Source organism: Lycium ferocissimum, chromosome 9 (genome assembly GCF_029784015.1).
Source record: "Lycium ferocissimum isolate CSIRO_LF1 chromosome 9, AGI_CSIRO_Lferr_CH_V1, whole genome shotgun sequence".
Lineage (NCBI taxonomy): Eukaryota > Viridiplantae > Streptophyta > Magnoliopsida > Solanales > Solanaceae > Lycium > Lycium ferocissimum.
Genome location: NC_081350.1, coordinates 37460834 through 37521942, shown reverse-complemented (window position 1 = coordinate 37521942; position 61109 = coordinate 37460834). Strand labels below are relative to the sequence as shown.

The 61109-nt window shown below is 34.8% G+C and overlaps 3 protein-coding genes across 5 annotated transcripts; 2 read left to right on the top strand and 1 right to left on the bottom strand.

Annotated features, from left to right (window-relative positions):
• Window positions 1–18819: 18819 nt before the first annotated feature.
• On the bottom strand, window positions 18820–20372 carry LOC132069474 (protein ROH1A). The gene has a single exon (XM_059462817.1). The coding sequence runs from the start codon at window positions 20249–20251 to the stop codon at window positions 19043–19045; it is 1209 nt and encodes a 402-aa protein (XP_059318800.1). The 5' UTR covers window positions 20252–20372; the 3' UTR covers window positions 18820–19042.
• A 3869-nt stretch (window positions 20373–24241) lies between these two features.
• LOC132030584 (uncharacterized) lies at window positions 24242–31508 on the top strand. Of its 3 annotated transcripts, none has more exons than XM_059420281.1 (5): window positions 24242–24406; window positions 25717–25811; window positions 26156–26540; window positions 27315–29198; window positions 31077–31508. In XM_059420281.1, exons 3-5 carry the CDS (start codon window positions 26191–26193, stop codon window positions 31183–31185), a joined length of 2343 nt encoding a protein of 780 aa, XP_059276264.1. In that variant the 5' UTR covers window positions 24242–24406; window positions 25717–25811; window positions 26156–26190; the 3' UTR covers window positions 31186–31508. The 3 variants fall into 3 exon arrangements, with proteins under 3 accessions (XP_059276264.1, XP_059276262.1, XP_059276263.1); XM_059420280.1 differs by lacking the exon at window positions 24242–24406 and adding an exon at window positions 25474–25604; XM_059420279.1 differs by lacking the exon at window positions 25717–25811 and having other exon boundaries at window positions 24243–24406.
• Window positions 31509–56575: 25067 nt separating this feature from the next.
• Window positions 56576–60789, top strand: LOC132069473 (MYB-like transcription factor EOBI). Its single transcript, XM_059462816.1, has 3 exons — window positions 56576–56771; window positions 57496–57625; window positions 59899–60789. The coding sequence occupies exons 1-3, from the start codon at window positions 56639–56641 to the stop codon at window positions 60626–60628; spliced, it is 993 nt and encodes a 330-aa protein (XP_059318799.1). The 5' UTR covers window positions 56576–56638; the 3' UTR covers window positions 60629–60789.
• The last annotated feature ends 320 nt before the right edge of the window (window positions 60790–61109 follow it).

Below are 61109 nucleotides of genomic sequence, written 5' to 3'. Positions count from 1 at the left end.
TCTCAAGTTCAAAAATTGATTTTGACCAACTTTCGGTGGAACAGAAAAAATTCAATTTTTTATCGACTAAAATAATTGTTCAAATATAAATTCATTAATATCATTTTCTTACTTTTAACTTTACAATTACTCTTTTCTTAATTCAACAACTAAATCTATGTCCAAGTGTCAGTCATTTGTACGTGGATAAATTTATGTAGTTGAAAGCATGGGTTTCCTTCGAAGTATTTCTATTACAAATTCTCGGTTTAGGCCAAAAACGTTTGTTTTTGGATATTTTTTTTTTTTTTTTGTTATATGACATGTTTTCTTGAATAATTAATGCTGATGAGTTAATCTTGCTCCAAGCATCAAAACTACTAGTCCCAGTTTTATGCAATAAAATGTATTTAATCATAAAAGATCAATTTAATAATGTGTTCTTTAAGAAGTATTAACATAAAGAAAGGATCAAATTAACGATTGAAACAGACTAATGGAATAAGCATTACATCCAAATTTAGTTTTAAGCAATTGTATCCTCACCCCCCAAAGTTTGGTAAGAATTGTACTCACTATTAATCATTTTTCACATTAGTATTATTTAAGCTATATTTAATTATTTCAAAATATTTAACTTGTCGCTAGTGTTGATAAAATTCAGATAAAAGCCTGACTGCTCCACCTTTTCTTCTTCTTAGTTGATGTACAATAGCAAATGAATTTGTGCGTATGATTGCTGAAGAAATCCTCTCAAATTTTCAATAAATAAAAGCAAATTAAGAAAAAGATACTTAAATGATGAACAAACTCACTTCTGGTTTCTATTTTTTGTTTCTTTCCTTTTGCATATTAACAACTTTTTAAAGAGTTTAGCAAGCGAAGTGAAAACGTTTTGGCAAAAACAATGGTACAGGTACTAGTGTAAATTGAGGTTTCATACTCAATGATAATTATTCACAAATTTTTCAATTTCACACCAAGACCAAGTAACCCTAAAACTAATAATTAAGTATTGTTTAAAGATGACAAGCATGTTATCAGATTGTCGTTACCCATAATCTACAAAATTTGAGTCTTAGTGCAATTAGGATTTTGGAAAACTTTTTCCTAGTGAAAAACAAAATCCAACACGTTCTGGAAAAGGTTTCTACCTTATAGACATGGTTGGATAAAGGATCCTTCCAACATATATAGAAAGAACTAATTCTTGAGTAATTTCTTGAGTCACATGATAGGAGATCGTGGAAGAAAATCTCAAGCTCGCGTAATTCACACTTAAAGAGTTATTTCTCAGATTCTATGATTATGTCACGCCCCGAACCATGGCACAGACAGGCTCGGCGGCCGGTGCCATCTTGCGTGTGACCGAGCGGTACGTAGGCACCTTTGAATCGTCGTAAGGAGGCATACATGAGCGGAATATAGCATGAGCGTGAAATGCATGATGAGGCTTTTGTAAAACGTAGTAAGTCATAATATTAAACATAAGTACTTGGTTAAGTCATGAACGCGGACAATATCATAAATGAGCCAAACGGCTAACCAACTCTAGAAGTCTAACATGACACTTGTCTTGTCTATGAAACCTGCAACATGAGTGCGAAACACGTAACATACTTGTTTGGGATAAGGCTCCCGGCCATACCTTTAGATAAAACTAAATAAAGAAAGACGGTGCCTAAACCCCGAATGAGATGGGGGGGTTTCCTTCGATAAGGGCGGTATGTGCGGATCTATTAGCGAGAGGCGTCGTCACGTAAATCCATTACTGCGTCGTGAAATGCGGAGCCCCCGACGATAAAGGGGACGTCGGCCCAGCATTGAATGTCTTGGTATGTAAAGCAAGCTGAAAGAAATAACATGGGACATGGAATAAGCATCACGACCGACCACGAGTGAGCGCGAGGGCGGTGTCTATGGCACCCGTACGTACTGCACGACGGACATACACATATACATACTTAAGCACGTACGAGAGGCCGTTGGGGCTGTCGTAGTAAGCGGAATTACTCGGATCGCGAGACTCGTGCTCGGCACACCGGAGACGATTGTCGACCCGCGACCCACAAACATGTTACGGGCCTCTAACATACAGAACAGAATCAGAAGACGGGACAAGGCCCCGCCGTACCCAAATGACCATATATACAGAACCTACAAACAACAGAAGATATATACCAAAAGTATCAGCTCCGGATCAAAGGGAGCTCTTTAGACAGCAGAACCGAGATCCCTAAGGCGCGGCGTATCACGCGGCGCGTCCGTACCGCACACGGGCATGTAACGCGACCCCCCGAAGAACGGAGGGTCGGTACGAAGGTGTGCGAGTATGTAAAGCGGAAACATAACATACATAATCATAATAATCGAGTCGAATATATAAATCATAACGGACGAAATCGGATTCGTAGCTGAGCCAGACTTACAGAGTGTGCAGACAGAATCATAATATGTCAGATTTAGGGAATGTAGCGGACGGAGTTTCAATACAGACCAGAGGTACAGAATGTAACTGACGGAAGCACAATACAAATCAGATGCGCCGAGTATGATTACAAATCGTCAACAGAATCCGAGGTACGGAGCGTAACGGAGTTCTCGAATCGAACGAACGGAGGTATGCGGAATCGAATCCGAATCGGACGTGCGGAAATGTGACGAGGTCATCCAAATCGAGTTTCGGATCGTACATGCGAGTCATAAGCATATACAGACATACATATCATAAATCAGATCCCGGCCCTTTAATAAGGGACGCGGTAACAGAACCCGACCCTCGTAGTACGGGACGCGGTGGACGGAACGGATCGGATCAAATGCCATCCGGCCGCCGTCCCCACGTAATCACATAGCGGATCATAATCGGATGTAAACGGATCCCGGCCCGCACATCCGAGGGACGCGGTGAACAATGCGGTGAAGTGCACGAATCACGGAACACAGCCGGGCGCGGTGAAGGAAGCATTGAGGCATCCACGAACGGATCCATGAGAAACCATATGCATACGGACCGACATACGGACTTAATGAAAGCGAAATAGTTCGGAAGATAGGTCAAATCGGGAACGGTAGTCATAACGGTCGCATACGTGTCATTTGGGATGGCACCGGATGTCGAGAACAATGTCAAGAGTTCCGAAAGATAATCATAATACTCATTAGTTAGCGGACGGAAACACTTAATTATGGTAGCAATAGAAGAGTTAACTATGAAAATCGAACAAATAAGTCAATTTTTGCTTTATAAGAACTATCGGGGTTTTGTGGGCCCACCTCGGACCCAACCATAGTGAAGTACGTAAATCATGGATAATAAACCTTAGGGAGTCGTCCGTAATCATCTTAGAGTGTTCCGACTCCATTTATGGAAGTTAGGCACATATAGTTTGTTTTGCCGACAAAAGGTAAAGGAATAATTCAATCTTCTTGAATGATTTTGAGCTATTTTCAATCTCGGAGTATGAGAAGCGAGATATGAGATCGAGGCTCGCTTTCAAGCCTTACTACATCGGAACATGCCAAAGAATAAAGGCAAGACTTTACATACCTTGGTTGTGCCTTACGCTCGTCAATTTCAATTCCGTTTAAGTCAAAATCTACAAATGGTCATCTTTACCAATTACTATTCATGAAGTTAACATTTCAACTTGGGTTTCTACTTGTCTACCGAAATTTCGGCGCACCTCCCCTATAAATGTGACACCCCCAGAATTGACTCGGCTCAAAACAATCAACAACAACCCAACAACAACACCAACAACATCATTATAAACACAACATAGCATAACTAGCTTTCTTTTCTACATACGGCAACAACTTCCATTCCAACTTCACATTTTCAAACCAATATCAATATTTTCATACTCATTTACTCATTCAAGACCATCCACATACAATTCGGGAGCATTTCGCATTATTTCACAAATTATACAAAAGTTTCACTAAAATCATAATTCACCCAAAAATTCCAACTTTCAACATAAGCTTCCATAACGCATTTTTGTCTTCCAATTTCATTAACAACAATCATACTTTGCATCTTACCGCTTCCATTTCATATTAACATAAACTATATAGAAATCGCATACTTTCCGCCATAATACCATACTTCCCATTTCGACTTCATACTTTCAAGTCAATACTAACTCAACCCATTAAACCTTTATTTATGTTATAAGAATCATCACAATACAACTAACATATCAAACAAAAACAATTCATTTTCATTCCAATTCTTCCATAACTCACGGCCAACTTCTATATTCCTAACTTCACCCTAACTCATTCAACTTTCATTTTCAACATGAATTTCCATCATAACCACAACTAAAACACAACACCAAATTCAACTAATCATAGTCATGCACCATGCACACACACGGCCTTAACATATACTCACACACACACGGCTACATCCAATTCATAGCACTTCCATAATTTTCATTCCATTCTACATACTACAACACATATAAATCTCCCATAACATGTAGAAGAATAGAAATTCTTACCTTTTCTTTAATCTTCCACTTGCCAAAGAAGCACTTTCTTGCCTTGAAAATTATACCAACTTGGAGAGCACCTTGAGCTTGTTACTAATTCAAGAAGAACCAAATTTTTGAATCAAAGACCAAGGCTCCAAGAATTTTTCTTCTTTTTCTTTCTCTCTTTCTCTCTAGAGCCGAATGGCTCTTCTTTTTTTTCTTGATTTTTCCTTTTGTTTTTCTTGAAACTTCTAGGCTTATGATCCTTTTATAATTAATTAGCACATGCAAAATTAATTAAACTTGGGTTTGGGCCTTGTAGTGGCCGGCCACCCCTCTCTCTTTGGGCCTTAATTTTCTTATTTTTTTTTGAGCCCAATTCTTCAAATCTTGTTTTGTACTTCCCGAAACAAATTTCCAAAATTCCAAATTTGCCCTTAGGCCTTCTCCATTGTTTCCGCATTCAAGTTTCCATAACCAACATACACGTACTAAAAAAAATCCAAACTTGACCTTATTCCTTATAAATCACAATTATTCCAAATTTTCCGAATACGCAAAAATGCGGGATATAACATCCTCCCCCTTTAAAACATTCGTCCTCGAATGTTAAATCAACCTATAGGTTTTACAAACACCTCGGGGAGGTCTTCCTTGCCAACTACATACTCGCACTTGATCGAAGTAATTAAGAGCCTTCGCTTTCCAAGTCCTTCTATCATTTTCCGATATTGCGGTATTGGTTACTCGCGAAATCTAGTCTAGCGGTCCATACGATTTTAAATCGGATATAGGGTGAACGTCGAAATATTTGTCGAGCCGGAAGATCGGAGGTATGTCGGATGAAGTCGTATCCGAATCGAAGTACGAAGCGTAGCGGACGGACCCGTAATCATACGTTATACCGAACGGATTCATGATCGAGCCGGACACACAAAATATATCGGACGGTTTCGTATCGAGTCGGATGTACGGAGATGTATCAAATATATTTGTAATCGGGGTCGGACGCGTTTGAAATCGTGTGTCGAACGGATCCGTAATCGGAGTCGGACGTACGGAGGTATATTAAACGAAAACGTAATCGGATTCGAAGCACGGGGGTGTAGTAACGAGCTTCACGAAAACGAGGGCGCGAAATATGGCGTACAGAATCGCGATCAGAGTCAAACTACCTTTACTATACTTCAGAGACTTACGGAAATTTCCTTGTCATCCTACTTACAAACATTTCCAATCGCCATTCAAATTTGCTCTGGTTTCAGAGCCGTACCGCTCCTCATTCTTCTCCGATCTCGTCTGTCTTAATCGGTGTAACCTTTGTAGGATCTCTAATTACTCCACATATTCAAATTCCACTTAAGTTACCCCAAATTCTCATTTAGTCTCCATATCCATATTTGTGAAAAAAATTCTTGACGTACTTCCCAGGGGGGTCACCCATCCCAGGATTGCTCTGGTCTCAGCACGCTTAACTTCAAGACTTCTATGCATTCTGATGCGTTATCGGTAATATCACTGCGTCAATTGCCTCACACGATCTTTGCCACATAATTTAGGGCAGTTCAGCGCCTTAATAAATTTTTCAGAAATTTTCGTAGCGGGTCCCACCCCGGTCCAAACTACACAATTACCATATTGCCCCTCTGATTCCTCAATATCTACTTCCACTTGTACTCATAATTATCTTCCACCCGGGGTTTCTAGATTTATACCTATGGCGGGGACATCTCAGTCGCCCTTACTGTCACCGGATAATATTTTACAGAAATCATACATACATAGGAAATTCTAAGAAACTCATATACTTATAAAATAATCAATTTCGGTCCGACACCGGGAGGGCCGTGAGAGGTATGTCCATCATCATCCTCATCTGTCCGCCCCCCATCTATCTGGCCCCCGCTATTCCCCACATCCGAATCGGAGGAATATAAATAATCAGACAATTCCCGGCTCACTGGGGACAAAGAACAGGAAAAATCCATAGCACTCTCCGAGGTGGCCGGGCTATCAGGGTTCTCCCTCACAGGAGCAGCTGGCGCATACTTGAAAATCTCCTCCTCCGTCGTCCCAGAGGAATGCTCCGATGGGTCTGTCTCATAACTATCCTCCTCGCGGAGGTAAGAAACTACGGAGGGGGTCATCGCCGGATCCTCCGAGAGATCGTATCATAGCCACTCTCCGCGGAATCCTCGGCCCGGACTACGGAGGAATCGTAGCCGGGTCCTCCGACGGATCGTATCGTGCTTGTCCTCCGTGGGATCCTCCGAAGGATCCGTCTCTCGTCGAATAGCCGGGGCTGCGCTACTCGGCCCCGGTGACATCCTAGGGGCCTTTCTTGGCACCCCCGTCCCCATCGTCGGGAGCCGTCCTCTTCATCTTTATCAACCTACAATCACTCCTGGGGAGAGGGTCGAAATAATTTCCCAAAATGCGACGTTGTTGCTCTTTTGAAGCTCGCCGTATACACGGCAATTCGTTGGGGAGGACCCATCCTAACAATACGGCTCTATCGCACGATCTAAGATTCCAAGAAAGGGTAACATAACATCCTAGATGTCCCAGTAGCCTCACCGTTTATAGATGTGGGCCCAACACACGATAAACAAGACTTACTGCAGACACGGCTACGGACATTCCGAGAATCGACCGCTGCGATACCACTTTTGTCACGACCCAACCCGTAGGCCGCGGCGGTGTCCTAATCGACACCCGTACGCGCCACAACGGATAGCGGCATACCAAATAGCTAAATTCCGTTTAAACATACATAAATTCATACGGATATAAATACATCGCACGAACATATATATATATATATATATATATATATATATATATATATATATATATATATAGATATACGTACTAGCGGGTTAGGGCTATCATAATAAACGAGAAATACTCGATCGCGACTCGTACTCGTTACACGACCGGTGACAACCCGCGACCCACAAACATGTCCTACGGGCCTCTAACATACGAACGAGAATCGAGAAGACGGGACGGGGCCCCGCCGTGCCCAAATGATCATATATACGGAACATACAACAACAACGAAGATATATACCAAAAGTATCGGCTCGGATCAAGGGAGCTCTCCGAATAGCAAACGATGCCCTAAATCGGCGGCGTGTATGCGCGCGTCGTGCCTGCACCGGGCATGTAGCGCGACCCCGAAGAACGGGGGTCGATGCGGAAATGTACCGAGTATGTAAAGCGGAAACAAAATATACATAATCATAATTAGAGTCGGATATGTAAAATCATAACAGACAGAATCGGATTCGTAGCGAGTCGGACTTACGAGTGTGCGGACGGAATCATAATATGTCGGATTTAGAGAATGTAGCGGACGGAGGCACAATACGGACCGAGAGATACGGAATGTGTGACGGAATCACGATGCAAATCGGACTCTCGAGTATGATCGGATCTCGAAATGTATCGGCGTGCGGGAATCGGAGTCCGAAATCGAGTTCGAATCGGACATACGGACGGGACGGTCATCGCGACGGACATGCGTCATAATCACGTACGGACGTACAAATCGAGTACCAATCGGATGCGAGTCATAAATCCCGGCCATTTAATAAGGGACGCGGTAAGGGACGCGGTACCCGGCCCTCGTAGTACGGGACGCGGTGGACGGACAAATCGAGATCAAATGCCGTCACGGCCGCCATCCCCGTAATATCACATAATCGGATCATAATCGGATACGGACGGATCCCGGCCCGCACATCCGAGGGACGCGGTGAACAATGCGGTGAAAGTGCACGAATCACGGAACCAGGCCGGCGCGATGGAAGGAAGCGTTGAGGCATCCACGAATAGATCCATGAGAAACCATATACATACGGACGACATACGGACTTAATGAGCGAAATAGTCCGGACGGTAGGTCAAATCGAAGTAGTCGGATTATATCGGAACGAGTGTCGAATCGTTCCGGATGTCGAATAATGTCAAGAGTCCGGAAAGATAGTCATAATACACATTAGTTAGCGGACGGAAACATAATTAAGGAATCATCTATGAAGAACGAACGATGAAATAAACGAAAGGAGCCATACGAGAAGTATCGGGGTTTTGTGGGCCCACCTCGGACCCAACCATAACGAATACATAAATCATGGATAATAAACCTTAAGGAGTCGTCCATAACCATCTTAGAGTGTTCCGACTCCATTTATGGAAATTACATACATATAGTTCGTTTTGTCGACAAAAGGTAAAGGAATAATTCAATCTTCTTTTGAATGATTTTGAGCTATTTTCAATCTCGGAGGATGAGAAGCGAAGTACAATCGAGGCTCGCTTTCAAGCCTACTACACTCATAACATGCCAAAGAATGAAAGGCAAGACTTTACATACCTTGGTTGTGCCTTACGCTCGTCCAATTTCGATTCTGTTTCGTCCAAAAATCTACAAATGGTCATCTTTACCAATTACTATTCATGAAGTTAACATTTCAACTCTTGGTTTATACTTAGCTACCGAAATTTCGGCAGCACCTCCCCTATAAATGTTACACCCCGAGAATTAACTCGGCTCAAAATAACCAACAACAACCCAACAACAATACCAAGAATCATTATAAACACAACATAGCATAATTAGCTTTCTTTTCTACATACGGCAACAACTTCCATTCCAACTTCACATTTTCAAACCAATATCAATATTTTCATACTCATTTACTCATTCAAGACCATCCACATACAATTCGGGAGCATTTCGCATTATTTCACAAATTATACAAAAGTTTCACTAAAATCATAATTCACCCAAAAATTCCAACTTTCAACATAAGCTTCCATAACGCATTTTTGTCTTCCAATTTCATTAACAACAATCATACTTTGCATCTTACCACTTCCATTTCATATTAACATAAACTATATAAAAATCGCATACTTTCCGACATAATACCATAATTTCCATTTCGACTTCATACTTTCAAGTCAATACTAACTCAACCCATTAAACCTTGATTTATGTCACAAGAATCATAACGACACAATTAACATGACAAACAAAAACAATTCATTTTCATTCCAATTCTTCCATAACTCACGGCCAACTTCTACATTCCTAACTTCACCCTAACTCATTCAACTCTCATTTTCAACATGAATTTCCATCATAACCACAACTAAAACACAACACCAAATTCAACTAATCATAGTCATGCACCATGCACACACACACGGCCTTAACATATACTCACACACACACGGCTACATCCAATTCATAGCACTTCCATAATTTTCATTCCATTCTACATACTACAACACATATATATCTCCCATAACATGTAGAAGAATAGAAATTCTTACCTTTTCTTCAATTTTCCACTTGCCAAAGAAGAGTTATTGCCTTTGCAAAAATTATACCAACTTGTAGAGCATCTTGAGCTTAGTAATAATCCCAGAAGAAGAAATTTTTGAACCCAAGACCAAGGCTCCAAGAATTTTTTCTTTTTCTTTCTCTCTTTTCTCTAGGTCGTGACTCTTCTTTTTTTTTCTCTTTCCTTTTGATTTTTCTTGAAACTTCTAAGGCTAAGGATCCCTTTATAATTAATTAAGCACATGGAAATTTCATTAAAAACATGGGTTGGGCCTAGGCCATATGGCCGGCCACCCCTCTCTCCTTTGGGCCTCATTTTTCATTTTTTTTTGAGCCCAATTCCTTATAATTCTTGTTTTGTACTTCCCGAAACAAATTTCCAAAATTCCAATTTTGCCCTTAGGCCTTTTCCATTGTTTCCGCATTCAAGTTTCCATAGCAGTACCAGCACTAAGAAAAATTCAACATGACCTTATTCCTCGCAACCAAGGTTAACTCCAAGTTTTCCAAATACGCAAAATTGCCGGATATAACAATAACATGATAAGAGCGAGCGATATGTTCTTCCCAGCGCCTCTTAATCCGCCAGTATGAATCGTTACGAAAACTAGGGTTTACATGCCATACTCGCACGACAACCCTAGGTCATGTGCTGACTATATTATGTATGAATTGCTATTATTCTATCATTGTGTTCTTAATAACTCCGTATGATTATTGAGAATCGGTCCGTAATCCATAAAAACCCACATTATCTGTATTCCGTGGTTCTCGTACGTGTTTTTAGCTAAAAATGATTATTTCATGAATATCCTACACGTTCACAAGTTTTCATCTAATTATATTATATAATTACTTTCATGCCATGATTCAAGATACATACATGCTAAATACAAGTTATTTCATGAAACCATGTTTACAAGTTATTTCGTGAAATCATGATTACAAGTCATTACGAAGTTAATTCACGAAAATCATGGCTTCTAGCCAACTATATCATGTTCATGTTTTTAGGAGTTGCTGAAGTTAAAGGAAAACCTTAGATAGCCCGGAACTACGTAACCATCGTAGAACAAGGATCGCTCCGCCCGCTAGGACGATTTTCTTAATTTTACACCGAATGGATTCACATCGGCACGTTACCAATTTTACACAGCGAGGTATGGGGGTCCGGCGAGGTCGGTACTCCACGTACCCACGTGATGATATCCTACGGTCGGTTTACGAAATACCTCCCTAAACCACTCGTTCATAAGATCGATGAAAAGCGATTTGGCGTATTTGTCAACCCAAACGACATAACAAGAAATTCAAAATGGCCGCGACGGGTTCGAAAGGGTCTTGAATATCAACTTCTTAACCTTTAACCGACGATGCCGATTGATGCGGTCAATCTTGGAATAACATTGGATGCTGCGTTGGTCAAATAAGTCATCTATTCTAGGAAGAGGTACCTATTCTTAATGGTAACCTTGTTCGGTCGACGTAGTTCATACACATACGTAAGGAACCCTCCTTCTTTTCAAATAAATAGCATCGCGCACCCTTTAAAAACACCGGGCCTAATAAACCCTTGTCGAAGATCTTTCAACCGGGCTTTTAACTCTTTAACTTCCGCCGGGAGCCATTCCGTACGGCGACGATATCGACTGAGTATCGGGAAATAGATCAATTCCAAATTCAATCTCCTTGTCATGAGGGACTCCTGGAAGATCTTCGGGAAAGACCTGCGAAATTCATTTACAACTGGGACGGACTGGAGAGTTGGAGTTTGGGCATTTGAATCCTTGACTCAAATTAAGGTGATAGATATAACCTTTGGAAATTATTTTTACTGCTTTTAGGTAAGAAATAAATACACTCGGGTACTACCGAGTTACCCTCCCATTCTACGACCGCTCGTTAGTGAAACTCGAATCTTACAACTTTGGCTCTACAACATATTGTGGCATAACATGAAACTAACCAGGCCATACCCATGATCACATCAAAGTCTACTATTTCCTAATTCGCTAAATCGACGTAGTTACTGCGGTGATAAAAACTGGCCCAGAAGCTGACCACATATATACGTCTAGCTATGACTGATTCCCCAACTGGGGTGGACATCTCAAAGGGTTCATACAATTTTTCTGGTTCAATACTAAACTCTTTAGCAACAAAAGGGGTTACATAAGATAGGGTGGATCCTGGGTCAATAAGAGTATATACTTCAAAAGTGGCAAAAGTGTGCACCGACGACAACATACGCCTCCGTATCCCGACGACTTGTCAACGCATACAAACGGCTTCCGACCACCGCTGTATTGTCGGACCTTGTCGTGCCACGCCCCTACCGGGCACGATTGTGACAGTGCTGAATTTACGGATCGCGTCCGCATTACCTCCCGCCACTCGTCGGGGCGATGGACGGTTCTTCGAAACGGGACGCTTTCCGACCGCGTAAAGCAGTGTCGCACGCACACGACACTCACCGAGTGTCTCTTGTTACACTTGCCACATATCCCGGATGGGTATAAGTCGATCGACCTACGCTGCTTTGAGAGTAGAACTTAATGGCCTAAGGTGCCTTAACATCATTACGGAACTTGGGGGACCGGGCACTGTTGTGGACGAAACGAGTCTGCCGACCTGTTCTTAAAGAATTTCCTATTTCCGTTCCCCGCCGAACCGGTCCTAAGTAGACTTGACCCTCTTGTTGAACTCCTGTCTTTCTTTCTGTGAAGGCTTCCCTCCCTTTAGCCTTGTCTCATTACCCTGTACGAAAGCAACCATCTTGGAGATAGTTATTCCCCCGTTCTGTGCAGCAATATTGGCCCCATCATACAAATGGGAATCAAGACCCCCAACAAATCTTCTCACTCTTGCCCTCATGTACGATACCATATATGGAGCATGGCAGCCATACTAACAAATTCCAAATAGTGATCTCGAAATCGAATTCGCCATTTGCCTAAGCTTCGAAATTGCCTCGGCCTTGGCCTCGGAAGCTATTGGCATGAAGTGGTCCGGGATTGCGCTTGTAAATTCATCCCGTGAATGCGTCGGTGTGCATCCTCTCACTCTCGGGATAATTCTGCAAGATTCATATCAAGTGTTAGCGATTATACGTAGGCGATGAGCTCCAAAAAGTAGGCCCGATTCGGTTTTACGTAATCGTCATAATCTTTGAAGATCTTACGGAGAGCATCAATGTAGTCCCGAGGGGTCCTCATCTTTCTTTGTCCCCGTGAAGATTGGGGGATTCATTCGAGAAAATCCTTAGTCATGGGAGACTCTCCATTGCCCCCGAACTTGACCCGAATTCTGACGTTGGGCCACATCGTATTCCGATCGGTTGTGTGAGCATGTTGATAGGACTCTAACATCCCCATCCGAATCACTAGGAGGGTGTAATCGGTAGTGAGCGGTTGGGGCTTGCTGTGTCCAGTCGGAACGGTCTCTTCGCGAGTTCTTCCGCGGTAGAGCCCCTGGCGGTGGTTGTAGCCTTTACGGTGTGTGTTCCTTTTCGCAGCATTTTTAAAAATACGTACACACACGAATTAGAAATACATCCTAAAAGTACGCATCTAGCGCACGATCTAGAATATGAAAGAAGTGAGACAATCTTGCGAATGTCTTGGTGGTCGACTATTTATATGTATGGCCTCACACATATAAAAATGGATCCCCATTTGGACACGGTTCATAGATTCCCTAAAGAAACTTGAACCTAGGCTCTGATACCAAGTTTTGTCACGCCCCGAACCATGGCCTAGGCGAAACACGGCACTCGGTGCCATACTGCATGTGACCGAGCGAACCACATGGCTTGCTGAATCATCATGAGGCATACATGAGCGGAAATATAGCATGAGCGTGAAATGCATGATGAGCTTTTGTAAAACATAGTAAGTCATAATATTAAGGCAAAAGTCATAGATAGCCTCCTAAACTTTGCCACATTTTTCTCTGGGGTACCTAAATCGAGAGTTGTTCCTATTGGGTACCTAAACTCCTCTGAATTTGTACCCATTGAATACCTTTTTCACAATAATCAGCAAAATTAAGAGAGTGTATTACACTCTCCATGACATGACAACTTTATCCAATGAAAATGTGACACGTGACACTTTAGTTAAATAAATCAAAAATATATTTAAATTTTTTTTAATTAACCCAAACACCCTCCCCCTCCCCCAATGTACTTTTTCTTCCCCACCGAACCCCATACCCCGTACCCCCGCCCGCGGCTGCACGACTGCCCACCCCACCATTTGCCACCCCCATTTCACCTTCTTCCCAACTAGTAACCATTTTCCCCATCCCATTTCCCACAATTACGAGGAACAAGAACGGACTTTCACCCCAAAAAAATAATTAATTTGTGTCAATCTTGCCGGAAAAAATGGAGCTTCGCCAGAAATTTTCGAGACCTAAATCTGATACATATTCCTAATGAACAAAATACAAAGAAACTGAAAAGAAAAAAAAAGATAGAAGAAGTCGAATCGAGAGAGATGACGGGAATGGAGGGGTAGGAAAATAGCTGGATGGAAGAATTGAGGAGGAAGACCGGTCCAGTTGTCTTCCTCCTTTTTTTAAGTTAATTTTTATGAACAAAATATAAAGAAACTAATAAAAAAAAAAAAAAAAAAGAAGAAGAACTGAAGAAGGCAGAAGTGGAGAAGACGAAGAGGGAAGGAGGGGAGGTGGCTGAAGAGTGGGCCAATGTTTCTTTTTCTTCTTAAATTTAATTAAAGTCAAAAGGTGAGTTTTTAATCAAAAAAAGAAAAAGAAAAGTCAAAGGTGAGTTTTTAATCAAAAAAAGAAAAAGAAAATTAACATTTAAGAGTAGGCCACGCGCCCAAGGAAAGTGTGCTTCACTTTTTTTGCTATATCAGCAAAAAATACCCAACTAGTACAAATTCAGAGGAGTTTAGGTACCTAATAGGTACAACCCTCGATTTAGATACCTCAGAGAAAAATATGACAAAGTTTAGGGGGCTATCTATGACTTTTGCCTAATATTAAACATAAGTACTTGGTTAAGTCATGAACGCGGACAATATCATAAATGAACCAAACGATTAACCAACTGCGAAAGTCTAACATGACACTTGTCTTGTCATGTAACCTCCCAACATGAGTACGAAAACACGTAACATACTTGCTTTGGACAAGGCTCCCGGCATACCTTCTAGAATGCAAAACTAAATAAAGAAAGACAATGCCTAAACCACGAATGAGACGGGGCTTACCGAAATGGGCAGCGTGTACGGATCCTAATGAGCGAGAGGCGTCGTCCTGTGTCCGTACTGCGTCGTGAAATGCGAGCCCCGAAATAAAGGGACGTCGGCCATCAATGTCTTGGTATGTAAAGTAGCGAAAGAAATAACATGGGACATGGAATAACATGATAAGAGCGGCGAAAACATGGACATGAACATGAGCATGAGCATGGGTACATATATTTGAACGGTAAAAATGAACGATACTTTTTGAACGGTAACTTTTTTTTTTTCTTTTTTTTTTTTATGGTTTTTTGTCCGATCCACCGAATTTTGTTATACCGTTCATCTCTTTCTCTTAACCTTTGTTCTTAATAACGGTTTTCTTTAACCACACCCGGTAACCGTACGGCCAACATCGTCCTTTATTTAGACATAAAACCTTTCTTTTAAACCTAGGAATTTACAGGTTAATCCATCGAGGTTATTAAGAAGTTAAGAGAATAACCATATACTAAGAATAACAAATTCATGAGGATAAGGAAGTAATTACTTAAACATAACAATCACAAAAGGATTTAAAGAAGTAATTACTTAAACATAATAATCACAAAATAATTTACATAGTAGGGAGATTAGTACAGAAAACATAGTAAATAACTTACATGATTTGAAGAAGGAGGGAGGTTTCCCTTTCGGGGAACCCCAAAAACTACTTCACACTACCAAGACGGAGTAGTACAAAATCCTAATTTAAAATGGTCGATAGGACATAGAATACAACATATATGTATATATATATAACATAAGTAAAACATGATAAGTAGGGGAGAGCATTTCATAAACCGACCATGTGATATCACCATGTGGGTACGTGGAGTCGGTACCTGCGCCGGACCGTAGAGCCTCCGTACCTTGCCGGTATAAGGTGGTAACGTGCCTGATGGAATCCATTCAGTGTAAAATTAAGAAATCGTCCTAACTGGGCGGAGCGATCCTTGTCCTACGATGGCTACGTAGTTTCAGGCTATCTAAGCCTTCTCGGTAACTTGTGCAACTCCCAAAAACATGAACATGATATAATTGGCTAAGAAGCCCATGATTTTCGTGAATTAACTTGTAAATGACTTATAATCATGATTTCACGAAAATAACTTGTAAACATAGTTTCATGAAATAACTTGTATTTAGCATGTATGTATCTTGAATTATGGCATGAAAGTAATTATATAATATAGTTGCATGAAAACTTGTAGACGTGTAGGATATTCATGAAATAATCATTTTTAGCTAAAACATTCATGCAAGAACCCATGGAATACAAGATATGGGTTTTCATGAATTACGGACTGATTCTCAATAATCATATGGAGTTATTAAGAACACAATGATAGAATAATAACAATTCATACATAATATAATCATAGACATGGACCTAGGGTTGTCATGAGCATGGTATAGAAACTCTAGTTTTCGTAAGGATTCATACTTTATGGATTAAGAGGCATGGGGAAGAACAATGATGTTCCCACACGTAGATAGCAACCTTACATACCTGGTAATGCTCCAAACTTGAATTAAAGACTTGAACTTTGAAAAAGATTTCCAAAATCTTGAATTCTTGAACCTTGAGATGGGTTTTCTTGAAAACCCTAGTTTAAGAATGATGATTTCTTGTTTAGATTACAAGGATATGTATTAGAATTGACTTGGAATAATTAAAGTAGGTTTCGCAGGGTTCTTGATGATGGAAGAGGGTAGGAGGTCGTTCTAGAGCTTGAAGGAATGAAAAATAATGATTTGAACCTGATATGGACGAGTATATCTTTCCGGAAAATTGCATTTTACGCCCACAAAATGCGCGTATTTTGAAAGACGGGCCGTATTTTGAAATGCGGTCCGTATTTAAATGTGGTACCTTTGCGTCTTTTTTCAAAAATGGCCATAACTCTTTGCCGGATTTAATTTGACAATATATCTTAGTTGGAAAGGTATTTCAAAGCTCTACAATTTCATCAAGGAAGTTTTCCCAAATTCCAAATACCTTTTGAAATATGGTCCGTATTTAACAATGTAACATCCAAATGTCAAATTTCAAAATGCTCAGAAATCTTTGGTACCAGTTTACGACTTGAAATACGACCCGTATACTGAAATACGGTCACTGTTCATGGGCGTAAACCCCTATCTTACAACTGAATAGGGAAATTCCAATTCCCACATTCTTTATCTGATTTTCTAAGTCTAGGATCATGGTCAAAGCTTAGGTTAAAGGTACGAAGTGTTACAGATTAATTAACATATGTGTTTATATGTCATATATATTACATGCAAGTTTGATCGTAAAATACTTTCGCATTTTGTGCATCCATTCCATCATTTCTTACCACTAGATTTCATTTAATTATCTTTCCAAATTGGAGAATTTTCTCTTCTTTTCCAGTTTTCTTCTTTTTGTGGAGAATTAATTATCACATGATGCATTGCACTGCAATTTTAAGTACGGAAAAGGGTCAAAAATTACCCTCGAACTTTGAAAAATAGTTCATCCAAATGCCCGTTATACTTTAGGGCCAATTATACCCTTTTAGCTTATACTATGGGGTCAATTATACCCTTCTGTGTAACTATTGCCACGTGGCATCATCCCAGCCCTTCAAAATTATTTTACCCTCAAATAATTTTTTTACCCACTAAAATAACTCAATCCGACCCAAATTTTTTTTTTTCAGAGAAAAAAATAATATAGATAATTTTTCGGCAAAAAAAAAATAATAATTTCGTATTAGTTTGGGTGGAAAAAATAATAATTTCGTATTAGTGGGTAAAAAATTATTTGAGGGTAAAATAATTTTGAAGAATTTCCGGGATGATGCCACGTGGCAATAGTTACACGAAGGGTATAATTGACCCCATAGTATAGCTAAGTGGTATAATTGCGCACCTAAAGATAAGGGTATGAATGAACTATTTTTCAAAGTTTAGGGGTAATTTTGGCCCTTTTCCGTTTTAAGTATGTGCAGACTAGTTAAGTTGACATTGACAAATAGTAAGTATTGTCTATTGGACGGTCGAAATGTTACTTCTCGCTGTCAAATTTCTAAAATTGGTCATTGTCGGTAATTCTGAATAACTTTCTGACTATTACTCCTACCATGTGTTGTATTCTTTCTTTGTTTTTTGATTTTTTGGTTTTCTACTTGGTGTCCGATTATCACATTAGGGCTCAATTAAATTTGAATTTGTGTCAGAAAGTCCCACACCGGAGGTAAAGCCTTTCCTGATAAAGACGACTCCATACCTAAGGTTCAAACATGATACCTCTAGTAAAGACAAAAAAGTACTTATCACTTCACCACAATCCGATTGTTTTTTTTTTTACCACCAAAGAATGAAACGGAATGAATGAGGTGTAGTTCGTTAGAACTCCATATGAGCACAAAACTTATAGTGCCTGATTTGCAAATCGAAATTGAAAGAATACCGAGAGGTGAGTGGAATGGTTGAGACCCCTCCATTCTTAACCACAAGGCTTGAATTCTAGCCGTGAGAATAAAGAACTTCTTGATAAAGAGCTTTTTACGCCCTTAATAGGTCTATCCTATTCAAATTCAAATTGAAATTAATCATGCGAGACAAGTAGTAAATTTCGGATACAGAATGATTAAACCCAAAAATTTCCAATTGGAAAATCTCAATCATCAAATTGATGAACACAATATTTACATTCCTGCGAATTAGGCAATTAGCAATACCATTAACGGAATTATACGCGTTTGAAACAAAGAGATAGAGAAACAGGAGCACAATGGACAACGTCCACTGGAAACCAATCAATCTACTATTCCTTTCTTTTTACATTATGAAACAAATAAAAACTTGAATTATAGTAATTATCACAAAAATTAGTCAACCTTTTTCCAAACATGACATTTTTTAAAACCAAAACAGTAACAAAACAAACTAGTAATCCTTAATATTGGAAATTGGAAAAAATTGAATGTTTGTTAAAGTCAATAAGGTACTGGTGTTGACATTTTACCAATTTGATCAAGAACATCAAGAACTTCAGCTCTGCTCCTCACAATCCTGTGAAACACTTCTCTAATCTGCTGCTGCAATGGTGCTAGCCCCTCCTCCATTTTCCGGCATATCTCCGCCATCTCTGCCACCTGTCCCGCCACCTCCTCCAGCTTCTCCTCCTCCGCGGGGAACTGAAAATTCTCCGCAAAATCCACCAAATTTTGCGCGACTTTCTCCATTTTTTGTAGCTCATCAAGCAACCCGGTTGTCCCTTTTTTCTCCTTTTTCTTCCATTCCTCCGCGATTTTATCCTGCAGTGCAATTAAACTCTGGCCCCAATTCAAATTCCGCGGCATTGGAAAGTGTGTCAATAGCCCTGTCCTTTCCTGACACGGAATTGCTGCCACTAGGCCCCACATCACGAACACGAATATCGTGCTCATAGCATAAATAGGCAAAGCAAGCCCTGTGGGCTCGCCCCCACGTGGCGCCACCAGAGTGGACGCCATTGCCTGGATCTGCTTCGAAGCGGACCAGGATTTCGCAACCGACCACGACATTGCACGAAAAGTACCATTAGTCCTATCTTTATTATTAGTAGTATTAGTTCCACTACGCCTACCAAATGACCATGTGCGCTCAGCAGCTTTTGCATGATAATTATTCTCCTTATCATCCAACATCATCGACGTAAGCAACGTGTTCAGCGCCTTTTTTGCCCGTCTTACTTGTCCATCTCCCATTGGCTTTTGCTCTAGCGCGGTAACCGCGATTTGAGCTAGCTTTTGCCAGTGACGCACGAGTTCCAACCCGTGCGTCACAGCATTACAAATATCAAGAGATTTGATCGAACGATCAAGAATGTCCGGGACAAGACGGTCCAATGGTGGTTTAGAAAATTGAACAGGATCGCGTCCGATTAGGACAAGCGCTTTAAATTCAGCCTCACAACATAGAAAAACATCGAGGAGTTTACGATACCATGATATCGAAAGAAGGGCAGTTTGGTCTTTTGCAGGGGAATCTGTTGTAGATGAAGGGTCGTTTGGTAAAAGATCAGAGAAACGTTCAGCTACATGTTTTTGGAAAAGTTCAAGGTCTTCAAGGTCTTGTTCATGATTGTTTTCCATATTGGAAACTTGATTACGACGAATACTTATTCGATTAAGGAATGATCCTTGATTATCCGTCATTGGCATGTTTTTTTCCGGCGACAATTTTTTTCAGTTGTATGTTTGTGTTTTTTTGGTGATGATTGGGAATTTTTTGTATAGAAGAAATGGTCAGCAAATGGAAGTTAATATAAAGGGAGTTGGAAAATTGGATGGTTGTGGCCATTTCTTTTTGTCGGATATGAAGACCGTTTCTTGCTGACTTGGTAGTTAGTTTATTCTATCCACTGAAATGTTCGTTAGCTCCCTTGAAGATTTTCGAGTTTTGCACTTTAACCCTGAAATATTTTATTTGTCACTTCAACTATTCAAATTTGTGTTGTATTATTCGAAATTGCTCATTTTTAGTTCGCTTTGCATTACTAATCCTTTAATTTTTCAGTATCCGTATTATTAATCTCTGCATAACTTGTCTTTCAACCAAAAACTTGGCTTTCACTAAGAGTGGTGAAATTAGTTGATGAGCTTTGGGACAATTCGTATGAGCGAACTCCAGTAAGAGCTATATAGAACCACCTTTAACCCAGTGGCGGAGCCAGAATTTTCACTAAGGGGGTTCAAAATATAAAAAAGTAAACATACGAAGAAGCCAAAGGGGGTTCAACATCTACTATATACATAAAAATAATTTTAACCATGTATAAATAATGTTTTTTTTCGCCGGAGGGGGTTTGAACCCCTTCCCCTGCTTTGACCTGTCTCATATCTTCCCATCCTCTACTTAGTTGACTCAACTACATCGATCCCGAGCTACATCTTGTTGAGTCAGTCGCACGTGAGTACGGTATATGTCGATGACTTACTATTGGGAAACGTCGATTCCTTCGAGCTTCTCATAGAATATAATACGTATTGCCCACTTCCTATAATTTGGCTTTTAGCTCTTACTTTTTCGAAGGTTGGCAGGACATGGGAGCCTTAGCGCACGCATCGATTTACCCGAATAACCTTTGCTTTCTCACTTCCATCTATTCAAAAAGGCGGAACTGAAGTGAAGAAAATAGTATATGACACGACAATCTATATGGAAACGGCCCCTAAACACCTTATAATAAAGGAATGGTAGCACTCTTGGTCCCTGAATTGCTGGTAAATTTTGATGTTAATTCTTGTGATATATGACTAAACACATTTAGCCTTTAATTAATTGAACTATGTGTTTTTTGTCCCTATATGTAGGAATATGTTATATTTAAATTATTTTTAGAATTATATTACTGTCAAATATGAAATAACTCTACAAGATTAATATGAGCCTATTTGGATGGGCTTAAAAAAAGCTGTTTATAAGCTAAAAAAATAAGTTGGAGTAGAAACTTATTTTTTTTTAGCTTATAAGTTGTTTTCAACTTATAAGTTTATAAGCTAAGCCAAACGGTCCAATTATTTTTTTAGGCTTATTTTAGCAAAAAATATATTTTCACCAAACACTCAAAAAAGCTAAAAACAACTTATAAGCAACTTATAAGCCAATCCAAACGGGCTCTATAATACATGAGTAATTTAGTAGTGGAACAATTGATAATCATCATAAATTTGTGAATCTTCACAAGTAAAGGGATTAAAAGTGGGAGATTTAATTAATTCAAGGTCAAAGTTGCTTAGTCCAATATCACAATGATTAAAATCAGACGTCATCGATAACTAAGGGACCAAAAGTGTTATTAATAACTCTATAATAAAAGGGCTTTAATCTAGAAATAAGTATCTGAATAAACAAGTACTTCTAAAAGTTCTTAAAACGATGAGCCAAATTCGACAAGCAAATTATGGACGATAAGCTAGGAAACAAACTCCATTTGTCTTTGCCTTGTTAGTTTTAGTAGACTCCGAATATAATTTTATGTTTATAGAGAGAGAAATATGCAGTGGAGTTTGACATCAATCAACATGGAGAAAGACGACTTTTTGGAAGATAAGTTCTTTATTCTTTTATAAATCTTTTTTGAAGTTAAGTTAATCCAATAATACAAAATTGTGTACACAAGCAATAATTTGCAGCATGTCCATGAGTAATTGATAAAGTTCAAAAAACAATTAAATATGTCCCAAATATATTGTGATCCACTGTTAATGCGAGATGCACAATTGAATATTTTTAATTATGCAGGAGCTATATTTAAGCTAGAAGATAAAGTTGGCGGCTTTTATGAGCCGATAGATTAATAAAAGACACATATAAGGTAAATCACAAACGTTAAGGATATTTATTTGCCTTTTTTGGTTTTAAATTCAAGACAAATCTTTTCCTCTTTTTTTTTTTATCCACCTCTTTTTGTATTGGTATCTACAACTCAAGATGTAATATTTGGACTGCGGTGGTGCTCACGTTTATCCTTTTCCCTTAAATCCGACATTGAATAGTTGTAAACATAGAGTCATAGACATACATAAATATATATTTTAATTTATACAAATTAATAGGTAAAAGGGAAAACTTTGCAACATCCTTTTGTATTTTACCTAGCTACTTTGCAACATCCTTTTGTATTTTACCTAGCTACTTTGCAATATCCTACACGAATTTCAATGATGACTTGTTTTAATACTACATATTGATTGTTTTGAACTAAAATAAAACTTTTGGGTGGAATATTCATATTGTGTAGAATATGTTCACTCTCAACTGTCACAATACAATAGTATAGAGCTTAGAAAGGCGGGTTGCCCGTGAACCTCATGTCTGATAAACCAAATCTTTATTGAATTTGATTTTTCCATTATATGAGCACATGTTTTTCGGCAACTTCAATCGATTAAATTGCAATAGTACTTACAATTTCTTCCAATTTAACCAAGTCACCTTGAGTAAGCACTTCGTCCAGAACATAATCAACAAATCCAAGATATACTCCTACAAGTAAAAGGAGTTCGAATAAAAATTCTTTTTTTTTTTTGGACAGATTGCCCTTCAAAGGCGCTAGTCTTTAGTTTTTCCCCTCAAATCACTAGTCTTTAATTTTTGTCCTTTCGCTTAAAAAAGTGGCCAAAAATACCCAATGTTTTGGGTTTGAACCCCCCTCAGTTAAAAAATAAATAAATTACAAGGTAACGCTTCGTGAGAAGTAGAATTTGCTTTAAAATTCTGCATCACGGCAGAGGTTTGCCTAAGGCAATTTTTTTTTTTTAACTCAGCTGGAATTCTACAAAAGCCTAACTTTTGCCCTAGTAGGATTAATTTTGCAACGAAACTCTGCCTTGCGATTTTTTTCGACTGAGTTGAGGTGCGAACCCAGAACTTTAGGGTATTTTAGTCGAAGGACAAAAATTAAAGACCACCCCGAATAAGGCAATCGTACAAATTGCCCACAAAAATTGCTACATAGTATAATTTTTCTCGACAACAAATAGATGGAAATAAATTAACCAAACAACACATAGTAATAAAGTAGTAGCATTAATAAATTCAATAGAGGGTAATATTGATATAACAAATAGGGGAGCAAAAAGAAGTAACAAAATCAGCAAACGAATAAAGTCATCTTCTGTTACCAAAATTATAATCATTTTTTTTCTTTTGAAAAGCATCAAAGATTTTTTGAACAAATTCCTTATTGCAATTTTATTCAAGTCTCCTTTAATTCATGTTTCCAATTCCACCAAAGTATTCCTCAAACTCAGATGTTTTCCACAATTTTAAATAGTTGATACATCATAATAATAATAATAATAATAATAATAATAATAATAGGTAAGTAAATAAATATATGTAGAGTATATATTTCCTTTTTATTAGAAGTAAAAGCAAAAAAAGTAATATCGGTTCGAGCTTCGGGTATGAGATTACCTTTTGATAGGGTTTGCTTATTTCAATATGAGATTTTTCGTCGTAAATCTGAATTTAGTCGCAGAAATAGATGGATGAGAAATTAAAAAGAAGAAAAGGAAAAAGCAAAAAAAGGAAAAGGAATAATTAGATGGACAAGGCCCAACTCCAAAGGCGGTTCCGTAAGAGGGGGGAAGTTTGACATGATATAGCAAGTTACAGGGCTAAAGTGGTCATTAAATCAATTAGGGTTAATTACGTTGGCCTCCCCAAATTGCTAAAGCACATCCGATTTAAAGCCACAAAGTTAGAATCTCTCCCTTACACAGCCCCTCTCTCTTTCTCTCATCATCTATTTAACCCTAATTTCTTCAAAACTTTCCAGCAAACACTCATCTTCAACATTGTTACAACAGGTATTTATATTCACTTTTCATCAATTGCCCCCCAAAGATTTGGTTTTTGCACATTGTCCACCCCCATGTTTTTTCTTGAAATTCTATTTCGACCTGTACGAGGTTTTTGAAAACCCATGTGTTTTTTTTTCTTTTGTTCTTCTTTACTGGTGTTTCTTTCTTGCGTTTTAGGCTCTTACATGTTTTTACCTTCATGGGTGTTCCTTATTTATTTGCTTTTTTGTCTCTTGATTATGCTTCTTTTTCCTTTTTTTTTTTTTTTGGGGTTATGGCTAGCTTTATATTTTTTCATTGTTTACTCATGCCTGTGGTAAAGATTTGATCTTTTTTATTGACTTGGGAATGTAGATTGATTTTCATGGCTCATTTTGAACAAATTGTTGAAGATGATTCATAGACGACACTTTTAACTATGCTCTTGTATTGATTTTTGTTGCTAGCTTTAAAAAAAAAAATAAAAAAAAATTCATTATTTAATTATGCAGGTAGTAAAGATTTGACCTTTTTTCTTGAATTGGGAATGTAGGTTAATTTTCATGCCATTTAAACTTATTAACTTTTTTTGGTTCTAACTAAGCTCTTGGTTTTTTTTTTTGTAGCTTTAAAATTTCACATTGTTTAATTATGCCTGTGGTAAAGATTTGATTTTTTTTCTTGAATATGGAATGTAGGCTGAATTTCATGGTCCATTTGAACTTATTGTTAAAGATGATTCATATAGCCAACACTAGCTTTTTTGTTTTAACTATGCTCTTGTTTTTTTCCCCTTGTTGTAGCTTAAAAAATTTCATTGTTTAATTATGCATGTAGTAAAGATTTGAGCTTTTCATGGTCCGTTTAAACTTATTGTTAAAGATGATTCATACAGCCAACACTAACTTTTTTGTTTTTGTTTTAACTAAGTTCTTGCTTTTTTCTTGTTGCTAGCTTTAAACGTTTTCATTGTTTAATTTAGCTGTGGTAAAAATTTGAGTTTTTTTTTTTAATTGAATTGGGAATGTAGGTTGATTTTCATGGTCCATTTAAATTTATTGTTAAAGATGATTCATATAGCCAGCACTAATTTTTTTTTTTTTTTTTTGGTTGCTAGCTTTAAAAAATTTCATTGTGCAACTACGAATCTATACTTCACTCAGTTGTCTGCTCTTAGGATATGGGGTTATAGGACCTTACATAAGATGAATCATATCAACAGAGTGTAGGTGATCTTTATTGGGTTATAGTTCTTTATTTAAGGTGAATCATATAGCCTCCAGAGTTACCGTCATTGGGGTAGAATACTTTACTTATCATGAATCTTATCAATGTAGCCGTTCTAAGTCATTCACGGGGATAAGACCATTCAGGTGATATTGCTGAGCTTCTGTAGGACCTTGTCATACTCCGGATTGCGGGAGGGTTTGTGGTAAAGATTTGAGCTTTTTTCTTGAATTGAGAATGCAGGTTGATTTTCATGGTCCATTTAAATTTATTGTAAAAGATGATTCATATACCCAACACTAACTTTTTTTGTTTTAAGTAAGCTCTTGTTTTTTTTTTGTTTTTTTTTCTTGTTGCTAGCTTTAAAGATTTTCATTGTTTAATTATACATGTAGTAAAGATTTGAGTTTTTTTTTGTTTTCTTGAATTGGGAAAGTAGATTGATTTTCATGGTCCATTTAAACTTATTGTTACAGATGATTCCTATAGTCAACACCAACTTTGTTATTGTAAAATTAAGTCTTATTTTTTATTCTTCCCTTTTTGCAGTGTTTTGAATTGGTTGAGGATTTTATGTCCTTGTAATGGCTTCCAAGAAGATAATTGCAATATGTCAATCTGGAGGAGAGTTTGTGACAAACAATGAGGATGGGTTTTTGACATATACAGGTGGAGAGGCTTATGCTTTGGATATTGATGACCAGACAGTTTTGGCTGACTTTAAGAAAGAAATAGCAGAGAATTTTCAGTGTGGCGTTGAAGGAATGACAATAAAATATTTTCTTCCTGGGAATAAGAAGACTCTCATTACTATATCTAAGGATAAGGACCTCAAGCGTATGATTAATTTTGTCAAGGATTCGGACCAAGTTGAGATCTTCATAATTTATGATGAAGCTGTTGTGAAAAATGAACCCAATGTCTCTGCCAGCAGGTACTTACTTTTCTTCGTGTTTTTAGTTTAGTTTGTTTGTTTTGTTGTTTCACTCACATGACATGACAAACAGGTCTAAGTGAAATGCAATGTATGTTGAGAATTCATATAGTCGGTTCAACTTGGGATTGAGGTGTAATAGTTGTTGTACTCAGTGGCGCAGCCAGAAATTTTAACGAGGGGATCTAAAGAAAGCCAAACTTGCACACTGAGTGAATATACTTAACTATCAAGGGATTCAATAATTCACATATATACCAAAAAGTTTGTTTTAACCATATTTGTGCAGTATAATTTTCCGACAAAAGGGATTCAATTGAAGCCCCTTCAACACGCTTAGCTCCGCCAGACGCCAGTGGTTGCACTCAGATGGCATGGACCTTAATGCTTGTCTGAATCTTAGCATGGCGAGTTTCTAGTAGTTCTTTGGGTGGTGTTTTCTACACAATTTGTTCCAAGTGCTTTTTTATGTTCATTCTTCTATATGCTAACGAGTTTGAAAGATATGCTACTCCCTCCATCCCAATTTATGTGAAGGTGTTTGTGGCCACGAAGTTTAAGAATGAAAGGAAGACTCTTGAAACTTGTGGTTTAAAATAAGTCCTAAATATTTGTGTGGCTATAAATCATATCATTACTTCATTAGTGTAAAATGGTAAGTTTACAGTTGAATTGTTACCAAATATAGAAAGTTGTGCTTTTTGGGACTGACTATAAAGGAAAGAGTGTCACATAATTGGGAATTCTTAATTTAATGGCTTGCTTACTATGCAGGTCGACAACTGCATCAGAGGCAGCTCTTACTCCTGCCACCCCTGTGGATGTGGATATGATTCAGTGTGATGATCTCCTTGGTGCTGATGCTGCCATTGATACAACTCCCCTGTGTGTCTATCCTGATGAGAACAAAGAGAAGCATCGCCGAGCAGCTACACAATGGGAGAACACAATAACCGGCGTGGGTCAGAGATTCAATAGTTTCGCTGAATTTCGTGAAGCTCTGCATAAATACTCAATTGCCCATGGATTCGCTTATAGGTATAAGAAAAATGATAGTCGTAGGGTAACTGCTAAATGCAAAGTTGAAGGATGTTCTTGGTGCATATATGCATCAAGGTTGCCTACCACTCAGCTAATATGTATCAAGAAAATGAATGAAAAACATACATGTGACGGGGCTGCTGTTAAAGCTGCGTACCGATCAACGAGGGGATGGATGGGAAGTATTATAAAGGAAAAGTTGAAGGTTGCTCCGAACTACAAGCCAAAGGATATTGCAAAAGATATTGAGCGCGAATATGGTATTCAGTTGAATTATTCTCAAGCAAGGCGTGCGAAAGAGAAGGCAAGAGAGCAGCTTCAGGGTTCTTTCAAAGAGGCGTACAGTCAGTTACCTTTATTCTGCGAGAAAATTAGAGAAACTAATCCTGGAAGTGTTGCTATAATAGCCACTAAGGAGGACTCGAGTTTCCATCGACTGTTTATTGCGTTTCATGCTTCAATATCTGGTTTCCAACAAGTTTGCCGGCCTCTTATTTTCCTGGACAGCACACTTCTCTATGCAAAGTATCAAGGAACACTTTTGGCTGCCGTAGGTGTAGATGGGAACGATGGAGTTTTTCCGGTTGCCTTTGCAGTTGTAGATGAAGAGACCAGTGACAACTGGCATTGGTTTCTTTCAGAACTAAAATCCGCTGTCTATACAGCATCCTGTCCGATAACTTTTATTTCTGATTTCCAAAGAGGGATAAGAGAGTCTTTGCACAATGTCTTTGGTGAAGAGTGTTACCACGGCTTTTGTCTCCGTTATCTTGCTGAGAAACTTAATAACGATTTGAAAGGGCAGTTTTCACATGAAGCCAGACGCCTTATGATCCAAGATTTATATGCTGCTGCTTGTGCAATTAAGCTCGAGTCTTTCGAACGATGTGTCGAGAATATAAAAGCTATCTCGCCCGAAGTTTACAATTGGGTCACTAGAAGTGAGCCAGAACACTGGGCAAATGCCTTTTTTGGTTGGACAAGGTATGGCCACTTGACATCCAACTTTGGGCAGCTTTTTTATGATTGGGTAGCGGAGGTGAACGAACTGCCAATTACTCAAATGGTTGATGTGTTACGAGGTAAGATAATGGAATTGATCTATACTAGGCGTGTTGAGTCCAGTCAGTGGGTTACGACTTTAACACCTTTGATGGAACAAAAACTTCAAAGTGAAACATCAAGAGCAAGGTCGCTTCATATATTATCCTCGCATGGGAGCACATTTGAAGTACATGGCGAATCTATTGAAGTAGTTGATATTGAACAATGGGATTGTAGTTGTAAAGAATGGCAGCTTAATGGGTTGCCTTGTTGCCATGGTATTGCTGCTTTGGAATACCTAGGAAGGAGCCCTTATGATTATTGCTCTAGATACTTTTCAACTGAGAGTTACCGTGTAACGTATGCCGAATCTATTAACCCCATACCTCATTTGGAAAGACCAATTAAAGGTGAACCAGATATGGAGCATACAGTCATTGTTGTGACTCCTCCACCAACGAAACGTCTGCCTGGTCGACCAAAGATGAAGAAGGCGGACACTTTTGACATAGTCAAACGTCAGATGCAGTGTAGCAAGTGCAAGGGCCTGGGCCACAATAAGAAGACATGCGGGTAATGAACTGAAAACCATGCTTCTTTCAATTAGTACAATGTATTTTAAAGTAGGGATAATCACACTTTTGGTCCGTTAATTATGAGTAAATTCTGAGTTTGGTTCTTGTGATACATGACTCGTCACATTTAACCTTCAATAATGTGTGCTTTTGGTCCTTTTATGTAGGAATTATTTTTTATTTAGACTATTTTTAGAAGGACATTACCCTCAAATATGGAGTAACATTACAAGTTTAACATAACATGAGTGTAATTAAACGGTGAAACGGTTAATAATTCAGGAAATTTTTGATTATTTACAAGCTAGACATCAAAAATGTACATTTCAAGTTATTGAGGGTTAAATGTGCTTAATGAGATATATAATAAGGACAAAAATTGGTATTTACCAATAACTAAAGGACCAAAAGTGGTATTAACCCGTTTGGAGTATAACTCTCTTATTTGCTGATCATTCATATCTGTCCTTGTATTCACAAATTTTTGCCTCATTCCAGCACTTTGATTTCCGTGACCTGCAGAGATTTCCTTCTGAATATTCTTTAGATAGCTCCTGAGGGGGAAATTGTTACCTATCATACTATAGAAACACGTGAGAGCATGTGAAATTTAGTACATTCTCATAAATGTGCAGCACTTTAGTATTAAACATATAGGCATTTCTCATACTGACATAGAACGAGTCATAACTTATTTGCTTGCTCTTTCTTCTCCTTTTGAAAGACTTATGTTGGTGGGGACTCAAAAAATATAACAAAAACAAAGAACAAACCCAATGTAAATCCATAAGTGGGGTCTGGGGAGGGTAGTGTGTACGCAACCTTACCCCTACCTTGTAAATATAATCTACTCAAAAAGGTTGTTATTGTCTTTATCTTGGGATTTGATAAGGTGGAACTTTTCCTTGTTAGCCTGATGGATAATTTATTCATTAGCTTAAATTAGCAGGGAAATGCTGCCTAGGTGGTTGTGGTAATAGCTATCCAGGGGTGGATCGAGAGGCCCGCTTATGTGTTCATGTGAACCCAATAGGTTTTGCTCAAACACTGAATATATATTAAAAATTCTACTAGTAAATATGTATAAACACTTGATTGCAAACCCAGTTATTATTGTAGTATTAAATTGAGGTCGTTGTAGGAATACATAAACTTTAAATCCTGGATCCGTCTCTGCCTCTATTGCCAGTTAAACATTCAGACATTGAGCTAGAGTTCTTTAACTCAATGCATTTGAAGATCTCATTAATTCTTGTTCTGTCCGGTGATTACACTTAATTATTATTCACGAAATGAGAGGATTGTTTAAATATCTGGATCACTGCCAAATCCTGGAACTTCCTGATATGGTGAAACTGTTCCCTTAAGTAGTAGCTCCGAGAACTCCACCTTGTCTTTGTTTGTGAAACTGTGAAAATAAAAAATCAGCAACAGAACTTCACCTTTTAAGTTTTATGCGGGTTGCAATTCACTGCTAAGTTGCTAGGAGCTTCAAATTTTCTACTGCATTTTTGAAGTTAGAAGAATTGCACCGATCCCATATCAGAAGAGAAAATGACAGAAGTGGTCCCTTATGTTTGAGGGTAAGTTCAAATAGTCCCTTAGGTATGCATTTAACAGTCTTGGTCCTTTAAGTTCTCCAAAAGTTAAAACACTTTTAGTCTCCGTCAAATATTTACTAAACTATGTGTCTGTTAAATAATTATATTGACACAACAATGACTCAAACAAGTTGGGATCGGCTATATGAATCCTTATTGCTTCATTTAAGCTCAACTTATATCAACTTTTTCTTTTGATATCTTTTCTGTATTTGTTTACCCTGCTAACTATGCTGTTAGTGACTGAATAATTATACTTTGTCATCTGTAAACAGGAAGGTGAATAATATTGATGAATCAGACCCTCTACATCTCACTGGCTTGGTAACTGGAGAACTTGAAACTGCAGGATCCATGGAATTGGAATCTTCTTGTCCAATGTAGTTAAAACTGATATATTTAGATACCTTTGATAGATATCATTTAGGACAAGAGTAGATGGAAAGGTTTTAGGTATAGGTTTTTCTTTCCCAGTATGGTGACATTTAATTTTTTTTGTAGTTGGCTTTGTTAGTCAGAATTTTTTGTTTATAAAGTTGTGCTTGTTAATTTGATCTTTTTCAACTCCACGTGTCTGATTAACAGTTCCGGAAGTAGCAAGATGAGTGAATGAAGGTGCTGTTAGCAGTTGTGAATACTTTTTTCATGGAGATAAACCGTTGCAGCGGAAACGTTCCTTTTGTCACTTATATAAGATTGAACTCATTGTGAACCTTTTTGATTATTAGTAGTGGCTCGTGAAAGTAAAAGTCCTCTTTCTTTAAAAAAGGGGAAACATTCGAGATTTGTGAACAGGAATAGAGAATAGATTGTTAGAAGTATTTTTAAAATAATAAAATTAAGGTGAAAGAAAGTGGAGTAGTTGGTAGAAAGATGTCTATCAAATTTGAAATGACATGAGATAATATTAGCTTCTAGTTTTAGTAGTCTTTGAATTGATTGAGGGGTGAAAATTTTCCAATTATGAAAAAGAGAAAAGATGAATAGTACTATTGAGGCGGTGGAGTGTAATTTGCAACTACCCATTTTCTTCAAAATTACTATACAGTATTAGTGTCGGGAAGTCCGTGCTGAATCCGGACCCAAAATTAAGATAATAAAGTAATTATTAAGTTTTAATTTATGTGTCACAGTTTAAATTTTGAGAGTCAAACAGTTTAATTTTGACAGTGAATTCGGGCATAGAATCTTGTAAGTCTTTGAAAATTTACATATTTAAAAACTATGTAAAAAGTACTATAAACTTCAATACTTGACTATTCAAAATATTTAATTTTTCGTAATTAAAAATTTTCTTTTCCTTTCAAGAAATGCATGTGAGGAAATGATATTTCTTTTCTTTTTTCTTTATCTAATATATTTTCTAAATTTGCGTTATAATAATATTATAACTATGATATTGCCCCAAATACATTAGCATTGACTAAATTTAAATAATTAAATCATGTCTCGGTGCAACGACGTATATATCTAATAATTTTGTTCCTTCTCATTTTTGTTCTTTAAGGATCGATTTTGAAATTTATTTTCTATCGATTTATTTTTTATTGGATAATTTTGTTACATCATTAAACCTTTATATATTCAAAATAATTTTTTTTAAATAAAATTTAGATCAAGAGAAATTTAATGACAATTTTAGAATTACTAAGAAAATATGGTCGACACTTTGCCAGTACCAAATGAGTTCTCCAAAATTATTATTATTACCATTTTAGATTATCTTTATGCATAGTTATTTCTATTAGATGACCTCATCACCATGCACAACTTTTTAAGTATTTTAAAGGGCTCAAATTATATGTACCATATTGGATGTGACAACCCAAGTAAAAAAGAAATGATGTAGGAGCAAAAATAAGACATAGAAAAAAAAATCATGGTACATACCTCAGCTCCAAAAAGTTAGTCTAAGGGGCCATGTATTAGCAAAAAGGGTTGAAAATATCTTGATTTATTGAAAACATACTTTGGTAAATGAAGTAATAAATAACAAATATAAGGGCAAATATTTGAAGTAGCAAATTCTTTTTAGTTGGCAAGCTAACTAAATGGTTACAATGTAACCAATTACTACAAAACTCTTTGGATTGTCTCTTCTATATAGTAGTAATGTAAGGAACAACCAGGGGGCTTTTGTAGTCCTCACAAAAATTTCCAATAAAATTTTAAACTTTTTAATTAATTACTTCTAGGTCCTATTCTTATTTTTTAAAGTCAAATTTATTTTTTGTTCTTAAGGTCTACTTTTCAAAAGTTGTCGAACATCTTCCCTCCTTTTTTCTATTTTTTGGTTTTCTATTCGGTGCCCGGTATCCGCATTAGAGCTCGATAAATCCAGATAACTCGCATTGCGTAGCACCCATTCGAGGGAAGCGCTCCCTCCAAAGATTTTTTCATACCCAGGTTTGACCCGTGACCCCTGATTAAGGGAGAAGCAGCCCCATCCGCTGCATAACTTCTATATTTGTCTTAAAAGTTCATTAACTATGTATGAATTATTAATTTAGAACTAAATAACTTTAAAAAATTAGGATCCAGAACTTATATACATCAAATTCTGACTCCACATTTGATTTGAAGTAAATAATTTCATCAAAATGAAAGTTAAAATATTAAAGGAGTGAAATGAAAGTTTTGTTTTTATATATTGAAATCTACTTATATGAAATTTAATTATTACTAACATAAATTATATTTTTTTAATTAAAATATCTACTTTTATATTTTGGGTTTGGGCCCGGGCTCAACGCAGGCCTCACCTAACTAGTTAGTTATATATTCTCATTGAGTAATAAAGAAATCAAACATCCAAATGAAGTTTAAAAAATTGAAAAATCTCTTTGCTTTTGTACCTCCAACACCAGATAAATAAAAGGAAGAAATAAACATAGAGAAGTACTTCAATTACATAAGTTAAATCAGTCCTGCTTGGACAAAGCCGAACTTTAATGTTCCTAAGTTTTGGCTGATTTATACAAATATCCCATCTTATGTTTTTAAAAAGTTGTGCAAATATATAATTTTTGGAGAATTACCCTTTTTAATAATGTTAGACTCGGATCTAACGCTAATATATTGCTTAACCTTACAGATAGTATATTAGATTTTCGTCTAACGTTTGTAAAACTTACTAAATTTTAGTTTTTTCTCATAAGATTTTTAATTTGCTCAAAAAAGATCTTTATATAGTGATCTAAAAGGTGCATAAATTAAAAATAAAAATAAAAAATTGAAATGATCATTTTCTAAACAACTATGCCAAAGGGGACAGTCGGCTAAAATTTATGTTGAACCATTTCTATTTGCGTGGGCAATATAATGATTGTTGAGGAGAATAATGTAGGGAAAAGAACATCAACGCCCACTACACAAATAATTACCTTTTTATGCCCTCATTACTTTCATACCTCTAAAACTATTTATCCTTTCTACCATTGCTTTTATAGGTAATTGCCTATTTCTTCTTCTTTTCTTTTTTCTATTTCTCTACTCTCTTTTTTTCTCGTTTTTTTTTTTCATTTCCCCCCTTTTTTTGCTCATTTTTTTTCCCAAATCATATTATTTAATCATATTATTTATTATTTTCTTTTTCATCAGTCTGATTCCCTATTTAATTCTAGCTCCTTTCTTTTGTTTTTTTTCTATTTTTTATTTATTTATGTATTTCATGTTTCTTTTTTTAATTTCATTTATTTCTTTTCTTTTTTATCTCCATAATCTAATTTCATTCACCTTTTTTGCTATTTTTATTTATTCTTCTTTTTTAATTTCTGGTAATTTTCATTTACTTTTTTTCTCCTTTTCTAAATTCATTTTTTTCAAATTATTTTTTCTTTATTTTCATAATCTAATTCTTCACACCTTTTGGCTCCTTATTTTTATTTTTTTATAATATCAATAAAAAAGATAACTGATATATGATCTTTTTTATTTATTTTATGTTTTTCTATATCTCAAAAAATAATTTATTCCAAAGATATAGTAGATTAAATCGATAGTTAAAGTATCTTGTTGCGGATAAATGATACCGACATGTTATCATAAAGAATGACTTATTCCTTCAAGAAAAACCGACATGTTATATCATATCGGGAATAGAAGATTGATTTATTCCTTCAAAAAATACTACTCAATCCTTTATGATATACACACGATATATCATATACTGACAGGATATCATAGAAGATTGATTTATTCCTTCAAAAAATACTACTCAATCCTTTATGATATACACACGATATATCATATACTGACAGGATATCATAGAAGATTGATTTATTCCTTCAAAAAATACTACTCAGTCCTTTATGATGTACACACGATATATCATATACTGATAGGGTATCATAGAGGACTGGTTCATTCCTTCAAGAAAAACACAACTCAATCATCTATGATATCGACATGGTATATATCATATACTAACAGGGTATCATGGATGAATGACCGATATGATATATCATATACTGACAGGATATCTTAGGGGACCGACTCATTCTTCAAACAAAGAGCTTAATCGTCTATGATACTCACACGATATATATCATATACTGATAGGGTATCACGGGGTTTGGTTCATTCACTCAAGAAAAACATAACTCAATCCTTTATGATAACCACATGGTATATATCATATATTAATAGGGTATCACAGATATTGGTTCATTCGTTCAAGAAAAATACAACTCAATCCTTCAGAAGATACCCACATGGCATACTATATACTGTCAAGGTATCATAGATGATTGGTTCATTCGTTCAAGAAAAACACAACTCAATGTTCTATGATACCCACATGGTATATATCATACACTGACAGAGTATCATAAAAGATAGATTCATTCTTTCACAAGTACTCAGTCCTTTATGATACCCACAATGGCATATCATATACTGCCAGGGTTTCATAGAGGGTTGGTTCGTTCCTTCAAGAAAAACACAACTCAATCATCTATAATATCCACATGGTATATATGTCATATACTAACAGGGTATCATGGATGAATGACCCACATGATATATCACATGCTAACAAGATATCACAGAGGATCGACTCATTTTGCAAACAAAGAGCTTAATCGTCTATGATACTCACATGGTATATATCATACACTGATATGGTATCACAGAGATTGGTTCATTTGTTCAAGAAAAACACAACTCAATTCTCTATGATACCCACATGTTATATATCATATACTGATAGGGTATCACAGAAATTGGTTCAATCCTTTAAGAAAAACACAACTCAATCCTCCATGATATCTACATGGTATATATCATATACTGACAGAGTATCATAAAGAACTGATTCATTTCTTAAACAAAAAAAAACTCCTCAATCCTATATGATACTCATGTGGTATATATCATATACTGACCGCAGTGGCGGATTTAGAATTTTCACTCAGGGTGTTCGGAAAAATAATTGAACCTAAATAGACACTGTAATATATTCAAAAGTTAATATATGTACATAAACACATAAAATTTACTCTAAATATACACTGTAATTTTTTTTCCAGGATGTTCGGGTGAACACCCTGGGCTCTTGGTACATCCGCCCCTGACTGACCGGATATCATATAGGACAGATTCATTCCTTCAAAAGAAAAAACATTAATTTAAAAGTACGAAAAAAGAGAGTTTAAGCTTATTTTGATATTTTATTTTCGTTTAAGCAAATTTTATGTGTAAAAAAATATAAGAAATAGAGTCACATTTAAGATATTAATTTTATTATCATTTGCGAAAGTTTTTTTTATTTTTTATTTTTATAGAAATATAGTTTCTATTAGTTTAGATTTTAATAAATAAGCTTGTGACTTTAGTAATTATTTTTCTCTAATTTTTTTTTTAATATATTTTTATAAGACTTAAATATAATTAACTAATACTTATCTTTAGAATATCTTTAAAAAGAAAATGAAAGGACAAAAAAAGAAGGGAAAAGACAACAAGGGACCAAAAAAAAGAGTTGAAAAAACGGTTAGAAAGAACTAGAAGAAAAAGGAATAATTGAAACTAGAAAGAAAGCCAATCTGTACAGGTCGTCAAAGCACGGACAAAATGGCGAAGTCAATGCATGCTTGGCTAATGGGTGCTTCGGGTAGTTTATTTCTGCTCAATGGGCATTCCAAGTAATTAAAATGGCTGAGGGCAAAAAATAGTAAATAGTTTGTCTTTAATAGGGAGTTAGCGCGATTTTACCAATAATGTAAGCATGAGAATCAATGAATTGTCCATTTACTATTTATTTTAACCAGTAAAACCATCACGTCAAAGTTCACCAACCATTGTTATCATTTCCTCTTTCTTTCTCTAAAATTAGCTGTATTTTTCCTAGAAGACAAAATCCATTTATTAATTTGGCTCAATTTCTTTGCTCTCGTTACATGAAGCACGTAACTGCTTTTGGTGAAAGAAAAGACTTAAAATGGCAATTTCGTTTATCAAAGTCTTGAAAGTAATAATTCATCACCATGTCCACCTAAAATTCCCTTTTCTCCTTGTAAAGGACACACACAGAGAAAAAAAAATAAAAATTTGTACAACAAGTAGTGACAAGACTTGTCACTACTTGTAGATGGAAATTCATACTAGTTATGCACCAAATAATCTAACTTAAGCGAAGAAATATTTTTGTTAGCAGGAGAAATAGGAAATAATGGTAACCAGATATGTTGCTCAGATACGGGTGCGGATTTAGAAATTGAATTCATCCTCACGTGAATCTTAGGATTCGGAGATACAGACAGGACTATGGATACGGGTATTAATTAAGATACAATCAGTAAATGTATGTTACGACTTGTATAATTATGCATCTGACGATTAACTGAGGTTATTTAATCAAAGTTAGTATAATCAAACTCTTTGTAAACAGTTAATATTTTACTCATAAGTTATCTCGTTTAATAACAAAGTGTTTTATACTTCATGTGTAATTAAGTTATCTGGTGTCTATGTCCGGACATGGTCAAATTAAGGAGCTAGTTTGTTGAGAAAAAATAGTTTTTGTTTTGTCACAAATGGCAGCGGGCAATGAATACTTATCCGCAACTTATCATATATAGTTAAGTGATTCAATAAAGTGAAAATATGATTTAATTAACCACGCAGGTTAAGTATTAGAAGTCTATATCAAATAAAAGACGTGCATCTAATATTGATTTGATATAAGCATTCGGTATGGATAAGTTTTTAGGGTTCTACAATGTAACTATATCCAGTAGTGCATCAAAATCTCTAACATATAACTGGAAGCAATGTATCAAAATCTTTTTAAGTACAGATTGACCGTACGTAACACCGTTACGTTGTAGAACTGGAAGTAGATATGACCCTCTTCTGTTAATTTTAAATTAAACAATTGATCAATATAGAAAAATAATAAAGAGTAGGCTTCAGATGAAGGGAATATATAGGGGTCCAGGAATAGGCCTAGAGAGATTAAACTTCCAATGATGGAAATAAAGGTCTAGGCTTAATTATTATTCACGAAATGAGAGGATTGTTTAAATATCTGAATCACTGCCAAATCCTGGAACTTACTAATATGGTGAAACTGTTCCCTTAAGTAGCTCCGAGAACTCCACCTTGGCTTTGTTTGTAATGAAACTGTGAAAACAAAAAATCAGCAATGGAACTTCACCGCAATTTTAAGTTTTATGCGGGTTGCAATTCACTGCTAAGTTGCTAGGAGCATCAAATTTTCTACTGCATTTTTGAAGTTAGAAGATTGCAGCCATCCCATATCAGAAGAGAAAATGACAGAAGTGGTCTCTTATGTTTGAGGGTAAGTTCAAATAGTCCCTTAAGTATGCATTTAACAGTCTTGGTCCTTTTAAGTTCTCCAAAAGTAAAACACTTTTAGTCTCTGTCAAATATTTACCAAACTATGTGTCTGTTAAATTATATTGACACAACAATGACTATGCCTCAGTCCCAAACAAGTTGGATCAGCTATATGAATCCTTATTGCTTCATTTAAGCTCTACTTATATCAACTTTTTCTTTTGATATCTTTTCTATATTTGTTTACCCTGCTAACTATGCTGTTAGTGACTGAATAATTATACTTTGTCATCTGTAAACAGGAAGGTGAATAATATTGATGAATCAGACCCTCTACATCTCACTGGCTTGGTAACTGGAGAACTTGAAACTGCAGGATCCATGGAATTGGAATCTTCTTGTCCAATGTAGTTAAAACTGATATATTTAGATAAATTTGATAGATATCATTTAGGACAAGAGTAGATGGGTATAGATTCTCTCCCAGTATGGTGAAATTTAATTTTGTTGTAGTTGGTTTTGTTAGTCAGAATTTTTTGTTTATAAAGTTGTGCTTGTTAATTTGATCCCTTTCGACTCCACGTGTCTGATGAACAGTTTCGAAGTAGCAAGACGAAGGTGCTATAAGCAGTTGTGAATACTTTTTTCATGGAGATAAACCCTTGCAGCGGAAACGTTCCTTTTGTCACTTATATAAGATTGAACTCATTGTGAACCTTTTCGATTATTAGTAGTGGCTCGTGAAAGTAAGCCCTCTTTCTTTACAAAACAGGAAACATTCGAGATTTGTGAACAGGCAGGCTTGGAATAGAGAATAGAGCCCGTTTGAATTGGCTTATAAGCTGGTCAAACCAGCTTATAAGCCATTTTTAACTTATTTGAGCGTTTGACAAAAATAGAAAACAACTTAAATTAAGTTAAAAAATGCTTAAAATAAGCTAAAACTTAGAAGTTGCTCAACCCCAACTTATTTTATTTTTTGGCTTAAAAGCCATTTTGGTTTGACCAACAATTTTACCCTTTTATCCCTTATATTTTCTGTTAATTCCAATACTACCCTAATTTCTAAAACCCTTTAAACACTTTTATCTAAACGCATAACTGCTTATTTATAAAATAACTTTCAGCACTTAAAAGTACTCTAAGCACTTATGCTTAAAAGATACTTTTTTCCAATTAATCCAATCGAGCTCTATCAAATTTGTTTATAACTTCTTAATAAGTGTGAGTCGTCTTGGACGACGAAGGAAGGTTATTTCTGTAAATAACACCAAAAAATGGCTGTTGTTTACCGCAAATAGCCCAACTCTTGTGACTTTGCAGGTGCTTATTTTAGGCAGTAACTTTGCTGCTTCCGTGCAAGTCTGTGAGCAACATTCACGTTTTCTATTTTCTCTCTCTTGTTCTTCTTTCTTCCTCTGCACTCTGGTGAGTTATGTTTCTCTCTCCTACTCTTTTTGCTTTTGATTTCATTCTTAGATTTAGTTTCTCTTTTCAATTTTATTTTTATCTACTTGATCCAGATTTAGTTTTCCTTTTCGATTTCTCATTTTTCTGACTACCAAGGAGCAACTTCAATTATGCACATCAAATCCTCTCATTTTATTAAATTCTGGGAATAGCTTCTAGGTATATGATTAGATTGACCTATGTTTTTACCCCCTTAATATGTAGGTCATATTTTGTGAATGTATCTTTGTTCCTTTTGGCACTTCATTTAGTTCCATCTTCTCTCAAACAAAAAAAATATTATATAATGGAAATATTTCATAGTTTCTGTATGTTGAATAGTTCGATCTCACAGAAATAGGATCTTTATATGACAACAAGCCAGATTTGGAGCCCGTTTGGCTTAGCGTATAAGTTGTCCGATCAATTGTTTTTTTTTTTTGAATATTTGGGCCAAATTATGTTCCATTTTGTGCTTAAAATAAGTCCAAAAGCCAAACGGGCCCTTGGTGCAAGTGTATCTAGATTTAGTTGTTTACCTTCACTGGGCTTATATATTCAGAAAGCTTAAAATGATTATTCTTTTGATTTTTGGTTAAGATCGGTTATATGTCGTCTACGTTCTCTACATCCTCTATGGTTAAGTTAGAATCAATTGTATGTCACGACTCACTATGGCTTGCAGCTCTGTGAATAGGAGAATTTTCATCTGCCTAAATATTATACGTGGTACCCAATATACTTGACGAATTTCAGGGCAAGGGGAATGGTTGGGCATCAACCACTTCTTGCAATGTTTAGTTCTTTTTGAATAACCTCATCAGAATAACTCCCTTCTCTCTCTCTCTTTTTTTTTTTTTTTTTCCGAGCGCGGTTGTTATTACAATCAGACTTCTTTATAACGGCATCCGCATATAACAACACCTCTATATGACAACCAAGTTTTTTCGGAATCGATTTTTTATGTTATATTTTACTTCTCTATAACAACATTTCATCTATAACAGCAACAACCAACTTTATAATAGTTCGCTCTTTGTAAAATTACACCCCATTTAACAACTATCTTCTTTTTTTGGTAATATAATAATTAACCATCTTTATAAAAATAGAATGTCTATAAAAAAAAGAACTGATACCAGTGCACTAAGCTAAGTTATGCGCGGGGTCCTAAAAGGAAACCACGAAACATTGTATTTAACCTTACCAATGTCTATGGTTATCAATAATAAGTGTAGGGATTTTGACGAAATATTTGATCCTTTAATACAATATTTATGACAAAAAATATCATATGAATATATATATTGTCACCATTAAAAGATTTTCCTTCATTATACAAAGTGTAGTTAAGCTTAGAATTTGACAATTAAAAATAAAAAATTAGATTTTATGCATCTTTTTTGCCTATAACAGTAAAATATTATTTAAATATCAATGTTGTTATATGTGTATAACAACAATTCTCTATAACGGCAAAAAATTTTTAGACCCAACGATGTTGTTATAGAGAGGTTGACTGTATACCTATAAACATAGTTTTGCCTTTAGGAGCTTTTATTTTCTTGCCATCTCTTTTCTAATTTATTTATTCCTTTTCTTTCGGGTGCTATCTAATCTCTTTATGAAAATAAAGTATTGTCATTTCACAAGTCTCCGGCTATCGTTGGAATAGACAAGTTCCATTTGTAAGATGCTGCCTGATTTTGAATTTTAATTTGACTCAAATCAAGGAGTAGAATTCTACTAGGTAAACATGAATCCTCACACGTATACAATTTTGATACAAAGGCCCCGTTTGGACATGGTTTGAAACCATGTTTGGACATACAATTTGGATATTTTAAGGAGTATTTTCTCTTATAGACATAAAAAATTCATAAGTTGTGAAAATTATCAAAATATTCTCAATTCTTATACAATCTTACCAAATGAGCAAGTTATAGTTCATAACAAAATTAATATGCTAATTCATAACAACCGGCTCAAAATTAATACTAGAAGACCTTTCTAAAAATACAACATCAATTGATCAAATTTTAGTTCAATAAATAAAATTAAACTATGTTTTTTTTTTATAAAATTAAAAGGCTGGTAGACATAAATAAAATTTGGTGAAAGTTAATGAGATTGGTAAATGATTGATGGGGTAATTGTTAAAAATATCTACCAATTTATGGGTTAAATTTTATATTTTAAAAAGTTGAAACCATGGTTTCAAACCCCAAATCATGCGTTTGAAACCATGGTTTCAAACCTTAGTTTCAAACTCATGTCCAAACGCTGGTTTGAAAATTCATGGCCAAACGCCTACAAAGTCATGTGGTTGCTTTATTGGTTCTTTCCATTTGTTTTGCTCATGTTCTCCTTCTCCTAAAAGAATTAATGTAACTATTTGAGCAGAAAAATGACAAATGAGATGAAATCTGATCTCACTGTTGTTAAGGATCACTTGCAAGTTAATAAGACAATTCAATAAATAGAAGTTGAAATTTTTAAATTCCAAGAGTACTTCCTGTGTGTTGTTTCTTTAAGTTTTCTGATATACAAGAGTATTTCAGTGCAATAATTTGCTAGCGGTCCAAAATTATATAGGGTCAGTGATTATCCAAACCCTGGGCGTTATACTGGCAATTTAGTGGTATATGGAGGACCAGGTGAACATATATAGCATATGTTTTACTTTTTGAGTACTCAAATGTTATTTAAATTTGTAGTGTTCACAAATAAAGTCTATTGATTATGAGCTCGTTTGTAGCGGTTTAGAAGTAGTTGATTAGCATCAAATGTTGAAAAATATTCTTAGGGTCTTGAAATTTGATTTTACAGATAAGTAGTTAGTATGTGTTTGGATAAAAGAGTTGAAATTGATAATACTCAATAAACGTACATGTTTAGATGGCGAATGACGGAAATAGAATAGAAAAATAATTAAACGATGTGTGTTTTTAGGAAGAGTATTTCAGAGATTACTTTTACACTAAAAATTCAACTAGCGTCATTTCAAAATAGAAAAGAATCAGTTTGTTCATTACTTTCATCCGCATTTCATTAAAAAAAGAATGCAAAGGCTCACAGCAGGACAAGCCAACACTAGGAAAGAAATAGGTGAACTCTGTTTTAGTTAAAGTAAAATAGCAATAACATCTCGCATTTCACCTGAAACCGATTCATTTTTAAAATATCTCGCATTCTTAAATAATGTAGTCAATTAAATAGGATCACATAAATTAATTCGAAGAAAGTATAAAATTTCACTAATTAAGTGAATGAACAATGTATGACATAAAGAATTTATGAGGATTACATATTAAGCAAGATAAGTACGTGCATGGTGGTAAAGACCGATGTTGGCTAGATTTTAAATAGTAGCTCTAAAAGTGGTTACCTGGTATCATTTCTTCCAATTTCTCTGTACACAACCCACCTATTTTATGGCGTAGCTCAACAACCAAGAATGCAAATATAAATAGTAATAAAGTACATAATAGGTACAAACAAGAAAATAATGGAACAATTTAATTAAACAGACAAAATTATTATAAATATCAATTCTTTGTCAATTGATGAATATGGAGATTGGATTATCAAAGGGATGAAATTGTCCTGCTCAAGATAAGCAGCTCTGATTTGTTCTCTTTTTCTTTTATTAATAAAAATGTTATACTCCATCCGTTCACTTTTACTTATCCACTATTCCCTTTATAGATTTTCATTTTTACTTGTCAATTTTCACATATCAAGGTAAGACAAAAAACATTCCTGCTTTACCCTTAACATTTATTACTCATTTCAAATTATTTGCCCAACTCCAATACAATTATACACCATTTAATAGGAGTATTGTGGTAAAATACCTATCTTAATCATTATTTTTTAAACAACTTGAAAAGTCAAAACGTGACGAGTAAAAGTGAACGGAGGAAGTATCATCCCACTTGGGAATTTGAAAATAGTCAAATTCTACTGTATTTATTCCTTACGTTTCTTTTTAAAGCTCCACGTTGAACTTCTCATGGGAACTTTGCATGAAATTTCTTGACATTAATTGTTGAATGATTCATATTTTATTACTTCAATGAAGTTATGCCTCTAAAAATAAGTTGATGAATTATGAACAAGATCCAAGAGGGCCCAATGCCCTACGTCATGTTAGAAACAAAAGTCTTTTGAGAATTTGTACTTAAATATTCTGAAAATTATGCAACACTTCCGGGGGAAATTTTAGTTTAATCATTTGAAATCCGGAACTTATTGATCCGATTAATTCAACTTATATCGTGTTTGACTTAAGGAAGAAACGATATGTAGCATAATTTTTTTTTTTTTTTTTTTGTTAATATTTAGATTGACACAAATTCCTAGGTGAGTTAGGGATCTCATCCATCCATATCCAACTACATTCCTTGCCTATGATATTTAGAAAATTGACCACAAAAAATACCTAACCATAATCTTATCATGAAAATTTCCTATCTTCTTAAACACACAATATCTTGCGACAAGACATTCATATTGGAAAAATGTGAATACAACTCATCTTGTTTTCGAATAAATCAAGTAAGAACGAGTAGTTTATACATACAAGTAGAATTAACTTCTAACCAAATAGTCATTTTCTTGATGATTTCTAGCACTTCATTGGAGAAAATACTCAAAACACCCCCAATGTTTGGCATAAATCCCAACTACACACCAAACTTTTGCGGGGGTCCTCTTATCTATTTTGTGTGTTAAGAAAGCTTGCACTGGAAATTAAAGTCAAATAAAGACTATCGTGCCACACAAATATGTATATGTATAAGATTAAATATTAAATTTATAATTTTTTTTTTTTTTGCATCTCTTTGTGACTTTTTTTTTTTTTTTTTTTTTTTTTTACAAATACATGACACAGAGTCTCTTTTTTATATTTGTTGGACTTTATTTAGGTTTTAGACTTTGATAATTTGTTGAAATCCAGCTTAGCCATAGCAGATGTTTTTTTTTCAAAAAAGAAGAAATATAGTGTGGTTCAAGGGACATCAATTGTATATGTGACATTTATATTTTTGCTGAGATTTTAATGAAGTTACTAAAATATAAAGATAATACGAGCAAAAAATAAAAATAAAAATTTATACTCTACTATTATTAGTAGATGTTATTTTCAATTAAATTATACAAAATATATTGAAAATATGAAGAAAATTAATTACTTTTTTTAATGTAACTAAACTTCCTTTTTTTGCTTCAAAAATTTATGCAATGAGAAATGTCATTTTTTTTTTCTTTTGTTAGTTTAAGTGGAATATTATTTATAAAATGCATATTCTAATCATTTTCTTAAACACAAATGAAGCTTCAATGCTTCATGATTCATTTAATCATGTTTTTCTATACTAAACAAACATTGCATAACCTTTTTTTTTAACCCCCAACCAAAAAAAAAAAAAAAAAAACTATACTAAAAATATGTAAAAAGTTTACTACTTTTTGTCACAGTTTGTTTGACATTATTACTGCTTGGAATATATTTTTCAAACATGTTCTCAACATTTTAACTACTCCATCAAATTTAGATCATAGTTCCTTTTTTATGTAAATTTCAAAATGTTAAGAAACTTATTTATGAACTAAAATAAAAAATTGAATTGACTGACCATGTAGTGATTGCACTATTTATTTGTAGCTAGACAAATGGACTATAAGCTATAACTTGCATTGTTCGTTATGTTATCATTTAAAAACTGGGTAATATTTAAGTACACATGCATTAGATTTAAAAAAAAAAAATTATAATACCACAAATAATATCCGAAAAAGCAAGTTAATTTTGTTAACCATGAATGATATAGCTAATCAACTCACAAACAAACACAACATGCCGATGAAAAGATTCAAATTTCAGTACCGTCAACAAATACTTTAGATAAACAAATTGAATTAGGCAACAACATCTAATACAAACAAACACCAATTTTATTTGATTAATTTTCAAAGCTTCACTCAAAAGTCAGACCAATTAAAGCATATATAAGCTACTTAGAGAACTTTCAATCTTTGTGTGCAATACATGTTTTAATTATGGCCTAGTGATGTATTTCTTTTACTCCGTTGGTCCATTTTTACTTAACGGACAATAAAACAAATGACAATTTTACTATATAAATTTTTGAATATAAATAAATTCAATGTGTTTTGGGAACCATTGGAAATGACTATAGTTCATAATAAGGGTAAATTATGAATTATAAATTTTATCTTGATTTATTAAAATCGACATTCAATTTTTAGTATAATGGACAAGTAAAAGTGGACAGTCATAATAGTTGATATTATCACAGTACAAAATTTCTTAAACGTTTTAAAAGGACCTCAAAATTTTCTTAATTTATATGTGGCAACCTAAGTACTCCCTCTGTCTCAATTTATGTCGCACTTTTTGGATTTCAAAATTCAAATAGGTTTTTCTTTGATCGTATTTTATCATAAATATTTTAAATTATCAAATATTGTGACTTATAATACCTTTTACGTAGTTTTCAAATATGTAAGTATTATTTCAAAAGATTTAAGAATTTCATGCCAAAATTCACGGTTAAAATTAAACTTCTTTGACTATCGAAATTTCAATTATGCACATAAATTGAAACAAAAAGAGTAATAAAGAAATATAATAAAAGCAAATGAGGCATATGAAGTACATATCACATCACCGGTAAAATGGTTAAATAATATTTTTCTTCTTCTCAATTTATGGGAAGATGTTTGAATATGAATTTTAATACTTGTGGTCTAAAGTAAGTCATAAATTTTTTGTGATAATAAATCATTTTAACTGAGAAATTTAAAGTTAAATTGTTACGAAATATGAAAAGATAGCATTCTTTTTTAGACTGATCAATAAAAAACAAGAGTGTCACATAAATTGAGACGGTAGAATAATTGATTATTGTGTTTATATCAAGTTAATAAGTATATAACACTCTTCTTAACATAAATAATATCATTACAATATACTCCTTTATTTAACTTTTTATTATATTTTAGTTTGATTGAGCATAAAATTGAAATGACATAAGATAATATTAGCTTCTAGTTTTAGTAGTCTTTGAATTGTTGGAGGGTGAAATTTTTCCAAAATATGAAAAAGAGAAAATATGTATAGTTCTATTGAGGCGGCGGAGTGTAATTTACATTTACCCACTTTCTTCAAAATTTTACTAGAGGGACAACTAAGGGACTTTTTGTAGTCCTCACAAAAGTTTCCAATAAAATTTTAAAATTTTCAATTAATTATTTTTAGGTCCTAATCTTATTTTTTAAAGTCAAATTTACTTTTTGTTCTTAAGGTCTACATTTCAAAAGTTGTCGAACCTTTTTTCTGTCTTTTGGTTTTCTATTTGGTGCCCGGTATCCGCATTTGAGCTCGATTAATCCAGATAACTCATGTTGCGTAGCGGCCATTGGGGGGAAGTGCTCCCTTCAAAGATTTTTCCATACCCAGGTTTGAACCCCTGATCCCTGATTAAGGAGGAGCAGCCCAATCCGCTGCATTAGTTCTGTGTTTGTCTTAAAAGTTCATTAACTATGTATAGATTATTAATTTAGAACTAAATAACTTTAAAAAATTAGGATCTAGAACTTATAAACGTCAAATTCTGGCTCCACATTTGATTTGAAGTAAATAATTTCATCAAAATGAAAGTTAATTTATTAAAGGAGTGAAATGAAAGTTTTGCTTTTATATATTGAAAATCTACTTATATGAAATTTAATTGTTACTAACATAAATTATATTTTTTTAATTAAAATATCTACTTTTATATCTCAGGTTTGGCCCAAGGTTCAACGCGAGCCTCACCTAACTAGTTCTGATTGATTAATAAAGAAATCAAAGACCACAAATGAAGTTTAAAATATTGAAAAATCTCTTTGCTTTTGTACCTCCAACACCAGATAAATAAAAGGAAGAAATAAACATAGAGAAGTATTTCAATTACATAAGTTTAATCAGTACTGCTTGGACAAAGCCGAAATTCAATGTTCTAAGTTTTGGCTGATTTATACAAATATCCCGTCTTATGATTTTAAAAAGTTGTGCAAATATATAATTTTTGGAGAATTACCCTTCTAATAATGTTAGATTCGGATCTAATGCTCATATATTGCTTAACCTTAGAGATAACACATTAGATTTTCGTCTAGCGTCCGTAAAACTTACTAAATTTTAGTTTTTCTCATAAGATTTTCAATTTGCTCAAAAAAGATCTTTTTATAGTGATCCAAAAGGTGCATAAATTACAAAAAATAAAAAACAAAAAAATTGAAAAGATCATTTTCCAACCAACTATGCCAAAGGGACAATCGGCTAAAATTTCTGTAACACTAATTGAAAAGATAATTGTTATCACACACAGTGACACTAATTCTTGATTTGTTTCTATTTGAGAGGGCAATATAATCAGGGGCGGATTTACATGGCGGTGAGGGTGTTTACCCGAATACTCTCGGCAAAAAATTACTGTGTATATATAGGGTAAATTTTTCGTGTTTATGTACATATATTGACTTTTGAACACCCTAAACAAATACAAAAGGTTAGCTCAAGTGGTTCAGGGTGTTCAAAATTGTCTCTAGCATCCTAGTTTTGATCTCCAGGGACAACATAGTTTTTTATATTTAGCTTTTGTTGTTTTTTTAATCCTATGAGTGAAAATCCTGAATCCGCCTCTGAATATAATGGTTGTTGAGGAGCATCATGTAAGCATGAGGACCAATGAATTGTCCATTTACTATTTATTTTAACCAATAAAACCATCACTTCAAAGTTCACCAACCATTGTTATCATTTCCTCTTTCTTTCAATAAAAAATTAGTTGTATTTTTCCTAGAAGACAAAATCCATATACTTGGCTCAACTTCTTTGCGCTCGTTACATGAAGCACGTAACTGCTTTTTGGTGAAAGAAAAGACTTAATAAAATGACAATTTCGTTTATCAATGTCTTGAAAGTAATAATTCGTCACCATGCTCAGATATTGGTGCGGATTTAGAAATCGGATTCGTCATCACGTGAATCTTAGGATTCGGAGATACAGACAGGACAATGGATACGGGTATTAATTAAGATATACAACCAGTAAATGTATGTTTGACTTGTATAAGTATGCATCTGACAATTAACTGAGGTTATTTAATTAAAGTTAGTATAATCAACTCTTTCTAAACAGTTAATATTTTATTCATAAGTTATCTCGTTTAATAACAAAGTGTTCTATACTTTATGTGTAATTAAGTTATTTGGTGTCTGTGTCCGGACATGGTCAAATTAAGGAGCTAGCTTATTGAGAAAAAATAGTTTTTGTTTTGTCACATATGGCAGCAGGGCAATGAATACTTATCCACAACTTATCATGTATAGTTAAATGATTCAATAAAGTGAAAATGTGATTTAATTAACCACACAGGTTAAGTATTAGAAGTCTATATACAAATATAAAACATGCATCTATTGATTTGATATGAGCATTCGGTATGGATAAGTTTTTAATGTTCTACAATATAACTATATACAGTAGTGCATCAAAATCTCTAGCATATGACTAGAAGCAATGTATCTAAATCTTTTTAAGTACGGAATGACCGTACGTAACACCATTACCTTGTAGAACTGGAAGTAAATGTGACCCTCTTCTGTTAATTTTAAACTAAACAATTGATCAATGTAAAAAATAATTAAGAGTAGGCTTCAGATGAAGGGAATATATAGGGGTCCAGCAATAGGCCTAGAGAGATTAAACTTCCAATAGTGGAAATGAGGGTCTAGGATGAGATTGACAGGGATATGATGAGATTGACTAATTATGTCTCTAATTACCTACTTATATTATGAAACATCAATGTAACAGTACAAAAGATTACTGTTAGAAGCAGTAAGGCAAGTATCACGAGGACCACATTTTAGTGAATGAGCTTGTGGTAGGGACATTCCATCTATGAACAATTAGTTTAAGAGGTTAACTTAACTTTTTATCTATGTACATTGTGAAAGAATTTTGCATTATTAGATTATCTAAAAATAATCATATGTAAATATGTCTGTAAAAAATGAGTTTAGGATGATCATGAAAACTCATCAAATGTTATGCAATCTGATTAGACATGTTACTAAAACAAACTAATTATATTTTGTCGTTGTTTTATTAAGGTTGGTTGGTCGCCCAAAACATAATTCTTATCCCTTTCCGTCGGTTTTGTACGTACTCATTCTCATGTTTAATATTTTCTATAACCTCAGGAACTATCTTTTACAGCTGCCCCCTCGCCCTGACTTTGTCGACCAACCTGAAATGTTCAGACCGTGAATTCCCCTTTTAAGGAGCAAAACTTAAGGTCAGAAATCCAAAACTATAAAGTTCTGCAACTAGATAGAGCCAATGATGATTCATATCTTGGTTATTCAGTATTGAAAATTCTGTGATTTTCGTGAGAAATGCTAGAGAACCTGTCGAAAGTCTTTGGCTTGCACGACGCGTCCTCTCATTTTCTTCAGCTATAAAAGATAAGAATAGGCATTTTATTCTCTTCTATCACTTTATGCATTGGAGCCCGACTATATCCGGATTCACACCGCGTAGGGCTCCATTCGGGAGAAAGCGCTCCCTATCAAGGATTTTTTCATACCCAGGGCTCGAACCCAAGACCTCTAGTTAAGGGAGGAGCAGCCCCATCCGCTGCACCACATCCTTTAGTGGCTGATGGTTTTGTTGTTAATGCTTCTGATACCTATTTTATTCTAAAATGATAGGATCAGATTGTGTGATTATGACTTAATCGTGATATTTATTTTTCCAAATGTTAGAGGACGTTTCATATCCCGTCCTTTACTACCGAGATATTGTTTACTACCCATATATACCGGTAGAGATTTCTCTTGTCAACCCACCGAAAAATACTTCTTCTCTTCTACATAAAAGTTAATATTCTTCTGATTTCTGGGCAATAGTTTGTGCAATCTCCATACTTCCAACCACTAGTGCAGGTGTTCGGGAGTTGTTGTGAAACCCTGGAGAGCGTACTGGGCTAAACGATTTGCACCGTGGTCGCTCCGAAAATCGCATTCAATCCAGTGGCTTGCCATGATACAATAGTGGTTTCATAATTTGTTTTCTTGTTTTATTTGTTACTGATCTATATTGTTATCAATTTTTACTAACATTTATTTATTTAAAAATAAGATAGATTATCTACTACAACATATTAAAATATATTGATAGTGTAAAAAGCTTTTAGCAATTACAGTATAGGAGTATAAGTTAAATCTTAAATTAAACCAAACTAACCACGGTTTTTAAAGCCAAAGCCCTTGTGTCCTTTCTCAGTAATTACTTTCTTAATCATTTGGTTGACCCCATGCCCCCCTCGCCCTCACTTCTTGCCCCCCCTTAAAGCTAAGAATAATCATTCTGCCTTTTATTCACTTTCTTCTAATAAGCGTCTTTTTTCAAATGATTTGCATATTACTTTCAAATTCAGCTTCCTAATAAGCAAATTCATTCACATCAGATATGGTGAATGATTTGCATCACACCAGCAGATCCTCTCCTTTTCATAATCATCGTTATGTTTGCCTTATTATTTAATAGTAAATAATTAATCAAAAATTCTTTGCGTATTTCCACATGTAAAACATGTCAATACATGTATCCGATTACGAATATTAAATTATTAAATACATTCTAATGAATCCTCGATTGTAATTAGGAAAGTTTAAAAGTTTAAGATTTTTGAAAGTTACAATACCAACTAAAAATTGTGGTTAAATGGCTTTCGTGAATCTGTAAAGTGATTAATTAATGGAGGCAACTTTTCATTATATAGTTGTGCTGGTCTACCATGGTTCTTATAGTGTCTCTTTATTTTTATTTTTGGTTACACCAGAACAAGCTAGGAATTGATTTGAAAGAATCTTGTCCAAATTAAGTACAGTGTAACATTCTAGAAATTGTTGAAAAAGGACATCGTAACGGTTGGTTTTGAAGATCCCGCTTAAAATTTTTATGATGGTTGTCAAGGAGATAAGAGGTTGGACGCTTCAAGAAGTTACAGATGGTGAAGATAATATAATTTGTCGTCGATTGGGCCGGGATTTCGGTTTATTATTAACACATGGAACCCTTGCCTATGAGGTAGAACCTATGTCTAATTGAGCAGGTTTACTGTATTGAAATGTTCCAACTCCCAACCTCCTGCCTCACAGATATAATTGATTTATCTTCATAGTTTATGTGTAATGGGCAGCATAGGTCATTTGAAAAAAAAAAGGGAAAAGGCTCAAATATGCCATCCAACTATCGAAAATGGCTAATTTATGCCACTCGCCAATAGTTTGGCTTATTTATGCCATCGAACTATAGGAAATGACTCATTTATGCCATCAAACTATAGAAATGGCTCATTTATGCCACTCATCAGTAGTTTGACTCATTTATGTTATCGTCCGTTACCAAAATGACTCATCCATGCCTATTTTTCATTAACGCCGGTTTTATAATACCAGATATGACACGTGGCCTCCAATTAGAGGTCTACGTCGTTTAATTAAACTAGCCCAATTTTAAATACCAAATTAATAAAAAATCCGACCCATACACCTTACCCACCCACAACCATAATCTAGTTGGAGGCCACGTGTCATATATGATATTGTAAAATCAGCTTTAATGAAACATGGCATGGATGAGTCATTTTGATAACAGGCGATGACATAAATGAGTAAAACTATTAATGAGTGGCATAAATGAGCTATTTCCTATAGTTTGATGGCATAAATGAGTCATTTCCTATAGTTTGATGGCATAAATGAGCCATTTCCTATAGTTCGATGGCATAAATGAGCCAAACTATTGACGAATGGCATAAATGAGTCATTTCTGATAGTTGAATGACATACTTGAGCCTTTTCCCAAAAAAAAAAAAAAGATTATTAAGCGGGCTGAAAGTTCAAGACCACCCTTTAAGGAGGTCATTCTTGCAAATTGCCCCGTGACATCTCAAAATCAATTGCTAACAGATGTGGTGAGATGGAATTAATTTCTCAAACCTTAACTAGAATTCTTGAGTTCGAATATTTGAAATGGAGAAACTCTTATCAGGAACGTCTCACCCTCAATGAATCTTACACGGCGCAAAAATCTTAATTGATCGCAACATTAGATTCCAGATACATACATGATTAACCCCCTGCTCCCACATAAAAAAACACTTCAAAAATGTGAATCAGTGTACTGATGAAATCATTTCAATTCCAGAAGGAGAATATGTTTGGTTAAGACTTTTTTGAGCAGTCGGTATAAAACAGCCTATAAAATGCACAATTGGAAAGGTGATGAAAGCCGAAATTATAGACAAAGTTGCTTCACTTTCTTGATTGAAACCCAAGGCTGAAACTAAAGTTATCCATAAATACATTAAGTTGGCAAATTCCCATCACAGAGAGGTGAGGAACTTTTTAAAAATAAGAAAAACAACAGTTTTCCTTTTCTAATTTTGTAAAAGAGTTGTCAAGGTAGGAGTAGCCTCTGTGGTGGACAAGATGAGGAAAGCGAGGTTGAGATGATTCAGGCGCGAGAAGTTGGTTTAGCAAGAGTTAAGAGAGGTAGAGGTAGGCCGAAGAAGAACTGGGTGATTAGACTTGACATGACGCAGCTTCAGCTGACCTAGATGACATGACCTTAGATAGGAACGTAGGGAGGTCGAGCATTAGGATAGATGGTTAGTAAGTAGCTGAGTGTTGTCACACACTATGTGGGAGAGGCAGGGAGCTATCACCCTTCTCTCCTTCCTTTTAGTAGAATTATTTAGTTATCGCGTAGTTTCTTATTCTCCAATGTGTATTATTATATATGTTGTGGCTCTTGTCTTGTATATTGCTAATTTGTTGTTTTATTTTTCTTACAATCCTGCATTGGTACATTTTTTTTGAGCCGAGGGTCTAACGGAAACAAACTTTCTGCCTCACAAAGGTGGGGGTAAGGTTTGCGTACCCTCCCCAGACCCTATTTGTGAAATTACACTGAGTATGTTGTTGTTGTTGTTGTTTTTGAAAAGAGTTGTCAAGCTAGCTCACTTTCCAAATAATCACTAAAAAAAATCACTACACACGTTTCTCCTAGTCATAAAGAGTAAGTCGAGATTGGCTCGAGCTCTGAGAATGAAAATTTTCTTCATGATATTAGAAAGCGTTTTATTTTTCGTATTGAGCCTACTCGACACGAATATCAAATTATTTGGGCTTGTGGGCTTCACATACCTGATAATTAAAAAAAAAAAAAAAAAAAAAAAAAAAGGTAATCTAGTGTTTGCTTAAACTAATTTTCTCTTGTTGAATTCCTAACATGGGAGTGTACCACACTGATAAAGAGTTGAATTTATGTGTACCAGTAGTGTATATGACCTATAACAAGAGGTAATTATTTATAATAATTCTAATCTGATAACCTAAAAATATACTAAATAACCTGCTATAGTGATTAGAATATATTGATATATAGTAAAAGTTCTTTACACTATCGCCGGTTGATATTAAAGGAACCTGGCATACTTGCAATTCGAATGTAAAGTCACGTATCGTATAATTAATACCACATTTAAGCTATATACACCGTCAGTATACCAACAGTGCATCTCGAAGAGTCATCTATCAATAAAATAAAGAAGAAGAATTATTGCTAAAGTATTGTCATGACCCCACGTTAATTAGTGGTCACATGAGAGGCACATGCTATTGACACTTCAACATAATTATACTGAAACTATTGTGGAACGGGTATTAACGAAAATTAGGTTTTTACTTCTCTTCCCCAAATTCTTCTTCTTCTTGTCAAATTCTCTTCTCACCTACTCTAATTCTCTTCTAATTCTTCTTCAGCAGATCTGAGCTACAATGGAGCTCCAATCTATCTTCCATTTTCGTGATTAGCTTAGTTAGTTGTAATCACAATTTAGTTTTATCAATATATAGAAAATTGTCTCAAAAACTCTAGCAATTTTCATTTAGTACGTCAACTTCTGTTTTGTGTGATTGAGATCATAACAACTATTTTTGTATTTAAACATGCGTGATGGCTAAACTATTTTCGTATTTAAACATGTGTTGTTGCTAAAATGAAATAAAGCAGGAATATTATTTGGGATTGCCTTTTAGAGGAAGCAATAGTCCGACATTTGATTTGGAGAAAATGAAGGTACAAATAAATTGATTAAAGAGGAATAGTAGTCTAATCAAGAAATTAACGTAGAGAATTTGTAACAAAAAAATAAAATAAATGACGTCAATCTAATTAATGCTTTTGACGTTTTCTTTCAAGATCCCAAATTATGAAGCAAGCAATGTGATGATTTAATGGTGCTTCATTGATTTACAAGATTCTTAATCATGTTTGAATTAAAATTGCGTCCTTAGATACGCTCAAAACTAGAATTGACAAAGTATACTTTGAAAAAATTGCTCAATCTTTGTAGTAATACATTAAAAGAAAGAAAACAAGAAGCCCACTATGACTTCGTTTGTTTATAGTAGCACCAATGCATGGTTGTGTTGGCATATCTTGCTTGCATGAGGAAATGTCTACTAAATAAATATTTCTATCCGAGTTTAAATTTTATACCTTGATACATAGTATAAACTTGATAGCATAATAGTATTCCACATTATCAGGTCATCCAACGAATATTTGCAGGTAACTGCGCATTATTATTTAATTATATTTTTTTTATTAATTATTTAATTATATATAAGCGCAATTAGTCGCCCCATATTTGGTCTAGTTCATGGTAAGAGCAAAAAGGCAGAGGGTCGAGCTCATTATCCTCTGAGGTTTGGACCATGGGCACATATATACTAGCACTTGAGGATTTTTATGTAAGAAATTTTTCCACTATAAGTTATTTATTTTATTTTCAAGATTATAAATCCACTTCTTCTTAAGAAGATTTACCTATAGATATATATCATTTGATTGATCTGATAATGTTAAAACATTATTTACATTGAAGGAGTATATAACTTAAACAATAGGATTTGTAACTCCTAAAAATAAAAAAGTAATTTGAGTTTAAAAATTCTTTGCATCGTTGTAACTTAAAAGTAAGACAAGTGACGTAGACTAAACTGTGTAAAATTTTCATTACCCTTTTTCCCACTATGATCTCACAACTTACGTACGTGACTTGTGGTAGAAAAAAAAGAACACGAAAAAGATAGCTAGGGTACTCGAGCGAACAAGGCGGCATGGTTGAAGTACGTGAAAAATGTTAACTATTGGAGTTTGTTACAAAATACACAATTTGTCTACGTAGAATAAGACATAATAATAATGGGATTCATTGAAGACTTATTGATACACACAAAGAAAGGAAGTTGATGGAACGTCATTTTAGGGTTAGATGGAAACTACTGCAACATGGGGCCAAAGTGACTAGTAGTATTCATGTCGGCACTCTTTGCAAGATCATTTTATGGATTATTTATAGGAAATGGAGATTGAGAACACACTAATCACTTTGCTTTTTACTAATTAAACAAAGAGAGAAAAAAAAAGAGATGGGGCACCATTCATGCTGTAATCAACAAAAGGTAAAGAGAGGGCTTTGGTCCCCAGAGGAAGATGAAAAGCTCATAAGATATATTACTACTCATGGCTATGGCTGCTGGAGTGAAGTCCCTGAGAAAGCTGGTCTCTTTTCTTACTTCTTTGAACATATAATTAACTCTATATTCTTCTCTGCATTCTACATCTTCATCATGATTTCGTTAAGTTACATATAATATCAGTCTGACAGCGGTGGAGATAGGATATTATCGAAGGGTTCATTATCTACTATATATATGTAAAGTGTGATTTTTCAACGAACCCCATTCCGCTTCTCTAGCTCTGCTAGTGGCAAATCTAGACTTGATGCATCGGGTTCAACAGAACTTGATCGCTGTAGTGTCTAGCTCAGATTATACATGTGTGTGCGCAAAAAAATATTAATAGCACACACATATAAAGAGTAGAATCCATTGGCTCTAAATACTGAACTCGTCATTGTACTATATAATGTACAATATTCACAAGACATAACAAAACTTGTGTTAGTGATATTTGTTTCCATTTGCCAGAAACCACATTGCTGACTAATTTTTTTTAAAAAAAACTCATTTATTGCATTGGGAAAGGAATGCTAGGTTGTCAATGGGGTTTGAATTTTCTATTTTAACTGTGAATGGCAGGAAGCACACCAAGGAGCTAGCCCTCAACCCCTCGTTGAATGAAACTTCGTTGTTGCTACTATTGTTTTTTCTTTTATTTTTTTTAATTGATTAATTAATGGTGGCTTTAATGTGGTTTTATGCCCAATTAGTTTAGAATATTGAGGCGTAGTTGATTGACTGACGGATTGTTTTGGGTCCTATAGGGCTACAAAGATGTGGAAAGAGTTGTCGTTTGAGATGGATCAATTATTTGAGGCCTGATATTAGAAGAGGAAGATTTACCCCTGAAGAAGAGAAGTTGATTATCAGTCTCCATGGAGCTGTAGGCAACAGGTTAATTTTCTTAATACTAAAAATGTCCCACTTTTTATTTTATTGTTTAAAATTAAAACTTTAATTTTCAATTTCTAGTATTCTAGCTAGCTAGTTAAACTTTCTTTAGTATTTTCATATATGTAAATTGCTCACAACAACGTAATTGTACAAACCAAATATAAGTCTTCTTAATTTGTACATATTAAATAATTGAATCAAATAAGTACTCTTGGTTGTGAAGTAGTGAAACTTAAGTATTCACTCCATTTAGCAACTTGGAAAAAATACTCCTTTCTACTTATAGATTATGTTTTACTTTGAAAGCAAGATTCTTATATTATAAGATATTAGTTTATTAAGTTATGTGCATATGACACACACAAAAAATGCACTCAGAATTAATTTCATTGTCAAAGCAGTTTCTAAAAAGGACGTTAGAGAGGCAACATCAGATGTTTTCAGTTGATAATACTCAGTTAACTAATGAAACAGTTCCCTCTTGATTTTGTACTGTATTTTATTCTCAATTCGATATTTAATTAGTCATAGTTTACTAGAGTTCACGGCAAGTTGTCATTGAGAACACATACTGGACCACTACTTCAATAGAACCACCTTATTTTTGTTCTCCCTTTCTTTCGGTATACGTAACCTTATTTCTTTTTTAGTCCATTTTATAATTATAAAAAAAAAAAAAAAAAAAAAAAAAGGGGCTCCGGTCTAAATTTGAAAATGATTAACTCAAACATCTCATCTTACCCATTATGACAAGTTTTTATAGCCACGAACAAGTAATGATATGCTTAAGACCACAAATTTTAAAGGGTAAAGGGTCAAATATATCCCTCTACTTTAGTTTATTGCCTAACTTTGCCCTCCATTAGCCAAAGTAGTCAAGTATACCCCTCCGTTAGCCAAAGTATACACATATACCCTTGAACAGATGGAAATCCCCAAATCAGCCAAAATTTCCCATTTAACTAAAATTACCCATGCCCCATAAGTTAGACCCGGACCCAAAAAATAATTTCCCCACACCCTAATATACCCCCCCCCCCCCCCCCCCAACAAAAAAAAAAAGCTACAGAAATTAACTTGTAAACCTGCAAAGATACTCGATTAGTCTCCTATTATAAGACAAATAATTTCTTCTCTCGTTTCTTCTTAACATAAATACTATGCAAATTTATTCTTAGAAATTAAGAAAAACAAGTAAAGCTAAAATTTAAAAACACATAACACCAGTAGGAATAACCACGAACATACTCAATTAATCGCACTATTACTCGATAATATTTCTTCTTCTTAACATCACAAATTTCTGCTAAAACATTAGAATACACACACACTTGCAAATCAATAAAAGCTACACACACACACACACACACACACACACACATATATATATATTGATTATACAAAAATGAAACGATGATTAAAACTGATAAATTATCTGCAACTGAAAAACATTCAACGTGATGATGAAATTAGCTTCGATAGAGAAAATAGTTTTACTGATAAATAGTTTTTGTTTTTTTAGTTTCAAACAAAAAAATATACACTGCAAATTTGTGCTTAGAAATTAAGAAAAATAAGTAAAGCTAAAATTAAACAACACATAACACTACGATAATATTCTTCTTCTTAATTAACATAGCAAATATTGCTTAAATTTAAGAAACACGATCACTTGCATTTTATTTTATTTTTAAAAAAACTACAAAAATTAATTTATTTTTTTAGGGTGGGGGGGAATTATTTTTTGGGTTGGTTCGGGTCGGGTCTAAACTTATGAGGCATTGGTAATTTTAGTTAAATGGATAATTTTGGCTGATTTGAGGATTTCCATCAATTCAGGGGTATATGTATATACTTTGACTAACGGAGGGCAAAGTTAGCCATTAAACTAAAGTAGCGGGATATATTTGACCCTTTACCCAATTTTAAAAGTCTATTTTTTTTTCTTAAACTTCATACTCGATCACATAAAGTCATACAAAATGAGATGGAGAGAATATAGTAACTTATTTTGGTGTTGAAAATGGATTTAGCTTATATACATTGTACAATGCTAAGAAGTTTTACAGTATTAGCATATTTTAAAATGTTGTATCATGTATGTAGCAGAAACCAGTCTTTTTTTTTTTCTGAAGTTACTGAACACCCTTTTACACAAGTATTATAGTTTCTTGTAGTTATCTTTTCACGTGATTTGATGGTGTAAAAATTCTTTGAGACTGTTAGTCAATTAAATGTTCTGTTTTGTAACATTTCCTATGTAAAAATTATAGGTGGGCACATATAGCAAGTCATTTACCTGGAAGAACAGATAATGAGATAAAGAATTACTGGAACTCATGGATAAAAAAGAAGTTAAAAAAGCCTTCAAAACCATCAACAAACACAACTATAACTGATCATCACCAACAACAGCAGCATCAAAGATCTCCATTGGCTAATTATAACGCAATTACAAGCCAACAAGATATATTCTTTACACAAGATATTGGAACAAAATCTCAAGTGCTCCTCCAAGATTCAGCCCTGTTCACTTCTCCAAACCAATTATTCTTTTTCGACAGTGGTTCACTCGACTCTATGACAAATGTTATTAATGATGCCACAAACCGAAGTACGAATAATGCAGCTTTATTTCAAGAAACATCAGTGTTAAACTCAGAGTTTTGCTGGCAAGTTGATCAAGTGCAACAACAGCAACATCAAGTACAGACAGCATACGCGATAGGAATGGATTCGAATTATTTGCCACCGTTGATAGAGAGTATGGTACCACCCATGGAAATACCCCATAGTAGTAACAATAATTTGATGGTGGAAGGGCAAGGAAATAACAATCAATTGAATGAATGGAGTAGTCAAGTGGACACACAACAATGTTGTCCAAGTTATCTATTTTGGGATCAAGAAAATGAACCACTTGGAGGGGATCATGAGATTATAGATCCAAGTACATCAAACAATATGGGACAAATTTTATCTTCTTTTCCTTCTTCTCTATGATTGCAACTTCATGAGAGTGAAGATTGAGTTTTTTTTTTTTTTTTTTTTTTTTTTTTTTTGAATTATTTCGGAAGGTTTGTTATTAATTGAGTTGTGAGATAGATAGAGAGTGAAATGAAAGGTGTTTGCAACAGCATGTTAATTAAAAGTGTTTCTTTGGACATATTCTCATAATTAAAAGAAAGGGAAATAACATTGAGTTTGATGAAAAATGCTTCATTTATCCTTTAATTCACCTATTCTTCATAGTGTTTTAGTTATATATTGTATACATACATGCACACACATCAGTCTAAGAAACTTTTACACTTTTTTTTTTTTAAAGAAACTTTTACATTATCATATCATATTTGCATGTTATAATAGGTAATTTGTCTTGTTTCCAACGTTTCAAATTTATATTTAAGGAGGCTTACGCGTAGATATCATTTGAGTGAGTTGATAGTATTAAAAATCCTCTACACCAGAGCAAATATATGTT

Excerpts from the sequence above, each read along its gene's own strand:
- LOC132069474 (XM_059462817.1), bottom strand. The coding sequence starts at position 20,251 with ATGCCAATGACGGATAATCAAGGATCATTCCTTAATCGAATAAGTATT.
- LOC132030584 (XM_059420281.1), top strand. The coding sequence starts at position 26,191 with ATGGCTTCCAAGAAGATAATTGCAATATGTCAATCTGGAGGAGAGTTT. Across the intron at positions 26,541-27,314 it reads CCCAATGTCTCTGCCAGCAG|GTCGACAACTGCATCAGAGG; the intron begins GTACTTACTTTT and ends CTTACTATGCAG. Across the intron at positions 29,199-31,076 it reads CACAATAAGAAGACATGCGG|GAAGGTGAATAATATTGATG; the intron begins GTAATGAACTGA and ends ATCTGTAAACAG.
- LOC132069473 (XM_059462816.1), top strand. The coding sequence starts at position 56,639 with ATGGGGCACCATTCATGCTGTAATCAACAAAAGGTAAAGAGAGGGCTT. Across the intron at positions 56,772-57,495 it reads TGAAGTCCCTGAGAAAGCTG|GGCTACAAAGATGTGGAAAG; the intron begins GTCTCTTTTCTT and ends TGGGTCCTATAG. Across the intron at positions 57,626-59,898 it reads CATGGAGCTGTAGGCAACAG|GTGGGCACATATAGCAAGTC; the intron begins GTTAATTTTCTT and ends TAAAAATTATAG.